Source organism: Gopherus flavomarginatus, chromosome 17 (assembly GCF_025201925.1).
Source record: "Gopherus flavomarginatus isolate rGopFla2 chromosome 17, rGopFla2.mat.asm, whole genome shotgun sequence".
Classification (NCBI taxonomy): domain Eukaryota; kingdom Metazoa; phylum Chordata; order Testudines; family Testudinidae; genus Gopherus; species Gopherus flavomarginatus.
In genome coordinates this window covers 13,219,668-13,286,865 of record NC_066633.1, presented here as the reverse complement: position 1 = coordinate 13,286,865, position 67,198 = coordinate 13,219,668, and the positions used below count along the sequence as shown (strand labels likewise).

At 48.8% G+C, this 67,198-nt stretch overlaps 4 protein-coding genes and 1 non-coding gene across 10 annotated transcripts; 2 read left to right on the top strand and 3 right to left on the bottom strand.

Moving 5' to 3' along the window:
- Positions 1–13,355: 13,355 nt before the first annotated feature.
- Positions 13,356–31,869, bottom strand: SLC27A4 (solute carrier family 27 member 4). 4 transcript variants are annotated; one of them, XM_050926861.1, is made up of 13 exons: positions 31,780–31,869; positions 24,468–24,634; positions 23,267–23,661; positions 21,077–21,235; positions 20,438–20,507; positions 20,205–20,296; positions 19,408–19,517; positions 18,523–18,732; positions 17,900–18,026; positions 17,098–17,235; positions 16,270–16,434; positions 15,271–15,417; positions 13,356–14,280 (listed from the first exon to the last, which is right to left on the bottom strand). In XM_050926861.1, the coding sequence occupies exons 1-13, from the start codon at positions 31,816–31,818 to the stop codon at positions 14,123–14,125; spliced, it is 1,977 nt and encodes a 658-aa protein (XP_050782818.1). In that variant the 5' UTR covers positions 31,819–31,869; the 3' UTR covers positions 13,356–14,122. The 4 variants fall into 4 exon arrangements, with proteins under 4 accessions (XP_050782818.1, XP_050782819.1, XP_050782821.1 ...); XM_050926862.1 differs by lacking the exon at positions 31,780–31,869 and adding an exon at positions 31,690–31,744; XM_050926864.1 differs by lacking the exon at positions 31,780–31,869 and having other exon boundaries at positions 24,557–24,635.
- A 568-nt stretch (positions 31,870–32,437) lies between these two features.
- TRNAR-UCU (transfer RNA arginine (anticodon UCU)) lies at positions 32,438–32,530 on the top strand. Its single transcript has 2 exons — positions 32,438–32,474; positions 32,495–32,530. It is a non-coding gene; the product is annotated as a tRNA-Arg (tRNA).
- A 4,713-nt stretch (positions 32,531–37,243) lies between these two features.
- Positions 37,244–48,832, bottom strand: COQ4 (coenzyme Q4). 2 transcript variants are annotated; one of them, XM_050926876.1, is made up of 7 exons: positions 48,675–48,832; positions 47,501–47,667; positions 46,676–46,772; positions 44,830–44,932; positions 44,254–44,383; positions 39,810–39,903; positions 37,244–38,802 (listed from the first exon to the last, which is right to left on the bottom strand). In XM_050926876.1, exons 1-7 carry the CDS (start codon positions 48,788–48,790, stop codon positions 38,640–38,642), a joined length of 870 nt encoding a protein of 289 aa, XP_050782833.1. In that variant the 5' UTR covers positions 48,791–48,832; the 3' UTR covers positions 37,244–38,639. The 2 variants fall into 2 exon arrangements, with proteins under 2 accessions (XP_050782833.1, XP_050782832.1); XM_050926875.1 differs by lacking the exon at positions 48,675–48,832 and adding an exon at positions 48,425–48,647 and having other exon boundaries at positions 47,501–47,671.
- Positions 48,833–49,161: 329 nt separating this feature from the next.
- On the top strand, positions 49,162–59,424 carry TRUB2 (TruB pseudouridine synthase family member 2). Its single transcript, XM_050926873.1, has 8 exons — positions 49,162–49,685; positions 51,358–51,489; positions 52,085–52,159; positions 52,850–52,911; positions 54,362–54,443; positions 55,169–55,241; positions 56,343–56,479; positions 58,059–59,424. Exons 1-8 carry the CDS (start codon positions 49,571–49,573, stop codon positions 58,394–58,396), a joined length of 1,014 nt encoding a protein of 337 aa, XP_050782830.1. The 5' UTR covers positions 49,162–49,570; the 3' UTR covers positions 58,397–59,424.
- On the bottom strand, positions 58,116–66,631 carry SWI5 (SWI5 homologous recombination repair protein). 2 transcript variants are annotated; one of them, XM_050926879.1, is made up of 5 exons: positions 66,450–66,631; positions 65,862–65,910; positions 64,258–64,379; positions 63,508–63,602; positions 58,116–58,213 (listed from the first exon to the last, which is right to left on the bottom strand). In XM_050926879.1, the coding sequence occupies exons 1-5, from the start codon at positions 66,605–66,607 to the stop codon at positions 58,176–58,178; spliced, it is 462 nt and encodes a 153-aa protein (XP_050782836.1). In that variant the 5' UTR covers positions 66,608–66,631; the 3' UTR covers positions 58,116–58,175. The 2 variants fall into 2 exon arrangements, with proteins under 2 accessions (XP_050782836.1, XP_050782835.1); XM_050926878.1 differs by lacking the exon at positions 58,116–58,213 and adding an exon at positions 62,209–62,924.
- Between the last annotated feature and the right edge of the window lie 567 nt (positions 66,632–67,198).

The following is a 67,198-nucleotide window of genomic DNA, read 5'->3' as shown; positions in this document are numbered from 1 at the left end:
ACTGGGCTCTTCTCCCTTATGGGGGCCTCTAGGTGCTACTCTAATGCAAATAATAATAATAACCTGGCTCTGACCTGTTCTGACAGTCTCTCTGGAGGTTTTTTTTCCCTCCTGTTTACAATATTTTATTGCAAAAATAGCATTGTCCCCATTCACTTGCTCAATGTCCCACCTGCCTTCCAAACTGAAGAAGCCTCTGGTTGAGCACTTTTTATGTCCTCCCATTGCTTTAAAAGTTGTAGTAAACCAAAACTTTCACCTGATGTCAAGCAGGCAAATACAAGGAATGTGATCACCATTATTCAGTCTGTGAATATACATCATCTATATGGTCTGAGTGGTCCACCCAAGAAGCGGCCTCCTATATTCTTGAGTTAGACCATGAAAGGCCACTCCTGGAGTCTTGTGCTGCGGGAGTCAAGTTATGACTAAAGATTTGTCATGTTGAGGGCTGAACTGAAAATCTAGAGTTAAGCTACATGTAGTTGGCTCAAATACACCCTGGTTGTTATAACTATGTAGATGCAGGAACCAGACTAAAGCTTTGTCATGTGAGGGGGGATTCCAAAAGGAAAAGAGGTGTAGATTGGCGCCAGGACTTGGCTTGAGATGGCGCTGGGATTGTGAAGAGTTGGGCATGGCTCCTGACAGGTGGGCTAATCAGGAAGGAGCCAGCAGTGGGGAACCTATTTTAATTACACTTTCATTAACATTCACATACCTAGTGTAGATGCAGCCACGCAAGGAGAAACACCAGAGCAATGTTTTGGCTGGCACAAGCACTGCTCCTTGGACGGAAGTGACAGAGAACATGTTGCCATGGAGAACAAGTAAACAAAGACCATCCAGGATCAGAGAATAAGGACAGTTCACAACCAAACCCCAAGATATTTAAGTAGGAAAAGGCATTTGATTTGCAGGTGAACGTTTAAAACGTCCAAGATGCCATGATCCAAAATGCCTCTGCTAAAATCCTCCCTCCTGCTGCTGCAACCGGGTCATCCCACCCCTGTCCCCAGCTCTTTTTACTGGCTTCTTGTCTCCTTCTACAGTAAGTGGGCCTTGTTCGCCTTTCAGGGCTTATGCTCTTGGCTCTATCCTCTGCTCTCATTTCATTTTAGAAGTCAGCCAACAAATGCCACTACTGTCAGCCTTGAGCACACATAATCCTTCTGCAGCAAAGCTCCTAGCTAAACCAATGTTCAGTACAAAACCTGGATAGTTTGCGGAGTGCTTAGGAATTTTTCTGAATGGAGATGGGCCAGGACAGAACCTGAGATCCAAACAACCTCTTGTAATATCTCTTCAACAACTCTCTCCTTCTTAGTAACATAATGGAAAGGAACCGTGTCAGATATTTTCCAGTGGTGAACTCAGATTTACCATCACCTACCATCCATCTATCTAGTTATATGCTAATTTTTAACAGGAAAATAGGAAAGGCCAGAGTGGATCAGACTAGTCCAGTCTCCTGTCACCAACAGTGGCCAGATGCTCCGAAAGAAGGTATGATTTTGCATATAATAAAGGTCTTCGCGAATCAGCCTTCTATTCTATACCGGTTTTTAATAGCTCACTCATCACCATAATATTTGGGCGCCTTCTAGTGATGTGTTAAGGAACTTGACTAACATCTGTTGTGTTTGTTTTCTCTCACCCACACACAGCTCTGTGTTTATGTTACAGAAGGTAAGGTCAAAGAAATGTGCCTTGAAGTTGGAGCAGAAATACATCAATAAAAACATATCTGCAGCATTGTTTAGACTTGTTCAAGTATCCAGCTGCACAGTCCTACAAACTACCTGGTACAACAGTCACCTAATTCTTCAGACACTATAGATTCATTTTCATGGTCATTGTGTATTTTGGGACATGGCAAATCCTCATCTTAGATCAGACTGCTGAAATCAGAGCTGTCTGTGTCTCAAAATTCTCTTAGGAGAAAATTACCTCTTAATAAAATTTATATTGATCTGATTATTTATAGAGTGCTGTAAGCATACATGATCCTCAGGAACGTGTGAATAAGACGAGGTCCCTGGCTTGAGAAATGTACATACAAACTCAGAAGAACACAGTCCACTGGGTTATGGTTCACGCTGAGGAATGTGTATTTGCCGTACCATGAATTGTTTAATCAAAGCTCAGGTTTCCTCAAAAATCTACCGGCAAAATCTTCTGTTCTGTTACAAAAGGGGCGTCTTCCATTGATTTAACTGGGATTGCACAGGGGTAACCAACAGCAGCATCTGGCCCACAAGCGTCCCATTAGCATTCATAGCCATGTAAGTGGTATTGTAGAAGTGGATACTGCAAGCTGATGTGCTTCTGCTTGTAACAGGAAACAGTCCAGACTTGCCTTGCTACAATCTCACTGATGCTCACCTCAGTTCCCCACCCACAGATTCAACAGCACCAAACAAAAGATAAGGTCACAAATTTGTTCTCCGTTGGAAAAATTTAACCACATAATAAAACGGGTTTTGATTCTTTGTTCTGACCTCTTTTCTTGTTTGTTTCATCTCCTCTGGAGCATGGAAGGGAAAGTCCTCCTCCCCTTGAAGACAGGGTATTCAAGAAGAAACGGCTTGGGTTTGTTGTGGCATTTTACAGGGAAATTAAGTTTATAAATAAGGGATTTACAATGAGGCCCAGTGCTATGAGGAAGCATTTTAACAGGGAGCCTTGTAGTGAGGATTCAATTATTTTCCCACAAAGCATCAGGGGAATCCATAAACAGCTGTTTGCATCCCTCCACACAGCAAGTCAAACTTCAAGGCGAACAATAGATGGGAAAACTGGAGCCATCTCTGCAGCAGTGACAATGGGTTTCCTTACTCTGGCCTTTGTTTGATTTCCCAGTCTCAGTTTTGAACTCCCTCTGCATCAGAGAAAGGAGAGGGGGCTTGGGGCGGAGGGAACAGTGAGAGGGGAGGGAGGGTCAGTGGGAGTTAAAGCCTTTTGCAGCCTTTCCCTCCCATTCATGTGGTAATTGGGTGTCAAGCAGAGATCAGTAAGATGGAGCCCGGCCTCTGTGCCCGGGTTAAACTGCAGCAAAAAGAAAGCGGGAGCTGAACCGATGGAGCACTGAATGTCATTACAGCTCACAGGAAGCTGCCTGCCTCCCCCAGGAGGCACTTCTGTTCCGGCTGGGGTGTTGTGCTGTGGGGAGTGCAAGGCTTTTTAATTCACGGGATCGCTGAAAGCAGCTAAACAAAGCCGGAGGGCATTAAACAATACAGCACCCCCGTCTCTACCTTCAATAGGGGGCTCTAAACAGGCATTTAACCTTCAGAATAGCTGAAAGTGATACTCAAAGCTGAAAACACAGCTAACCCTTTGCTGCTTAGCTCTTATTGCTGAGCCGGAGGCCACTTGGATGGCTAGGGGCTTCTGCGCAGGGGAAGGCCGCGCCTCGAGCCTTGACTTCCTGGTCCCTTTTGGTTATTCCTAACAAGCATTTCTCTAGCAGGATGACAAGCGTGCACGGCCCTTTACTATAACCTGCATGTGCCATGCAAAGGACAGGATCTCTAGCCTGCACACACTAAGGGCTTGGTCTTCTCAGGGCTTCAGCACATCCCAGAACCAAGGCCAGGGAAAGAGTGAATCATGCTGCAAGGAGAAGGCCATGGCAGTAGCACAGGTTCCACTTCACAGGCCTTCAGAACCAGGGATGAGCTAGAAGGGGGGTCCTGGGAGAAACATGCTGAAATCTCATCTGCAGGCCACAGCAAGGGTTGGGGTAATCTCTCTGCTTCTGACAGAGTCACCCCCTCCCCCCATGAATGCTGCCAAACCAGGCCTGACTGAGTTGCATTGTCCCTGTACTCTTCACGGGTTTGATTCCAAACCATTAGTCAATAGGATCAGGATCAAGCCCCAAATTATTCTGGAAAGGCAAATCATCTGCCTCTGGAATGGGCCAGATTGTGCCAAGTGTACGGTATTTAAAAATATATACCTCCCCCTAGGCTTCCTGAGCAGGGCTATTCATGTGTGGAATGGGCCAGTGGGGCTCTTTGGTAATGAGCAATCATTTTGATTTAAATCAGAATGCACCCCTCCCTCACTGCACCTCTCTGCAGCACCCCCAGAGACCTGGGCTTTATCACAAGGTAAGGAGCGTTTGACATTTTTGTGGGACTCCTCTCCACCTTATTAAAACAGCATAGCACTGATCAGAAACACATGGCAGAGAATCTCTCTGGGCTAAGTTTTACTTTTAATTATACTGGAACTACACCGTGGAATCATGTATTTACATTTCTAAGGAATTCATCAAAATACAGTCCATCATTGTAGCCCTGCACGCTTCCTTCTGTACTTTCAAAAACCTAGAGGCAATGATAGTCTGCACAGTGCATTATACAAGTACATGCATTTCATTGTGTGTAAAGACAGCATGGAAGGAGACGTCATGAATAGGACCAATTATAACGTTTTAAAAAAGTTTTACAGCCTTTCAAAGTAGTAAAAATGTTTCATAATTTTCCTTTAATATTTAAAAGACCTGATCCTGCAATTGCTGAGCATCTCGCAGGACTGGGTCCTTCATCTATACTGTAATATTCTCCTGCACTCTTTGCAAACCAAACATGGCTGCACCAGACGAGTGCATGACAGCCAGATAGCAAAATTGACAAGAAATAGGAGTTAAAAGTATTATTACTACTACTTTAATAGTATTTTCACTGTCCAAGTTGAGAGGGTGCAAAAAGCGATCAGCATAAATGATGAAATGTAAATTAGCTTGGTAAAACTCTTCCACTTTTCACAAACTAAGGGGTTAATATGCAGTGTTATTGTAGCCATGTTAAGAATATAAGAACAGCTATACTGGGTCAGACCAAAGGTCCATCTAGCCCAGGCTCCTGTCTTACAGTGGCCAATGCCAGGTGCCCCAGAGGGAATGAACGGGACAGATAATCATCAAGTGATCTATTTCCTGTCGCCCATTCCCAGCCTCTGGCAAACAGACCTTCACTTGGTCCCAGAATATTAGAAAGACATAGTGGGTGAGGTCATATCTTTTATTAGACCAACTTCTGTGGATGAGAGAAGCTTGAAAGCTTGTCTCTCACCCACAGAAGTTGGTCCAAAAAAATATGACCTCACCCACCTTGTCTCTCTAATGGGTTAATAGTAATCAAGAAAGGGATTCATTTTTAAAGTAAGATTTTTAACCTTATGCAATCACCTTTACTAATGTTTAATTCAAAAACAGAATAATATTTCACACTCATAGAGCACTTTTCATCTACTCAGGGCTGTACAGACATTAACTAATTGATCAGAAAAGAGAAGCAAGTCTCACGCAGTGTCCTCCAGAATAGAGATGAGATGAAATTAGTTTATTTCCTTTTTTAAAAAAAGCACATGCATCAGGTTTCATTACGACAAGCCACTGGCTGCCCTGACCCCTGGCTGCTTCTTGCCAACCACTGCTTTCATTGGAACTGTTGCATCTATGCACTTAAGCCCTGATTCAGAAAAGCACGTAGGCACCTACTCAAGGACCAATGACTTCAATGTGCTTAAGTGCTTTGCAGAATCAGGACCTTAAAAAAGATATCATGGGCCTGACCCAAAACACATTGAAGTCAATGGATTTTGCATCAAGCCCCATTACACCATCTGTTGCAACACATCAACCTTTATTAAGTGCAAAACTAGCCCAAGTTGCATGTGATCTGACTCATGCCACCGGATTTACCATAGGGGGAAAAAGTGCTACAATTGTCTATAGTAATGACTCCAAACAGTTCAGAAACACAAGTGTAAACTATAGCGGTGTGACATTACAGGAGCATACTACAGTGACAGCTGTCGACACAGACAGGTGAGGCCAGATTTTCAAATGCTCAGCACCCCCAGTGGGAGCCCAGGATTGAAAAGATCTCAGCTGGCACCTAAATAACATCAACCCAACACTCTAACCTCTTTTGAAAATCTCATCACTTATTTAAGCCCCTAGATGTGAGCTGAGCTGCTTTGAGACTCAGACCCTGGTTGGGGGGGAAGTGGGGGAGAGCGCCTTAGAAAATTCCGGCCATACAGGTGGTATACATAGCTAGATTTTCTTGGCATGCAGTTGGCCACAGTGCTTCCCATTTCTTAAACACTCAGTCTCCCCACTACAAGAGCTCACTGCTTGACTCACTGCTTGAGGTCCCAAAGCTCCCATCCAAACAACAACACACTCCTTGCTGCTATAATCATTTTCAACGTCATAGCTTCCATCAGACATACGTAGTCACAGGTGAAGCCCAGCCAAGCTCTCTGCAGGAGCCGAGCGCCTCATGCTCCGGATGGATCTCATGTCTCCAGCCACGCACCGGCACCAACAGCACAAGCTTGTTTTCATTTTGATTAGGTTAATTAAAAAAACAAAACCTGATCACTAGCAGTATCTCTGAGGCAACAGTCCCCAAGGCATCTGGGCTCTGTTACATGCAAGAAAAGCACATCACTTCCCCCAAGGAAAAGGTCAAATGTTCCCATCCCCTCCTGCACAGATTAAAAATGTGCATCCCTAGGTGCTATATTCCATAGTGCCCACAGCTGGGATAATTTTGCCCCTCAGCTCTTAGTTTTTGCCATTGACTTCAAACAAGCCATGATTTCACCTGTTGTTTTTAACGCTAGCCTCAGGAGACCCTCTTTGGAATGAATCCAGTTCGATCTGAGGTTCCAAATTAAACCAGAACAATGGCTGAGTGGTGCTGAAATCTTGCAGGCCAATAGCACCAGATTTCAGCACCCTGTGGTGGGAATGTTACGAGACAGAGATCACAGGGGATTTCTGCCATTTAAAATCTGGCAAGAACATAGGAACTTGCAAGATGTCCACCCTCCTGGGTGGCATCTGAGGTTGTCCTTCGGTTGCCCAGGTTGTACCTGTTCTGTAGTTCAACAGAAGGCATCGGGCTTCAGGGCTGTTAACCTGGTACCTTTCAGCAGCTCTAAATTAACTTAAAACGGTGTGTCCCCATCAATCTCCCTTCACATCTGGCTCTAGAGGAGCCGGAGTCTCTCATTGATTTTTAATTGTATCATACAGCGCCCAGCTACATCTGTGACGGGTGCTCTGGAGAAGCTGCACCACCATCTCAGGCCCTGAGGTAACAGAGGTGAGGACAGAGCCCCACCGCTCACATCGCACCTCCCTCAGGCTGACGCATTAGGAGGGCTGTGCGTGAAGCAGGAGCATGGGCAGCTTACGTACATTCACTCAGCGTGCCACACGCATGCCTCACTCCCGTGCTTTTAGGAATGCCACTTGCTGACCGAAAAGCCCCTCTCACCATCTAACTGCAGGGCAGGCTTTTACAGACAGCCCAGAGGTTGGCATTCCAATACCACTGCGGCCACAGGCCTCTGGTCACCTGCATCAGGACGCCAGCTGCTGTGGCAACGTTCTTACAAGAGGTGTGGGCCTCCTTGTGCTGGGGGCTCCATCTGCCTTGGGAAAGGGGAGTCGGTGGGAGGAGCTGCTGTCAACAACCTGATCTGTGAGGACCATGCATGGTAAAGGAGGAAGGGGGGCATGGGACAGGGCCGCTGGCTTGGAGATCTCATTTCTCCTGACGCTATCAGGGTCTGACCCCTGGGCGACTTATTGCAGCCGCTTTACACACCGGCGCGATCTCCCTCGCCTCTGTTTATGCACCTTCCTTTGGTGCACGTCAGCTTGAAGGCTCTGGGCCATGCCCCACACCCCCCTGTTCTGCTCCCACAGGCTGTGTGTGAAATCCCAGCAGAGCACACACAAACCAGTACCCCAGGCCCTTGTAGGTGCTGGGGCAGCGTTAGCCGTGCCCAGCACCCCCTCCACTGGCGGCTGCAGGAGCTGCACTTTGTTCATGCTTCTCAGTGGCAACAGCCCAAGGTTGAAAGGACCCCCCAGGTGGCCTAGTCTCTGCACACATCCTGCTGTGGGCCAACAGCCTCCCTGGTACACACACAAACAGCTACAAGGGAAGCGGAAGCTTAAGGGGAAACAACAGGCCCCCCGTTTGCTCCCTCCCCTTTGGTGTGTAAAATCCAGTTAATTCTTCCAGCCTCACCTCCTGCTGCCACCACAGAATGGAGGAGCCAGGATGTGCCCTGGGGAGTTCATTGACAAACATGGGATGGGGCAGAGTTGCCCCCTGGCCAGTTTTTCACCGGGTACTGCCTTTCATTTGCCAAAAGAAATTGTGCCATGTGCTGGGGGGGGGTTCACTTGGAAGCAACATGCCCTGTGTAAGCGGTGCACGACATTTGTGTAACTACCACGTACATACACAGCACATGGCTGTTCAATCAGCCTGTCAAAACCATGCAGTGCCAGTGACCAGCCATGGGGACAAACCCACAGCGTGCAAGCAGGGAGGGCTAAGGAGCAAGGTGGGAGAGGAAGGGCCTCCTGGTAGGAGGTTTCCATCTCTCAAGGGCTGTTTCCCCTCTTTTTTAAGGGGGGGGGTCCACTGGCTAGTTTTTTTTGTTTGTTTTTTTTGCATTGTGAAAGTGGCAACTCTAGAACAAGGCCTTTCTCCACTGAGCCCCTCTTGGTGATCTCTGGGCTAAAGCAGCCACCACAGCACCCACCCCAGAAAGGAAGAGTTGGTGGAGTCGGGAAGTGGCAGATCCAGCTCCTTCATTCCTTCCCCTCCCTAATATCCCATCCATTCACCTCATGCAGGCTTCCCAAATCCAGCCCCACATGCTGTTCCACAGGGCTCTGATCACGTGTGGGGCAGGATTTGCCCCTGTAAATGGGATTTGGAACAGGAAGGTATCAACAGTAACCAGCAACCCTACAGTAACAAAGCAAGTGCTGGAAGGAAAACATCTCGACAGACCAGATTCCAGTTTCATGTGTCCTGGGGGGGGGAGGGGGAGGGTTTGATTCCTGACAGAAACCAGATTTTCTCTAGGGCCATTATCATAGGTGGGGCTCAAAGAACTGCCCAGTGCTAAGTAACTGCCTAACACTTCCCATGGCAAATTAATTATGATTATTATTTTGGAAGATTTCAGACAAACAGTCCAGACATTTCCAAGGGGAAAGATGTGGTTTTGCCCATGTTAAAAGATGCTGGTGGCTTTTTCTTTGAGAAGCAGTAGTGCCACCACCCTTTGCAGAGACTAGAAATTCGGGGCGGGGGGGAGGTATTAGGGAGCTGCCATTTGCTGTCCTTACCCAAATATGGCCAAGTCCTAAGCCTTTGAAAATAAGTAATTTGCACATGCTTAGCTGAGATGTCTTCAATTTTAGCAGCTAAATTCCCCAAAGATTCACACTTACATGCTCCAGCATTGTACTGATAAGCTAATTTTCCAGATGGAGAAACTGAGGCAGAGCAAGTGGCAGTGACTTGGCCAAGGCCTCTCTCTGAATTATCAGCAGAGCTACAAAGAGAAGCGAGGACCCTTGACTACCAGGACTCTAGTCTAACCATCAGACCCTTCCTTCTGTCGTCTGCAACAACTCTAACATAATAAGAGGATAGTTAGGAGTTTCTTCTTCCTTTTGCAGGTGGATAGAGCAAATCTCAACAATTGTGAATATAGACTTGAGCTTCAATTTCAGGTTTCCAGGACTGCAGTCACAGCATGAAACATGGCATCCTAAAATCCACGTGCAAAGAGATAGTGGCCATAATGATCCCATGATTTTATTTCACATCAGGATTTACAAGCCGGGCTTAGGCTTGACATGTGGAAACAGACAAGGTCATGTGACAACAGTGAGAGGACATGAAAGCAGTCCCGTCCCACTCCTCTTCCTCCAGGCTGATGGTAGAGATAGCCCTGTGGGCTGCCACCTCCCAGCACCGTCCCACACTGCCCTGCCCCAGCCCCTTCCTGAGTGTCATCATTTCAACATCTGGTCAGTGCAGGGAAAAACGTTTGGCTGCTGGACGGACTCATTGGGACATGCAAGAGGGAGAGACCAGACGTGCTTACAGAGAAACATTCCAGTGCCGTGAGGCAGGGGAAGGGGTGGACTGCAGAGTGGAGGAGAAAGGGAGCCCAGTGCCGAGGACAGAAACACACTTGGCAGTGAAAGTGGGGAACTGCTCCTCTGAAAGCAACGGTGACGGGCTTAGCAAGGCTTCTGCTCTGAAGGGTGGCCTATGAGTTCCCTTCCTGGCAGGGCGTGTTCAACCCCATGGCTTGGCCCCGTATAACAACGGGGCACATGTGGAACTGGTTTATTAGGCAACATGCTGCTCTGAAGGTTGGTCTCCTCGCTGCAGCCCTGCCCTGAGCAATACTGAAGTCAGAGTCCCATTGACGTGCGTGGGTATCGCATGTGGAGGGAGCACAGGCAGGTGGCTGCCAAGCCCCTTGCCACCAGCTGTTTCATTCATCTTCAGTCAGCTCCTCCCCAGCCAGACAGGGCCTGCTGCCAGGGGACATGGCCCATTTTTAAAACTCTGTGAAGTAATAGCTTCTATCCCTCCACTTACACGGCCCTCCTCAGCGTAACACCCAAGGGGAGCCCAGCCCCTCAGGATATTCTGAGCCAGCGGGGCTTCCTTGGCTTACACTGCAGTGCTAGGGCTCAGGGAGAAAAGTCCTTTGCTCTTCTCCACCAGGGCAGAGGGATAAACATGGGGATAGCCCAGGCAATAAGGAGGGGGTGCAGATTGTGTGCCTGTCTCCCACCTCCTCCTTTTCCCCCACTGATCTCAGGCACCATTTCGTCTCATGTTGACGGGCTGAATTACAGAACAATTTTAAAGGAACAAGCTCTCTCACTAGGAGAGGACACAGGGAGGGGGCTTTGGAGTGGAGTCAAACAGAATGAAGCCACCAGCCTGGGATCGCTCACCCACCCACGCTCTGCCGCTGATCCAGTTTGTAGATCAGAGTCATTTGCTCTGTAGAGCCCTCACGCCGCACTAGCTGGGACTGCAGCTACACCAGCCTGGAGAGCACCATGCAGGGACAGAAATGGGGAGTGAGCCACTGTTTTCCTTAAAATAATGCACTGCAAATGCTGAGGACTGACTCAGAGGCCCTGGCTGCACTAGGAAGAAAGGCTTTTCCCCCCATATGTTAGGTAGCCTTAGATGCCCCCAGGTGTTTTCCTGGACTTACTAACAGGAAAGTTACAAACGACTGTGTCCATACAGTTAATTTAGGCTCTAGCCCAAGCCCTCTTACCATGCATGCACAAAGACCTCGAACCCGTTTTTTGCAGGTGTTTTAAGCCCGGGCTAGCTGATTGGGTGGGGGTGGAGGGGAAGGTAGAGAGGGAGGTGAGAACCAAGGCTCTGCTTTAACTTAAGCTCGAACTAGGGTGACCAGACAGCAAATGTGAAAAAATAGGGGTGGGAGTGGCGTAATAGGAACCTATATAAGAAAGAGACCCAAAAATTAGGACTGTCCCTATAAAATCGGGACATCTGGTCACCCTAGCTGGAACCCACCAACTTTGCAGTAAGGAGACACACAAAAATCACTCCAGCGCTGATAGCCTTCCACTGCCTTCCCACAGTGCCCCCTGCAGGACAGACAGACATTTTCCCACAACTGACTGAGGAAAAAAAAAATCCTAGAACATCTCAGCACAAAGAACCATGGACGAGTCCCCAGACACACACAGGGGAACACAAACATACACACTAATGCAGACAGGGCTTCGTTGTGGTGATGTCACACCTAAGCTCTGCTAACCTGAGTGCCAGACCCAGGTGCTAATCATCCAGGTTAGCTGTACAGTGAAGACAGACCCTAGGATTTTACCACAGAATGTTGCCAAACACCTGTCTTCTTCTGCAGCGTGGTCACTCCCACTAGGTCTTCTTGTGGTGCCTGCACTGTCTGCAGACCCATCTCTCTTCACGCTACAGTGGGGTATTGCCACTGCCCCCCCACCTGCTGGCTGGAGGCCATAACTATACACCCTAATAATACAACTACCACAGATGGAGAAGCTCCTTTAGCTCACATCATAGAGACCTGTGGTTTTGGAGCAGTGGATCCCAAATTCTAGCTTGGCCAGGGGATGCACTGGATGACTGGGGAGCCAGCCACAGGAGTATGTGAGCGAGACTCAGGTTCCTTCATTCAAGCCTGGGTGTCACGAGTGCAAGAAGCTGGACATGAGTCAACAGTGTGCCCTTGTTGTCAGGAAGGCTAACGGCATTTTGGCCTGTATAAGTAGGGGCAGTGCCAGCAGATCGGAGGATGTGATCATTTCCCTCTATTTGACATTAGTGAGGTACTGTGACCAGTTTTGGGCCCCACATTACAAGGAGGATGTGGAAAAATTGGAAAAAGAGTCCAGCAGAAGGCAACAAAAATGATCAAGGGGCTGGAACATATGACTTATGAGGAGAGGCTGAGGGAACTGGGATTGTTTAGTCTGCAGAAGTGAAGAACGAGGGGGGATTTGATAGCTGCTTTCAACTACCTGAAAAGGGGTTCCAATGTGGATGGAGCTCGGCTGTTCTCAGTGGTAGCAGATAACAGAACAAGGAGCAATGGTCTCTGCAGGGGGGAGGTTTAGGTTGGATATTAGGAAAAACTTTCACTAGGAGGGGGAAGCACTGGAATGGATTACCTTGGGAGGTGGTGGAATCTCCTTCCTTAGAGGTTTTTAAGATCAGGCTTGACCAAGTCGTGGCTGGAATGATTTAGTTGGGGATTGGTCCTGCTTTGAGCAGGGGCTTGGACTAGATGACCTCCTGAAGTCCCTTCCACCCCAATATTCTATGATTCTAAGCATACCAAAGAAAGCAGATGCCTACCCTACTGTACTGATAGACAGATGGACATACAGAGACACTGTTCTCAGGACTCATTCTGCTACAGTGTAAACACAACATGTGCTTTTCCCTGAATAGATCTTTCCTGCTCTCTTATCCAGTCCCCCTATGGGATCTCTCAGACTGAGATGCGGCTAAGGGTGATGCACTTTGAACGAGAACAGATGGATTTTCCAAGATGCCAAGCACTGGCCCCCCCCGACAAGGTTTGCAGGTGCTCAACACCTCAGCAAGAAAATAAAAGCCATGTGATTAATGGCCTGGTCTTTACAATGGTGAGACACATGAAACACAGCCAGGTTGGCAGGTGCCACAACACCAGATCAGCAGCATTGTACCCCTCACCAGGGGCATAAACTCCAGCTGAGAGCAGCCCCAAGGAGGCTCAGTTCCACAAGGTCACAGCTCCAGTACCCTCCTGCTCCTGGACAGGTAGACCTGGGAACTGACAGCCTGTGGCCTTGTGCCCTAACCTCTGGAAGAGAAGAACCAGGCCCAGATGAAGGGGGATGTCCTCGTGTGAGGAAAAAAAAGAGAGAAGGATATTTTAGCAGCAGGATGCCCCCATCACCAGCACACAAACCTGAGGCAGATTAAAAAAAATTACAATAAATTAAGGCCAAAAAAAGAAGTATGATCATAAAAATAGAAAAATCATCCCCTGAAAAAAATGAGGCATGGCAGACACACTTGCCCTTCCCTCCTCTGAACCCAATATCCTCCCCCTTCTTTCCCTGGTATGCTCTCCGCCACCCCCTCAAAGTTGCAATGCTTCAACAGTGAACAGCAAAGAGGGCAATGTTTTTGGCCACAGCCAGCTGGTTGGTTGGTTCAGTGTGGACAGCAAAGCTCACTTCAGCTTAGCTGCTTTGAGGGAGGGCCAGGACCACATTGTCCTTGGGGGCCTGAGAGAGGCACTACTGCCATCAGCCCTTTTTGGACCCTGCAGTGTGAGCAGGACAGCAAAGGAGAGAAATAAACAACGGCAGGGAAATGGAGGCCCGTGGAAGGTGGGCGCCCCCCATCTCTGCCATCTTGGCCTGGCAAAGGTCCCATGCCCCTGATCTTTGCCATCTTGGCCTGGCAAAAGTCCCACATCCCTGGCCATAGATGAATATAAGACCTCATGCTCACAGCCCAGGGCGCCACCCTGGTATGAAGTAGAAAATAAAGCCGTAATGATTCTATACTTTGGTACATAACCTCCCGCCCCAGTCCACCAAACACAACCATCTGTGTCTGTAAAACTTATTAAATAAAGCTCGCGCCTGCCCTTCATGTCATCCTTTAACCCTTTCCTTCCTCGTTCTGACACAGCAGAGGGATCTGAGAGGCGACTTGCAGAGCCTCGCCCATTACAGCTTCTGTTGTCCTGACTGGATCCTCCTGAAGGCTTCCATGTCCAATGGGAGGTAGCAGCCTTGCCTGGAGTCCAGGAAGTACAGCCTGTCCTTCACCACGGTGGGGTCAAATCCATCCCTGCGCAGCTCCACCTTCTGGAACTTGTAGGTGCCTGGGGTGGAAGCAGCAAGGGGTTAGGGGCAGCGGTGGGGATGGAAGGTGGCCCGTAGACATCATGGTAGCTTCCCTATTCCTCCATTCCACCTTTTCAACAGGTGCTTCCCCTTTGGAAATCAAGCCTGCCATCCTCCACTGCCACTAGGAACACCCACAAGGAGGGAATCAGCCCATTCACCCCTTGTTGGATCCCACCCACAGCATGACTGAGACGGTACTAGCAGACATAACTCTTGCTAACCCGATTCTAGGGCTATGCCTCACCTTCAGGCGAGCCAGTTTGCATCAGGGATTGAATTTAGGGCCTCTCCATCTCAAAGTGTGAGTCTCTATTTACTGAGAACCCTCTGCTATGAGGCCCAGCCGCCCCTAGAGGAGGACAGAGCCCCACACTGAGTGAGCGTGCGTTTCACCAGCACTATTCTTCTGCAGCACCTTTCTCTCACCATGTGCTGCAAACCATGGCCCCCTTGGAAAGCTCACTGTGCATCCTCAGCCATCACCCCCCCATCCTCCCTGCTCGTGCTAGAGTGCCACTACCGACAGCCGAGTTTAAAGACACAGTCAGCCAGCCAGCGGGGCCAGGACATCCAAGAGCCAGGACCTGGCTCCCCACAGCTTTGCAAGGTGTGTGGTCACCAATGTACGCAGGCGTCAAACACCCAGGCGCCATCCCAGTGTACGGAGTGAAAAAGAAAAACAGACTTGCTAAAAAGCAAGACTTTCTAGTCCCTTTACACATCGAGAATTAAGCCGCCCTGGCCCACCTGCATCAGTCAGGACACCTCCATTTTAGAGGGGGAAGCCGCGGTATGGACGGGGAAGTGACCCACCTCTGGTCACACAGTGAATCAGTGACAGTCAGGAATAGACCCCTGACTTCAAGTCTCCCCTATTCCAGACAGGTCCTTTCTGGAAGTTAGGAGACCACTCCCGGCTTTTTGTCAATTCAAAAGGAAAGTGTCCCCAGCTGGGGCGGGCTCACTTGTCTTATGGACTTCTGGCAGCACTCGCAAGAAGACGGGCCGCGCGTACAAGGGCAGGGCCTTCTTCAGCTCATTGGCAAAGCTCTCCAGGTTGCAGGAATTCTTGGGGTCAGCAATGGCTGCCATCCCTGCCTTCCCCTCGGTGCCTGGAACACAGGACAGAAGGTGATGCACACAGCAGGAGGGGGCCGGTGCAATCATTCACTCACAGACATACACACACACCCCAGCCGGGGAGCAGCTTCAGCAAGCTCGGTGCTCCAGCCGGCCCTGGACACAGCTTGCCAGGCCTGCAGCAATATGCCTAAGACTAGACACAACACAGCTGCAGAAACCCACAACAAGGCAGATAATCCAGAGGGCTCTGGAATGCCAGGCTGTTAGCAATGTGTTTAAGAGGCAGAGGCAACACACACACACAGCCCCAAGGCTCAGCTTAAATAATGCATCAGCGACACAGTCTCCATCCTTCAGCACCACATACGTACAACTCAACCCCCAACACTGACCCCCTTGCCAGCGTCTCCGGCATCAGCCCCTGATTGAACACACATCCAGGAAAGCCCCAATCTCTCAGCACTGCTGCGACGGCTTTGGCTGGACGCCGTTGCCCTACAAGCCAAGATACCAGTGATACCCAGTGGCCACCTCATCCCATTAGAGCTGCCTTTGGCTGAATTAACTCCAGAGGTTAGTGAGAATGGGGTTGGCTCTGCCCTTCACCTTGTGTTGTCATTTACACCCAGGCAAACCAGATTGACTGGAAACTCTCACCTACAGTGTTTCATGCACCCACGGCCTAAAGATGGGAGGTTCTGCATCCCAGTCCTGACCTCTCCTCCTCCCTCTCCCATGCAGCAGGATAAACATAGAGACTCACAGGATGGAGACCAGGGCCCAGGCACCAAGTGCCAAAGGGATGAAGGCCTATCACCCCCAAACTTAGGACAAAGGAAAGCTGGCAAGAGCAGAGGGCAGCTCCCCTCAGCCCTGGTTACCTGGCACCTCCACCCCGTAGACGACAACGTCTGTCATGTGGAGGATGCGGCTCAGAGTCCCTTCCACCTCTGTCGTGGAGACATTCTCACCCTTCCAACGGAAGGTGTCCCCAGTGCGGTCCCGGAAGTACATGTAGCCGTATTCATCCATCATCAGCACGTCTCCTGGGGGAGTCAGAGGAAGTCAGAGGAGCCTACAGGCTCCCAGGGTCGGAGTCACCATAACACTCTGCTCTTCTAGAGTGCCCTCCAGCCAGGCCTCACTATCCCCCAGCCTGAGACAGCTCATGATTGTTAGCGCCATTCAACAGCTGGGGACTGGGGCCACAGAGAGGGGAAGTGACCTGCCCGCCAGGAGTCATGGGCAGAGCTGGGATTAGAACCCAGGAGTCCTGGCTCTTGGGCCGCGTGGAGCAGTGGAAGGAAGCATGATCAAGTAGTTAAAGCAACAACCTGGGCTTAACAATATATCAAGACCGTGCCACTGGATTCATTGGGTCACCCTGGACAAATCACTTCCCCTCAGGGTCTCAAAAGGATAAACTATCCTGCCCCAGTTCTTGGGTCACGGAGCGCAGTTGGGATTCTTAATTCCTGTTTGCAAAGTGGTTAGAGGGGGCAGATGGGAGGCTCTGGAAGGGTAAATGTGATTGAGTGAGATCGCCAGGTATGGATGGGGACAGCGAGCAGAGGATTAACCAAAGGCCTTGCTGGGACTAGCAAGGCGACCCTGGAGACCAAGTGAACCTGGAGACCAAGTGAACCTGTCAGTGTCAACCCCCTTCTCTCAGAGCGCACCCTCTGCAGCTAGGGAATAAAGGCCCTCACCAGTAAGATACGTCGAGTCCCCTTTGGTGAACACGTCATGGGCGATTTTCTTGCTGGTGGCTGACTGGTTCAGGTACCCGTCGAAGTGCAGCAGAGGGTCACTCTGAATGATGCGTCCTACCAGCTGTCCTGGCTCCCCTGTGGGCAGAGAGAGTGAGGGATATGCTCAGTCCCAGCCATTCTGCTCTATCAGAGACAACAATACACAGAGATTGCCGGCTCCACTCGGCGTGCACGTGCACTGTCTCTGTGGGAGGAGGAGGAGATGCTTTAGGGAGGACACGGGGGCTCTACTGTACAAACATCTCCTAGCGCACCAGTGTCCAGTTTACCTCAGCAACCTTCCCCCATACTGTCCTCCCAATGGAGATCAACCCTGACCCAATGGGACCTCTGACTGAGCTCCTCTCTCTGCCTTGTCTCCATGGCCCATGCAGTCCCTGGACTCTCTGCTGAAACTGTCCCCAGGATGGCCATGGAGTGCCAGCTGTGATAGTGATAGCAGCAACATGGGAACTGGGCTGAGAACCATCACACTCAGTTCACACCTGACACCCAACATCCGTGGGTTGGTAACCATGTCCAGTCACTACTGAACTGGAGTCCTGGAGGTGCAGAGAGCCACCAAAAGGGGGCACAGTTTCCAATGACAGCAGAGGATGCTCCTGGATGCTTGTCAGAACGGAGACTCCTGCGCAGCTAATCACAAATCAGGTCTCTAGTTCAGGTCTCATGCAAAGTGGGACAGAGGGACGGACCAATAGACAGAGGCAGCTCCCCACATCGCACCAGCCCCCTTCACCTGGTTTACAAGGGATGCAGAGTCCATCCGGCCCACGGATCAGCTCCATGGTGTCTTCGTCCACCCTCACCAAGGTGACAGGGTAAATCCCAGGCAGGATCCTGCTGTTGAAGCCACAGGAACCAACCTGGAAACGAGAGAACGCAGAGACATAGCCCGATGGCAGCTGGAAGTGTCTCTGCCCTCACCCTCACTTCCCTCCTATCGCCCCAGCTGCCAGCCCAAGGGGTCGCCCAGGACATACGGGAGCTAACCCACCCCAGAGACCAGACACACACTGCTGCCTTCCCAAGGTCACTGAGGGCTCCCTGCCAATGTCAGTGCAGGGGCCTCACACCTGTCCCACAGAGGGATGCTTACCCAGCTCAGTCCTCTCCCGGGATCAGAAGGGGTGTTTCCTGACATCCCCTCCCAAGTCTGCTCCATTCCCAGCCCCTCACCATGGCCTATTCTGCCAGCTCTCTGAGCCCATGAACCACCCAACCAGGAGCATCGAGGCCATGTGTCTGCACGAGACATCACGGTCACACTCGGCAGCTGGGGGGAGGGAGGACCGGGCTGCAGTGAGTGGGCAGACGCCACAGCGGCTGGCAGAAGGACATAGGCAGCAGACAGGGCCGTACGTTGTTGTCGAAGTTGCCCAGGCTGCAGTTGCACTCGGTGGCACCGTAGAACTCGGCGACTTGGGGAATCCCGAAGCGGGAGATGAATTCCTTCCAGATGGACATCCGCAGCCCGTTCCCAAGGGCCATGCGCACACGGTGCTGCCGCTCCAGCTCCTGGGACGGCTGGTTCAGGAGGTAGCGGCAGATCTCCCCGATGTACTGGACAATCTGCGGAGGGGAAGGGAGACATGGCACACTGTGCCCTTCCACAGCACCCTCCACCCAGGGACCGCAGAGTACTTGAGCAGTGTCAACCCTGACGAGCCCCCAGGAGCCAGGCGAGTGTTAACAGCCCCGTTATACAGATAGGAGGGACAGTCGGGGAAGAGACTTGCCCAAGGTCACCCAGTGAGTCAGTACAGAGCCAAGAATGGAACCCAAGAGTCCTGTTGCCACTTCTGTGCCTCCTCCTAGCGGGCTGCCTCCTCGTAAGATGGAATAACCAGTCTGGCATTCCCTGTTTTGCTTGCAAGAGGCAACAGCCTGGCTGCCCTCCGGAGCATGATACAATAAAGAGCAGGAGCAAGGAAAAGTCATGGAACTACTTGGTTTGTAAGCACCTTGCAGCAGGGACCAGCTTTTGTTCTGTTTGTACAGCACCTAGCACAGCAGGGGCCTGGTCTGTGACTGAGGCGAAAGCGATTGTCCCTCATCAGACTCAGCTGCAGTGACAGTCATCTCCATAGGAAACAGCTAGCCAAAGCCTCGGTTTAAAGACATCCAAGGGCCCCGCTGCCAACTCCCAGGATTCTCAGCAAGCTGCTGAATCTTGGGGTTCCTCGGCCAGCTCTTCCTCTTGTGCCCCCCCGCCACCGTGAGGCCCCTGCACTCGCACTGCCTCACCGTGCAGTTGTACTTCACACAGTCATCCCAGAAGTGAGAGGCTGAGAACTTTTTGCGGATCACCACAGTCATCCCCTGGAGGAGGCACTGGCCAATCCCGACAATGTTACCTGGGTGAGAGGGAAGCACAGGGGAAACCATTAACCTCCAGTCTCTTGGGAGAGGGTGGCTGATCCCAAAAATGGGACAGGCTGGCTTGGGAACATGGAGCCTTTCACCTCGAGGCTTCTGGTTTGAATCCAGCCCAGGATCCAGTAGGGACCAGAAGGTATCTCCATCCCGGGGCTGTTTGATGGAGCTGGAGGGAGTCAGGTAGGTTCTTAGTGGGAGGTGCCCATTTCCCAAAGTCACCATCACTAGTGGTGCTAATGGGCCCCCTCAATACCCTCACTTAGGTCTCTAAGCACCTTACAGAGGAAGGTGTGCATCATTGCCTCAGTTTCCCCATATATAAAATGGGGTAAAGTGACTTGCCCAAGGTCACCCAGGGACCCAGTGACAAGCCAGAAACAGATCCCAGGGGTCTGTACTATCAGCTTCCTGATCTAACCATTAGCTGCCTTGTCCTGGGCGCCCAGTACTGCAAAGTGGCTACCATGGACCTTGGGAAGACCCCAGTCCTTCACACTGATCCAGTGGGGACACATGGGAGAGCCCCTCCTCAGCACACAGCAGCTGGCAGTATGTTACACCAGTCACTGCAGCAGCCCCCGGACTATGAGTCTGTCGACGTCACAGGTGAGGAAATGGGCAACAGAGGCTTGGGCAGGGAGACGCGTGAGCAGGGGCTCGGATACCTGCCGCATGGTAGAGAGGGAGGCAGTCGTACATCACATCATCTGGCCTCATGCGGAATCCGTAATACACCAGGGATGCCATGCGGTAGTACCTGGGGCAGGAGAAGTGGGTGCATCAGTAGCCATGCCAGAGCAACAGCCCAGCAGAGCCCTCCACTGCTAGCAGGGTCCAGATCCCACCCCCATTCCCCTTGCACCCAGCAGTGGCCTGCCCCTGCACAGCCCCCCTTTACCTGCAATTGACCACGATGGCTGCCTTGGGCATCCCCGTCGTGCCAGAGGTGTAGATGTAGAAGAGTTTATCTGGAGGGCAGGTAGGGAAGGCAGAGAGAGGATTCAGCATCACAGCAGCATCTCACAACCCCTCTTTCCCGAGGAGCCAGAAGGGCCAGCATGCTGGATGAAGCCAGGTAACTGAACACGCACTCGCTCCCAGCCCATTGGCTGTGGCCACCCCACCTCGGGCTGCCATCAAGTCCACTCGCCCAAGCTGGCCTCACTATTTGCACAGCACCAAGAGCATGCCAGGATCTTCGCTAAGATAAGCAGGTTCAGGCTGAGACATACTCCAGTGGGAGACATCCAAAGAGGGCAGAGCACGGTAGCTCAGCTCAGCCTGGCTTGCACAACAGCAGGCTAGCATTGAGCAACAGCTTCCCAGAGCGTAGTGCAGAAGAGTCACACATCAGCAGACTGGGGAGTTGCACACGCTCCATCTCTCTGCCACTTACATGGATGTGGCTGGATTTGTTTCACCCCAGCTGTTTGCGCCCTGAGATTATTCATTGCTGGATGACACATGGGAATAGCACAAAGACCCAGAGGCACAATAACCCACCCTCCCTCTCTACACCTCGTAATGTGGGACATACCTAGGAAACCTTTCTTCGAGGGGCTTGGCAGGTGCCGAGGAGCCATCTCCAGCAAGGGGTCCAGGTGTTCTGTGCCTGGGGGTGCAGATTCTGGATTCCACTCTCCGGAGCAGAAGAGACGAACAGATTTCCCCAGGGAGGGCTGTACCTCCTGCATAGCTGGGAGGGAAGGAGAGCATGACACAGGAGCTCTGAGAAAGGACATCTACGAGACATTGAGATCCAGGAGCACTGAGAGAGGGGTGGGAAGGTTTACAAAGCTAACTCCCCCATACACTTGTACAAGCCGACATTATATCCATAGCCTGCTCCAGCCCAGGGCTCTCTTCTCCTCAGCCTGAGGGCAACTGGCTCAGGAACTTGCTTCACCCAGGCTGCTTCAGGCTACAGTCTAGAGCAGCGACACTTGGACTCTTCAGAGCACTTTCAGGCAGTCTGTGAAACTTTCAGGCAGTCCCAGCACAATAGGAAGGCACCTGTCAGTCTCCAAACCTGGACAGTCCTTACTGGCCACAGCCCAGGACCATTTTAGTCCTATTAAAAAAAGAACATCAGAAACTCTCATTCCCTTCTCTGCCCCCAGCCAGGTGCCTCTCAGGTGTGAATTCAACACCGATGAGGTTTGCGGGCGTTGGTGGACAAAGGCCAGGAGTGCTGGACCTAGTGACACTGGGGGTGTGGCAACACTCCCTGGCTTGGAGCAATAATAGAGGCATGCCGGCCTCCCTCAGACAGTTCTGGCAATGGCTTTCAGCACCCCCACCTTAAAATTGTTCCAGCGCCCTGACAAAGGCACAAGAAGATGAGGCCGAACTGCAGCGTGACCTGGAGAGATCTGGGCACGGGGGCTGCAGGCGACCAGGGGAGAATCACTCCTAACAAACGTAAAGTCCTGCCCCTGGGAGAAGAGACAGACTGCACCGACATGCGATGGGGGAGGTCACTCAGCAGCCACAGCTAACCCCATAATGACAGCTTGCTTTCATCTGGTGCCCTGATTTGACTCACTCGTGTGACCAAATGCCAGAGCTGTGATGGTGAAGCCATCAAGTGACAGGGAAGTGTTCACAAGAGGAACTCAATGGAAGTAGTGGACCTCTGTTTATCCACAGTATAGGCAGGGCCTCAGCCCTATGCCGGAGGGACCAACCGTTAGGCAAAGAGAAGTCAGTCTCTATTGTCTATTTGGTACTGGGTCCCTCTGCTAAGGGAGAACCAATAAGGATCAGTGGGGTGATGATTTAGGTGACACTTGCCCATTGGGGACAGGGCTGAGACCCAGCAAACTCATTTCACAAGGTGGCCAAATAGCTCTCAGGGCCTGCTTTACACTGGCATAACTGCATTACAGAGGTGAATGAGGCCCTCAGTCACTATGAACCAGGGCTGGATTTGAACCAGCAGCCTGAAGTGACAGTGACAGTGACTCATCTCCTGAACCAACTACTATATTTTCTGAGATTTGTTTTAAATATCCCCAGGGCTGGAGCTTCCTTCTGGAGGCTGCTCCACAACCTAACAGTGGTCCCTCAGCCACTGATATTCAGCCTAAGTTTTCCCAACTGCCTTAGTTATTATATTCTAGCCCCTTGGTTCCTTCTAGACAATGACTCTCCTTCCTGGGCATTTACACGGCTCAGATCTTGGCAGGTGTTTCCCTGATCCCATGGAGTCATCACAAAGGTGCTGGCGTCCGGTGCAAAGCCCCAGCTGGCTGTGGGGCTGCCAGAAAGGTGCTTGTTTTCATGGTGGCAAACCGCCCCCAGTTGATACCCTGGCATTACAGACCCTGGCTCAGCAGATTTCACAGCAGTGTCACATTACAATTCTTGACTCCCTACCTACCCCACTGGGTGGCGTCCGGTGACACCTACACTCCACTAAGCCAAAATGCACCCCCAACTCTCATGCATGCTCCTCAAGGGCCAGCTCTGGCTCACCCCCCAGCAACAGAGCCGGGGGTCTCATGCCAGCAGCCGTCCTGGAATCACCCCCACTCACCCCCCTACAGCAGCTCAGAGACCCACCCCAGGAGAGACAGCCACGGCTACTCTTACCACCGGGCCAGACTAGCCAGCAAAGATGGGGGGGGGGGGGGAAGAGAAGGAGCCTCCCAGCACTGTGCTCTTTCCAACGACTTTGCCACCTCCAAGCACACATCTGGGGACACGACTGACTGACTCCTCTTACCTTCCATCATCTCAGCCCCGAACACCACGGCCTTGGAGTTGGAGATGTTGATGCAGTGCAGCAGGGCCTCCATGCGCAGGTGGGAGTTCACGAGCGCTGCCTCCACCCCAATCTTGGCCATCCCCAGCCAGAGACCCACATACTGGTTGCGGGATTCCATGAACAAGGCCACAACGTCGCCGGAGCGGAAGCCCTGCTCATACAGGTAGTTGGCCACCTGGCTGGAGTACTCATCCAGTTGGCGGAAGGTCCAGCTTTCGCCCGTTCCCTGGGAGATCAGCGCCGTCTTCTCTGGGTGCTTGCGGACCGTTTTCTGGAAGATCTTGGGGATGGTGTTTTTCCCTCTCAAGTGCCGCCACACCTGCCACTTCACCCTCATCAGGACTAGCCCCGTGCTGCCAACCAAACAGGACAGAAGATTCTCTGCACTGATCCACATGGAGGCCATGCAACCAGACCCAGCTTAGACTGTGGGTCTCCCTCCCATTGCTCAGGGGGAACAGGGGATCGGCGTGTGGAGCTTTCCAGAGAGACCCTTTATAACCAGAAACAGATTACATCCAAGAAGCAGGGAAGGGGATAGAACCCAGCCTCTTCCTCTCAAAGAGAATTACAAATGCTCCTCCCCAACCTCCAGATGAGCTAAAGGAACAGCCCTGCCACCTCGGGGCAGCAGATATTGTGCAACAGGCCACAGGGCACCTGTTCCCTCCGAGCCATGCCCCCACGACTCCGCGCTAGAAGCCAGCTCGTCCTTGATCCTGGTACATTCTTTGCATCTCCTTGGCCCCAGCTCAGAGAGCCAGGTCCAGAGTGCAGACACCTTACTGCCAAGTCAACATTTTTAGGGACCGAGGGAAGTCCAAGGTCAGAGACAGTCGCCGGGACCTCAGCTGCAATCATATCTCGGAGAGACTCAGCCAGAGATTTCAGAGAGATCTCAGGTCCCAAGAGCAACTCTCTCCCACGCCTGGCAGGGGCCGTATTCCTCACTGAGCTGCCTGAGTAACCTCAGCATGGGGCTGAGGTGTAGGCAAGAGGCTAGCAGTCAGAGCTCTCCCCTCTCATCCCTGCATTGCCCCAGCCACAGCAGGATTCTTCCCTCATCTTGGCAGCCCCAGCTCCCCCTACCCGGTCCCGCGCTGGGGGTTACCTTAATGCAAACAGGACAGAGAGGGCAGTTTCCAGCGAGGACACTTACGTGACGTCCCTCCTTATTGTCTTGAAGACGATGCGCAGGAATTTCCACCCCCCGGAGCCCAAGTAGAATATGAAGAGGGCAGGGATCACCTGGACCCAGGAGAGCCTCAGGACCAGCCTGAAGAGCACAAAGAGCGCGGTGAGGAAAGCCAGCCGCAACATCTTGGCCTGTGGGGGAGAGACAGTGGAGATCAGTCACTGGTTTTAACTCTGATGCTTCCCAAGGGAGCCCCAAGGCAGACGCCAACCTGAAGTAGGAGTGACAAAGAAAGTGCAATTTCCCTGCATTGGGAGGTGTCAAGGTGGGAATGGGGAGGGCAACATGGGCTAAATCCTGCTCCCCTTACGCAGGCCATGCAAAGCAGTAAGGCAAGCGGGATTGAACCCCTGCGTGGCACCCCGTTGTGCTTCCCTGTAAACTGACTGGGAGCAGCAGATGCTACCAATAGGCACCGTCTGAAACCACTGCTGGTGCGTCTCGTGGCCTCTGGCTGGGCCTGCACTTCGCCGTGTACCCCGGAGCACAGCTCACCAGGGTGGTGTAGATTGTGCTCCGTCTGCTGGTTTGATAAGAGCCAATGGTGTCTAACCCTGCTCACAGCAGGTTGATCACAAGCAGGTGTCTCCCGGGACGGAGACCATAACCTCAGCAAACTACCACAAGCATGAACTAGAATCATCATGAAATACCCGGGGGAAGCATGGGATACAGGGTGGAACTGGGAGGACGGCAGGATAAGAACCAGGGAATGAGCCAGGAAGATTTCTGTTCCACAGCACCATATGTTAAACCCAGTGGGCCAAACCCCCACTGGTGTAAATCAATGTAACACCATTCACATCAGAGACACCCTGCAGTCAAGCCAGTGGAGCTATGCTGATTTACACCTGCCAGAGATGTGGCCCTTCACATTTGGGGAACTGAAGATGGGGACTAATCTGACAGATACTGAGATAGCAGAGAGGTGTGTGCCAGTAGCTGGAGCACAAGACTGGGAAACAGAGGCCTAATCCCAGTTCCGGCACAGACTCTCTCTGTGGCCTTGGACAAGTTACGCCACTTAATTGCCTCAGTTTCCCCAAGGTGTAAAATGGGGTAATACACATAGGACCATTGTGCAATTGTCAGACAGTGGCAGGAAAGCAATGCACCAGTGACAAGTAAGTTTCAAATCTACAGACCCAGGAAAACTCAGCATCAGCCTCCAATTTATACTGAGGCTCCTCCTTTCGCTTTACTCCAATTCTGCCATGACCGAAATGGATTCGACTCTCCGGCCGTGCCCTGGCAAATTGTTGATTCAATGAGGCTAGCTCCTCCTGCACCCCACGCTCCGGCTCTAAATGCTAGACCACATGGCCTACTAAGCATTTCAGCTTTGCATGCTCCTTTGACAGGACTTAAAAAAAACCCAACACACACAACAGGAACTAGGACAGAAAACAGGATCTAAGTTTTTTGAGCTCCGTAAGGGTTTGCAGGTTTTCATATGATCACGACACTTCCTAGCTGAGCCGCAGCCAGAGCTGATCTAGAAAGCGGAGCCCAGGTAACGTGGTCACAGATGGGCTCCTGGAACAGATCGGACCTGTCTCCCAGATGTGCACCACCAGGGGGCAGCACAGCTGTGACCAGGGTTAGGGGGGTTGCATAGGCATAGCCTTCACGCCTTCCTCCCAATGGGCACAGGGCAATTCCAGTGATCAACCTCAAGCACACACTGCTAGACACTCTCCCCTACAGACTCGGTCAGCTGTGACTCTGCTCCTGCATTTCCACCTTCCCATCCCCATAGCGGCAGCCAGACAAGATGGGGTGGCCACCCCTGTGGGCTGACACTTTTGCTGGCAGTGGCGCAGAAAGGCAGCAACCTATAGAGGGATCCTTCCACGTAGCAGCTGCGCATCAAGAGGGGAAGACAATCACAGGCTAATCTCCCATGCCGGCAGCTCAAGGCCCCACAGATAAGGCTGGTCCTTCCTGACACAGGATGAAAGGGAAGGAAATTAACACAATTTCCTATTCATTCCTGCGGATTTAACGTTTCTGGACTGGCAAACTCCTTGGTCCCACAGCGATTAGGGCAGCAGGGGATCCCCTCACAATTACAAGCTCTGGCCAGGAACCTTTCAGTTCTCTGGTCCCCGGGTGAAGTCTTGGGAAGATGGGGTGCTCTGTGCCGTCATCCCCTGGGATTCCCCAGACAAACATGGGAGCGTGGCTGGTTTTGAGCTGACTGAAGGACCCATCTCTTTGGCATCACACACTTCTCTCTCTCTCCTCCAAGGTTAGCTACAGCAGTGCTGAGGGCCACAGAGAATATCTTGCTTATTGCAGACAGGCTGCTAATGCAGGAATCTAACCCAGGGGATGTGTGCCCTGATGCACATCTGAGGAGCCAATAAAATGATGACGCAGTGGGGCGCCCTGGTTGCTGAGTGGATTCTCTAGGAGCTCCTATAACACCCGTACATTATCATGGACTCAGATTTCCTGGGAATGTTGTGTGCAATCCCTTCCCCAGTTCAAAGATCTCAGACTCTCCCAAACTTCCAGCCCTGCCTGCTCCATATTAACATCCATCAAGCTCTCTCCTTACCTCCCTCCTCCTGAAAGCTCCCAAGCACACACCCATTCCCTGAAACACTAGGCCTGGAATGACCTCTCCTCTTATGCCTTCCACCTGGGCAGAGACCTGCTCCTGGTTTGGTACATTGTGTTGTGATATAGTGGTTCTGTCGGGGGAAGGGCTGGGGAAGCAGAGCGGGGCTCTGTTCCTGGTTCTTCCACTGAACCTCCCTGTGCTTGGGTTCCCTGGTCTGTAATCACAGATGGCTACAATAATAAGGTAGGTGGGTATTTGTATTACAGAAGTTCTGAGAGGCCCCAGTCAGGGCCCGGGCCCTATTGCGCTTGGTGCTGTACAAACATTTGTGCTTATTTGGGGGGAAAGCATTATTCACTGCAGCTCATCTAAGCCCCACTCCTGCAAGCTGCTCCATCTGTGGGGAAAGCCCTGTACTCACAAGGGGCTCTACTGACTACAAAGGAACTCCATGCAGGGGTCTGACCATGTAGATTTCACTGCAGGATTGGGGAACTTTCCCTGAGCCATAGTTAACCTCTTTCCATGGGTATCAGACTCACAAACCTCCTACAAACACCAGCATTTAATGCAGATCACAGTGCTGCTATGGGCACCCTGCTCAAAGCACCAAGTCTGTCTGTCCCTCTCCAGCCATTTCCACATGTTTTCTGAGGCATTTGGTGTTGCACCGCCAAGCACTCCCAATTTCACAGGGGAGATGGAGCTGGACACACACTTAACCAAGTCACTCCACATACCTGCAGAAGGGAGAGTCAGATCATCAGATACAGAAGTGCTGGGATTGCAGGCTGCACTCAGCTAGGAGCTGAGTCCCACTCCCTGGAACCTCCTCAGGGCATCCCAGAAATCTCACAAAGCATCAAGGTGCAGGAGTTGCTCCCAAGAAGACAGGCAGTGATGTTGGGCCTGTGCCCATTTCTGCTCCTTCCTGGCATAAAGCAGGGACCTAGGAGGCTTTGCTCAAACCAGGTCTTTATCTCCCACTTGATTTTTACATTAGGAATTCAGAGCTTGTCTGGCTGCACCGGCACAAGGAAAATTAGGGCCCGTAACTCACTCGCTGCAGGGGACAGTTCTGTGATGGTGATTTACTGCTCCTAGTTTTCCTAGTGCAGATGAGACCTGTGGAGACTGGAGAACCAGTGAGATATCAGCCCAGGAGCCAAGCATCCAGGAGAGGTGGATAGTTAGCCAGCCAGATTCCAACTCTTTCCTGATAGCTTGCTTTTGTGAATACTTATTTAGCTGTAGCGCTCCATGAGAGACCTATTCCCCCCCCCCCCATTAGGGGTGAGAGGTCCCAGGTAATATCCTCAGAGCTCCCCCAGCAAAAGCAGGACAAGCCAGGCTTGGTGGTCCTGATATTTCTACAGGGAAAAACAATGGGATTGTGGACCACTGAGGGCCACCCAAAGATGGAGATGGTTACCACTATGCAAGGTGCCTGCAACCGCCTCCTTTTGGGGGGATGACCAGGCAGCCACCAATGCCCCAAAAGTAAGCAGTGCTGGCTAGGGAGGGGACACACCTAGGACTGGGGGAGTATGTGGATTCACCATATGACCTCCCTGGAGAACCTGCCCTCCACAGTAAGGAAGTCATGCAAACAGCTCCTCCCTTCCCCAGCGATGTACGTGTGTGTCAATGAAGCCTCACTATTCTGGAGTGATTCCAGCTTCCATGGGCTGTCTTGCCTAGCACAGGAACAATGCTCCAACATCAAAGGAGATCTGAGCAGGATCTTGTATCCTGCTGGACTTCATTTCAGCACCCAGCCAGAAAAGGCACAATCCAATTGTCTGTGAGAGTGTGGCCAGATTCCTAGGAGAGCCCACAACCCAGCCTACCTCTTAGTTCTCATCCACGGTTGTGCCAATCTTTCCTTCCAAACTCTTCTGTCACACAGTGGTCCCCTGAAAGTCTTTTCCAGCCTCAGTAACAGACCACCACCTCCACTTCAGGTGTTCTGAACCACCAGCAGGCTTGATTATAGCCCATCAGCAAGCCACCTCCTTGAGTGTTATTTACATGCTATTTATGATGAGTAGCCAGCTTCCCTCTGCCTGCCTCTGAGGAAGAGTACAGTGTTAGTACCATCCCACCCACCTGTCTTCAGGCTCCCTACTCTCTTCCTTGACACATCCTTCCTGTCTGTTCCTATAGTCCCAGCTGCTGGGGTTACTTCCACCCAATTAGCCCCTCAGACAGTTAATTGGCCTGCCAACTGCCTGTCTTTCAGTCAGGTCCCAAGTAATGTATACTGGTGAGGATGTGAGTGACAGGGTACAGAGTCAATACCTGACTCCACACTTCCTGTTACACCTTCCTTCTCTGCCCTTCTCCCATCAGCATCAGCCATGCCAGCACTCTTCCCATCACTCCAACTTGCATCAGTGCTAGCTAGCTCTGGTTCCTCTTTTTCCTCCTCCCCCAGCACCTAAACCCTCACCAAATCCTGCTGCCTCTTTCTTTACAATAGCTCCAAAAATCCACCCCTTCCTCTCTACCCAGAGGACAGCCTATCCTCTGGGAACTTCAGTTACAAGCACTTCCTATGCCACGCCACACCAGCTAAAGTACAACTGCTAAGACTACTGTTCTAGCCATGTCTTCCCCATTCTTTAACCTCTCCACTGACTTCCATTCTTTTACTGCATTTTACTACTTCTCTTCTTTTCCGTAGCTCTCCGTGGTTCCACCCAATGCCCATCTCTCTCATGCCATCTCTTCCAGCGTTCCCTTCTGCTTTCTCTCCTACACCTACAGCAGGTATCATGCGTCCTATTAAACCCTCCTGACAGGGGCAGCAGGTTCACAAATAAATAATATACAGATGCAGAGACCCTTTTACTAGGAGTGTGGTGAAGCACTGGAATGGGTTACCTAGGGAGGTGGTGGAATCTCCTTCTTTAGAGGTTTTTAAGGTCAGGCTTGACAAAGCCCTGGCTGGGATGATTTAGTTTGGGATTGGTCCTGCTTTGAGCAGAAGGTTGGACTAGATACCTCCTGAGGTCTCTTCCAACCCTGATATTCTAGGATTCTTTCACCTGAGGATCTCAAAGTTCTTTCCAGGTCCAATAAACCCCATGGTCCCACTATTTCCTCTGAAACAGACATTATCCCCCAAAGCAGGCTGAGCAAGGCCAGGAACACAAAAACCCTCAGCCTGCAAGCTTCAGAGAACTGGAGAAAGTTTGGGCAAGACTCAGCGCTGATGTCAGCAGGGGCAACTCCAGAGACGGCAACGAATGCTGGTGTGGCCAGTGTATTTGGACATCTCTCTGCCGAACCTAACTTAAAGGGGCCAGTTTGCAGATATGTTACACCAGCTCTCAACTGAGCCTCCTGTTCTTATCTACATTGTTTCCGTTCCTTTGGGATAATGGTATCAATCAAATCTCTTACATTACCCAACCAAGTGCAAGGGTCACTAGCAGAGATGATTGAGCTTAACCGGGCCTGCCAGGCAGATGCACTATGTTAAAGAAAGATGCAGAGGGTCAGTGATTCACTTTTCTCTGATATGAAGAACTTAAGGGGGAGGGAGTGGAAATCCGTGGCAGTGTACAAGGAAGACCTTCATGGTCTACCAGACAGGGACAGGATGTGACCCATGAGCATCAGAGAGATACAACTAACAACGCTCAAGAAACTTTTTTTTTTTTTTGGCAACTAACCAAAGGTGCTTCCAGGCAAAGAGCTTGCCTTCCAATTGGAACACAGAGAGCCCAGCACACTTTTGGAAATGCTGTTGACAACAGCAATATACTCCAGGCCCCATTTCATGCTACCAAGAAAGCATCTCTTGAATTTAGGTGACACAGAGGTTAAACTAAGAATACAATGCATTACCCAGGCTTTTGTCCCCCTTTTGGTCACTGCACTGTTTGGAGACTCCAACCAGGGTTTGCCATCAAACCCTGCACCTCCTGCCGGTTTCTTTCAGAAAGAGGCTGTACTACATTCCTATCCAGCTGGGATACACACAGTTTGCCAGGCGGTCACAGTCGGAACCCTCACACCACCACCTGACTCGATTTAAATGGTCCATTGCAGCAGGTGGATCTTCTATCCAAGGGCAAGTTTGCAGAGTGAAAGGGAAAGAAAGCTGCAGTCTCTCTTTTCAACCATTGACACTGGGGGCTAAAAGCAAAAAGGGGGACCACAGTCCTGTAGCCAAAGAGAGGTGACAGCGATTTCCCATTCCCTTCCAGCATCCCCACCCAGCACCACCCATAAGCCAATCTGCTCAGTCACGGCAGGGAGCCTAAACCCCCATTTCTGGGGGCGATGCCTCCCCCAGCAAACAATGGCTCCCCCCACGCGCTTCCCCCTTTCCCAGCAGCCTCTCCCCACAGAAAGACACACACAGCGAAGGGCAGCAGTGGGTTTCTACCCGCCCACCTGGAGCCGGGCAGGGGATCTCTGCGGGGAGACCCACCCAACCAGGGGAGGAACAGGTCACCCAACAAGCCTCCTTCCATCTCTGCCCACAGCGGCAGCGAGGGCTCCTGCCCCGCCCCATGCCCCAGGCTGGGGATGAGCCGCCCAGGGGGACAGACTGGGGCGCTGCATGGGGGCGCCTGACCCACAGCTCCCCCCCCCCCCACTTACCCCTTGGCCCGACAGGCCTCTTGGCTCCCCACGCGGACCCCGCGCCGCGGCGGCTCCCGACTCGCCCGCCAGCGACTGTCAGCCCCGCACCTGCCCGCGCCCGGCGGTCAGAGGCTGCGCCTCCCGCATGGCTGCCGAAGGGGCCGAGCCGGGCGCCCGGCTGCTTCCTGCCGCCGCCGCGTCCACCTGCGCCGCCCTCCCCCTACGCCCGGAGGAACCTGCCGCTGCAGCAATGCGGGAGGGGAGCAGCTGGGGGGGGGGGGGCTGGGAGCCGCGCGGCATGCTGGGACTTGTAGTTCTCTTGTCCACATCCTACACGTGGTCTCCCGCTGGGAGCAGAGGGCGCTTCACTCGCCTTTTTCTACTTTCCGGGCATTGTTCTCCCCGCTCCCCCCCTGCAGCCGGTTCCCACCCCCCAGCACCCCCCCCACGGGTAGATCTGAGTTAATTGGACCCCCCCCATCTCTGTCTGGTGTCTCAGCGCTACCGCCCGGCCTCGGATTGAATCTGGTGCCGGCTGTGGCGCGCGCGGGGCTGCAAAAGTGTCTGGAAGGAGTCGAGGGGGGAAGTTTTGCAAACTCTGCGCCATGGGGCGCCTGGAGCTGGGGAGAGGATGCGGGCCGGCCACGGAGAGCTGGGCTGCAAATTAAACCCAGCCGCTGGGCGTGGCAAAGAGGAGCTGCTTGAGTCAAGCTGTTCCTTGCAAAGGTCAAGGAGGGGATGTGGAGGATCCTCACTCTCCTCGACAGGCTCTGTGGCGCAATGGATAGCGCATTGGACTTCTAGCTAGATGACAGATAGAGTCATTCAAAGGTTGTGGGTTCGAGTCCCACCAGAGTCGTATTTTGCGCCATCAGTGGCAAGCCTGGCTGTTGGAGAGTAACAGTGCGGGGAAGTTGGTTGGTGAATCGGTTCGTTTTTGACGGATGTCAGTTTCAAACTCGTGCGCTTTGCTGTGCCATTTTAAAAAACTGGTCCTTGGAAGTCTGGTGCTACCATAAAACCGATGTATTTTTTAAGGATGTTACTAGAAATCCACGGGATCATTTATGAAGCGTTACTTCTAACTGTGTTTTAATTTTGGCCAATGTTATTTTAAAACTCCCAGGCTTTGTGGTGAAGTATTTTTAGCTACTTAGTTATGAAGTTATTTTAAAATTGGTTCTTTTTTTAGGATGCTATTTCAAACACACAAAACATGATTAAATAGGGGAACATAGAAATTACTCTATTTTTCCTTCAAAGGCTGTTTGGTTTTGTTTGTTTGATGATATTTCAAGGGCAGGATTTGTTAGAGGAGGAAAGGGTTAGGAGTAAAAAATAAACTGACCCCATCCTTTGTTTAAATCAGTTTATTTTCAGGATGTTTTTTAAGGCCCAGGTCCTGCAAACACTTAAGCATGTGGGAAGCTTCAGTCAAAAGAGTAGCAGCCCCACACCTACATTACCTGCTAAGGCTCCAATCCTACATATGACCGGCATGGAGCCTGCTGACACTGAACTGCAGAATTGAGTGCAGGATCAGGGACTAAAATGTTATTTTAGTGGCGGATGTGGGGGGTGCATATTCATACTTTCATCTGTCCCTGGCATTTCTCCATACTCAGAGGAGACTAAGGGTTTGATTTAAAAAACATTGAAGAAAATAGAAGTCTCTCCACTGAGTTTACTGGACTTTGGATCCAGTCCCTGGATCCTTTTGAGTCTAATTTTAAGATATTCCATGGCTGAAAATTAATTTGAATCAATTTTTTAACCCTACAAGAATTTCTGAAGCCAGAAACAATTTCTGCTCATCCACAACACTGCTAGATAAAATAAAACCCAGTACTTTGGACTGAGATGTAGCAACTTTGAGCCAAGAGACGATATTTCTAACATATTGATGGCCGAGTTATGAATCCCTGAAAACACCAACTTACGGTTCAATGATGAGCAATAATAATGTAACAAACCTAGGACGGCTGTACCAAAAGTTCACCCAGTTCATCAGGGAGCAGCACGAATACAGAAAAGCAGCAGATTCATTAATGTCAGTATTGAGCTAACTCCCTGTCTAGGAATCTGCCCGTATTGTGTCAGTTGTGAACGTTTTGAATGATAGGAGGAATATTTCAGGACATCTCAATTTTCCCTGACTTTATCGGTGCACATTGGTCTTAAAGGGTCTGTGTCCATTTTCCTTCCAGCTAAGTAGTGATTTTTCTATCCTTCATTATAACGAGCAAGTCACTGCACTGATCTCTGCCTCAGTTTCCCCATCTGTAAAATTAAAATGATACTGACCTCTTTTGTAAAGTGTTTTGCGATCTACTGATGAAAAGTGCTATATAAAAGTTAGGTATTATTATTATTATTATAGAGGCCCTAACACACTTCCAGTTAAAGTTTTATTGAAAAATGCATGTAAAGTGTGAATTATGGGTCCGATCCAACTTCTGTTCAACTCAAATGAAAGACTCTCATCAATCACAACAGAAGCTGGATCAGGCCTTTATTTTCAGGGATGTATATGAAAAAACTGTGAATGGCTTGCCAACTACAGAACCAGTTTCTCCTCTCTTGGTTTTCACACCTCAACTGCTAGAACAGGGCCTCATCCTCCCTGATTGAACTGACCTCATTATCTCTAGCTTGCTTGCTAGCATATATATACCTGCCCCTGGAAATTTCCACTACATGCATCTGAGGAAGTGGGTATTCACCCACGAAAGCTCATGCTCCAAAACGTCTGTTAGTCGATAAGGTGCCACAGGATTCTTTGCTGCTTTTACAGATCCAGACTAACATGGCTACCCCTCTGATACATGAAAAAATTCAGTATTTCCTTCCCAAACTCATCCCACTTACTGATGGGCCCCAGGTTAAGTTATTGTGAAAGTTGTGGTGCAGCTGTACATGTGAAATTTAATATTATGATTTAACTTTTATATTGCAGTAGCTCCTAAAGACCAAACAGTTCAGGGTCTTATGGTGCTCGGAGCTGTACAAACGTGGTAAGTATCAGCCCCTGTCCCAAAGAGCTTACTACTATCAGACTCCTTCCTGAAAGTCAGCACAAGTTTTATAGCATTTCTTTGTGTTTTACTAGATTAATGCTGTAAACATTCAGGCACCTCAAAAGGTAACTCATTGATAGAGACAGACCTTGGGCCAAATTCTCCTTTAACTTACACCAGTTTTACACTGTAACTTATCTGGGGCTTCTCCTGATTTACACCAATAGGAGAGGAGAATCCTGATTCTACATGTACTTTGATTACAAGTGAGTTTATTGAACTGTTATTTATGAAAGATGCAGTGGTTATGTCATAACATTTAAGAAAGAACCTTAAGCTCAGGACTGACTATATTCTCATTTTTTTTTAATCAATGAATGGAGTTCAGAAACATACCCCTAACTCCATGTTAACCCACTTTTGTTTGTTTAGATGAGATAACAGATATACACACACTCCATGTAGGGCAGTGAGATCCATGCAGAGCTATGTGATAAATGAACTTACCACGTCTCTTGACAGGTGCCAAGCGGATAACAGGGCTCTCACCTTAGAGCTTATGGTCTAGGGCGGTTTGTATTGGTGACCCCTCTCATAGCAAACCAATGAGTGTGACCCCCACTTATAAATTAAAAACAAATACTATTATAAATGCTGGAGGCAAAGTGGGGTTTGAGGGTGGAGGCTGACAGCTCATGACCCCCCCCCCCAGTTTTGAGAACTCCTGGTCTAGGACCACAAGATTATACTAGCTGAGACCCAGATCGGGGTCTGGCCATTAGAACTGAAGTATTGGAGGTGAGGACTTCACAGAAGTAGGAACGGGGCTTAGCCTTTCCACTGATTTGGGAGGTGACATTTGACACAGTTTTAGAAGTGGGTGAAATGGCAAAGGGAGGGGTCAGGGTGAGGTTTTGAAAGAAGGTGAAGAGAGGAGGAAGAGGAGAGGCAGGGCTGGAGTTATGGAGACCTCTGTAGATGAAGAGATGACCCTGCCCCCACAGGCCCTGTGGGAAGGTAAGCAGGCAGGCGGGATGTCCCATCTATCAGCACCTGGCCAGACTAACTCCCCCTGCCCCAATGACTGTTTAAAGTGCATCCCTCACCCCACCCGGCTCCCCAAGCAGGATGGGAGAGTCACACTCCCTGCTCAGCCTGTCCGTGCACAGCCATTCTCGGCTCTGGGCCATCTTCTCATCCCCCAGTTCTAACTTCCTCTGTGGAACAGACTCACCAGCCCCTCTGCTGGTTCCTGGCATGAGGATAGAAGTGAGGAGGGTGAGAGGCTGGGCACAGTTGAAATTTCCTGACCAGGTGGCAGCAGGGCTAGGCCAAGCTCTCTGCAGGTAAGTATTGTCTTCCCATGCCCCTTCCGACCCCTCTAGCCTCTGTGAGAAACAGCTGACCACGCATCAGCTCCCGGGGACAGCCGTTTCCAAAAGGAGAAGGGAGACGCAGTCAGTGCCATGATTCAAGTAGCAGGAAGGCTTGGGCAGCGCTGTGGGAAAGGGGGACACATTTTGCAAGGACAGAGATGAGAGAAGGCGGTTGCAATACACAAGAGGGAGCATGAGGAGAACAGACTGTGGCCTCAGAAGGGAGAAGTGCCAGGTGCAGGTGTTTACTAGCCTCCCCAGGCTGCTGGAGGGAGTTCTACGTCTGCCTGGCTCTCACCACTGTAGCTGAGCACTGCAGCAAGGACCATGAGACTTTGAGCAAGACCTCACAACCGCCTGCAGTGGCTTCCAGACACCATTCACAGAACAGGAAGCCTTAGAACACAGTGCACTGGTCCTCTGTGCAGAAGGTGCACATACCTCAGTGCTCTGAGAACATGGGGGGAGGCTGACATTGTGCTGGGTCCATCGCTGGAGGGACACGTCCAGTGTTTTTGGAAGCTCTTTGCATCCCATTGTGGAAAGCCAAAACATTCCCTGCAGGGTGTGTGCTCTGTGAGGAGGGAGTGTGGTCTAATGGGTAGGGCATGGGGCTAGAAATCTAGATTCCCAGGTTCAAGCTCCAACTTTGCCTCTAATTCACTATGAGACCTTAGCAAAATCACTTGTCCTCTTTGTCACCCAGTTAACCCCACCTGTAAAACAGGGGTGATAATATCCACCTCTTAGGGGGTTGTGAAGATTAAACCGATGTTTGCAAAGGCACCCTGCAGTCCGTAGGCACTGTTCCCCACCCTGCCTGTGGTTATGTACTACAAACACAGGGAGGAGTGATTAATCCCGAAGACTGGCTGAAAAGAGCTGATCCAGGACCAAACCCCAGGTTATCAGCAGTCTGCAGCGTGTATGTTGGCGACAAGGTCTGGCTTCTGCTTGCACCAATGCAGCGCTATCAGAGAGCAGGTAATTCTGCCACCACAACCACTGTGGAAGATGCACAAACACCACCTGCTCTGTGTCTGCATTCCACTGGGGAGGCATGCTGCACACACACACACGCTGGTGATCTGTTTCTGGCTGCAGCAAACGTACAAAGAACAGACCCCTCTGAAGGACGAGGTTACACGTCAGATTGTCTGATCTGGGGGGAGACAAAGCTGCAAGTGTCACCAGGGATTTTATTTATGAAAAAGGAACATCAGCCTCAAAACACCACATTAAAATACATCCTGCTTTGGTGCGTCCCAGCCCAGCACCGAGAACTATTCAATCTGGGCTTTGTTATTTGCCTTATAAGTGTGGAACCCAACTTAGTTACACTGCACAGAAATTGCTTCTATAAACACTGACCCAGCACAAACAGTGTGGGCGATCTCAGCATTCCACTCCCTGTGGGATTCGGCACCTCATTCTCTTCTCCCTCCCTCTGTTCTGCAGATAATAGTCTCGCGTGCTCGAGCCCACAGAGAGCTATTGAAAACAAAGCCAAGTTCATGTGGAATTAGTGGGGACTGAACTCTTCTCTTCTCGGAGCAGGCAGAGCCTGGACAGGGTCAGTAAGTGCTTCCCCCTGGCAAGCCGGTCACTGTGCCTCTATTGTAAACTGGAAGGGACCCAGTTGGGGACGAGAGGGGAGCTCAGGCCCCGTGGCCCATTCAATCCTTGGCCTGGCTGCTGAGGCAGGCAGCGAGGGGGATGCCGTGGTGGATTTTGTTTATTTTAAATGGCATGCAGCAATTGACACATTGTGACACACATGCCCTCCCAAATCAGTGGGGTGTGGTTTCACCGTGACTGACCGAGAGCCTAACTGCTTCCCAGCTGCCAAAGCGGGTCTGAGATGGATCGACTGAGCTGTACTAGAAACACAAAATACATTCCTAGTGCCAGTCAGTACAGCTGGGGGCAGAGCACTAGTGCTGATCAGCTGTCATTGTGTCAACTGGCTTTAACTGGGGTAGAATGGTCCCCTAGGGAATTAAGTGTCTCAGCTCCCCAGCGGGTGGGTATTCACCTAGGGAACGTTATAGCAACCAGAAGCCAAAAGTTACTAGATCGTTTCAGTGCTACTTTAACCCAGCTCTGCTTCCCATCTTCCCCACTCCAGTATTACAGGGATAACTGAATGCAGACCATGGGGCCCTGTGAAGACATGCAGCACATGGAGACTCCATGTCCCAGCCTCTGCTAGGATCTAGCTGGTACACTGCATGGTGGGACTTCTCTCCATGGGTCATATCTCTATGCTGAGGACTAAGACAGCCACTGGGTTCAAATTCACCTTAGGATGCGAAAGTGCAACTTCACTGACGTCAGCAGAGCTCCAGCTGCTTACAACAGCAATGAATCCAGCCCTGGGTGCAGCCCTTGCATTCTTGGCAAGCTGGCAACCCAGCATCTCATTTGGGCAGACTGATGTCCTCAACTGCTGTAGGAGAATTCCCAGGAGACTCGAACCTGCAAAGGGTTTATTCATTGCTCCTCATGCATGGTGCCCAGCGAGGCTCCATCCTGCCAGTGTGAAGCCTAGTATGCCCACCCACTCCCCAGACTTTTACACACAAATAGCAGGGGGATGTAAGATTCCAATCTCCTCCCTCAGAGACTCCACCGTCTGCTCCCAGCGGTTCTCGTAGTAGAAATTCAGGACACAGCTGGCATTGCGGCCGCTCTGAACAGCCCAGGGAACAAGCTCTGTGGTCAGGATCTGCAGCTTCCTGCAATAAAGATGTGGAAATGGTTTTACTTTCTTCCCTGGGAACACAATCCAATAGCCAAACACAATACCACCGTACACAGCAGCACACAATACAATACTGCTACACACTCCACAGCCCTTCGTCTGAGGGCCTTAAAGCACTTTAGCAGCACGAACTGATTTAGTCTCACAAACCCCCCCATGAGCAGGTCAATCTCATTCTCCCTGTTTAATTCATGAAGCAGTTACGGTCCAGCGAGGGGAAGTGCCTTACCCACGGTCACACAGTGGGCCAGGACAAGACCCACATCTCCCGACTCTGTCTCACACCTGAACCACAAAACTATGCTGCTTCCCAGAAGCCAGTATGTGGGGTGCCTAGAAACAGCGCTGAGAAGAATCTGAGGCCTCTGGGCTCAGTGGTACCATTGCTCTGATCCATTTGCTGAGTATGTAATGACACATAACACAGAGACCGGCCAATCTCGTTATCCTATTTTACAGCAGGGGAGATGCACAGCCAGAGAAGTGAGGTGCTGAAGGGCACGCTGCGAAGTCAGACATGGACACAGGAATAGATCCCAAGAGGCCTCACTCTTAGTCCTTTGCTTTAACTACTAGATAAGACGGTGCTTTCTGATGCATGAAGACATTTCACTGGGTAGCGTTGGTAGGAACAGTGGTTCCAGATTGGAAGCCCTATAGGGATTCATGGCATAAATCAGACCTAAACAAGCAGGTTAATTCCCTTTAGGGATGTTGACCGGTGCCATGAGAGCTTTAATATTCTTGGGTGAGATAACGTCATTCCAAACCGGGCCATCTTTGCCTAAAAACATCTACGGAACATGAGTCTCCCTTTCCACTGGGAAGACCCCCTCACCTGCAGACAGGTCCCCTCTCTCGTGCCCATCTGCTGCCATTTTATTTGGGATCTTGAAGACACATAATGGGAAAGAAAACCTCTCAATCAGACTTTCAAACCAGGCACAGGCTCTAAAGAAGCCTACAGGCTGATCAACCTACCGGGCGCTGAGACGAACTGGGCCAAACACCGCTCCCAGAATGCACATGGGCAGGCCAGTCTGAACAGCTTCGAACCACTTCACCACAACCTCCCCTGGAAGAAAGCCAGAGAACACCCAGGAGAATGAGAGCTCCCTATCTAGATGCATGTCAAACCAGAGAAACTGAGTCATTTTATTTTTCACTCTCCTCTTCCTAGTGAATTATTTCCTCAGGTGCCTGCGTGGGCTATCATTCAGAGTGTACTAAGATTGTACATGTTTCCTCTGGGCTCTAGAAATAATCAGCTCCTAGCTTCCCAGATAGGGTGACTAGATGTCCTGATATTATTGGTTTTGTCTTATATAGACAATTATAAGCACAGACCCCAAGTGACCCGATTTTTCACACTTGCTATCTGGTCACCCTATTTATAGCTAAGGAGGAGGCTCCTCCTGCTGGCATTTGGCGAGGCTTGGAGAGCCACCATCAACAGCTCAGAACGCCGCCCTGGATATGATGCAGGAATGAGTGGGCTTGGCTCTGTGGCGCCTGTGGGGATGCTCTGTAATAATTTATGAATATCGTGTGTTGACCTGGTTATGGGGTTGTTTATCGTACAAATAGATTGGTTTAGTTTAATGGGATGGAACGCTGGGAAAAACGAACAGGAAGGAAAAAGAATGACACCAAAGTAAGCAACTTTTCAGCACTAGAGGGTTGTTAAGAGACAGTGGGCGAGGCTGTCTAGGAGCTACTGTCCGGGGGGGAGGAGGGGGTAAGACAGAGGTGTGTGCAGACTGTTGGTTTACAATCCTCTCTCTTTAAATGCTTTGTTCCTATTGTTAAAGAAACAAACCTCTGATTTACAAGGCCCTCTGATCACTCTATTCACCACTGGTCACAGACTCCCACAAGGAAGTCCCACAGGTGCCTGATCCCTGTCAGACCTGCTTCACCAGAATGGGTGATCCACAAGGTGCTGTAGCCCAGAGCCTGACTGGGAAAATTGCAGATTTCCACCCTAGGACAGGTAAAGACATGAGGCTGACATCTGAGGGGTGCCCTTAGAGCAGTGGTTCTCAACCTCTTTATAATTGTGGGCCACATATGCCCGTAGACCACTCCACAGAGCAGGGCCAGGAGCAAAGCCTGGCGATTCAAGACCCCCATTCTTGTGGGGCCAGGTGGGCAGCCCTGACCCTGGGTCCCTCCGTGTGGGCTGGGCAATCTTTAGCACACAGCTGTGTGCTAATGGGCCGCATGCAGCCTGCAGGTTGAGAACCACTGCCTTAGAGAGACCAGATACAGGAGAGAGGTGCCACTGGCCCTGTAACTGTAACATGCACAGTGGACCAGATTCTCAACTGGTGTCAACGGATTTGTAACCCCATTGGTTTCACTGGAGCAAGCCTGACTTATATCAGCTGAGAATCTGGCCCTACTTCTCTCTGTTTTCACTCTCTGACAGTTTGTGTCTAGTCAGTTTCGCTGTTTTTCCTGTACAATCCAGTAGAAGCTGAACCAAAGTCCATTAGAATCAACAGAAAGGCTGCTACTGACTTCAGTGGATACTGGATCAAGTCCTTAGGTTAAACTGACTTGTTTGTGAGGATCTTGCACCCAGCGTATGGGAAAAGGGAAGGGAAAACTTGACTGTAAAATGAAGGGTGTCCCTAGCCTCTGTTTGTCAGAGGGTGGAGATGGATGGCAGGAGAGAGATCACTTGATCATTACCTGTTAGGTTCACTCCCCCTGGGACACCTGACATTGGCCACTGTCGGCAGACAGGATACTGGGCTGGATGGACCTTTGGTCTGACCCAGTATGGCCGTTCTTATGACAAAAACTGGTCAGGGAACTTGGGGGCTTGAAGTTACTATTCCAAGTGGCCCTCTTGTTTCCACTGTAAACCCAGCATAGTAAGTATCTGGCCTGCTCAATGTTTTTCTGCTGCCCACTTGGCATATTTAGAGTCTACAGAATCTAATATCCCCCCCAATGCACTTTTTTTTTTAAGCATGTTTCTACATGAAGAAAGCCTTCAAAATATGACCAGAGTGCAACCACTGCTCTGCTATAATACCCCAGTCCATGGGCCATAATTAAACTATGCAATCTGGCCCTCTCCGCAGAATGCGCATGACACTGCTGATGCAAATATTCTTGCTCTTTTCAGACAATGCTGCAAGTGGGAGTTTTCCTCTTGACTTCAATGGGAGCAGAATCAGGACCTTAAGCTCTCTAGCCAACTTAACTTATTCTGAAGGCCCCTTTCTGAGGCACTGCAGAAGGATGAGAGCACTCCAGGTCATGCGCTGGTGTGAGACATAAGCACCCTTTGAAGGTAATCAAATAAATAAGCATCCATACTGTAGACCTAACATTCGGGTTCTATACAACATTTAAAAAGTTTAACCTAAAAATTAAGGCTCTGATTTTCAAAGGTGTCTAAGGGACTTAGCTGCCCAAATCACATTATCACAGGTATTACTGGATTGTTGTCAGGCTTTTCAGGAACAGCGAGTTACTTGCACAGGTTTGTTACTGTAGGGTTGCTCGGGAGCCCTGAGCTGCTGGCATTCAAGCATATTAGAATATTAATAATACCGAGCTCTTTTATAGCACTTCTTATCGGTAGATCTCAAAGCATTTTACAAAGGTGGTTACAATCCCCATTTAACAGATGGGAAAACTGAGACACAGAGCGGTGAAGTGACTTGCCCAAGGTCATTCAGTAAGCTGGTGGCGGAGCCAGGAACAGACCCCAGGTCTCCTGAATCCCAGTCCAGTGCTCTATTTAACAGCAAGATTATGGAGTTTACCAAGCTGCAAATGTGATGCAACAAGATGGGGGTGGAAGGGTGGAGTAGGTCAAATGTCAGGCCTCTCAGCCTGCACCAGAGCTTCTTAAAATAAACCTCCGAACACTGGGAAGCCCAGGCTCCTGCAGCGTCCTAAAGCCTTGGTCAGCTAACAGCAGGTCAGCAATTTCAGCCTGCCACTTGCTATTAACAGGTTTCAGAGTAGCAGCCGTGTTAGTCTGTATCCACAAAAAGAACAGGAGTATTTATTCACCCACGAAAGCTCATGCTCCACTACGTCTGTTAGTCTATAAGGTGCCACAGGACTCTTTGCTGCTTTTACAGGAGTACTTGCGGTGCCTTAAGAGACTAAAATCTATTTGAGCATAAGCTTTCGTGGGCTACATTCCACTTCATTGGATGCATAAAATAGAACATAGAGTAAGAAAATATCTATACGTACAGAGAACATGGAAAGGTGGAAGTCGCCATATCAACTTTAAGAGGCTAATTAAGATGAGCTATTATCAGCAGGAATCTTAATTAATTAGCCTCTTAGAGTTGGTATGGCAACTTCCACCTTTTCATGTTCTCTGTATGTACAGATATCTTCTTACTCTATGTTCCATTCTATGAACATAAGAACGGCCGTACCAGGTCAGCCCAAAGGTCCATCTTGCCCAGTATCTTGTCTACCGACAGTGGCCAATGCCAGGTTTCCCCAGAGGGAGTGGACCTACAGGCAATGATCAAGTGATCTCTCTCCTGCCATCTATCTCCACCCTCTGACAAACAGAGGCTAGGGACACCATTCCTTACCCATCCTGGCTAACAGCCATTAATGGACTTAACCTCCAGGAATTTATCCAGTTCTCTTTTAAACGCTGTTACAGTCTTAGCCTTCACAACCACCTCAGGCAAGGAGTTCCACAAGTTGACTGTGCGCTGCGTGAAGAACTTCCCTTTATTTGTTTTAAACTTGCTGCTGCACCCGATGAAGTGGGCTGTAGCCCAAAAAAGCTGATGCTCAAATAAATTTGTTTGTCTCTAAGATGCCACAAGGACTCCTGTTCTACTTGCTATTCAGTTTATTCAAAACAGACAGAGCTGATTTGCAGATAAGAGCTCAATTAAAAGAACGTTTGTCCTCCCACCCCCTTCTCGTAAATCCAGCCCACACTTGCTCAAAGCTGGTTTTGGCTTACGAAACAATCCACTCATACAGTCGTTCTCCTTGCACTGCAGGTTTCATCATCGGCCCTTTAGGGCAGTGCCCATCCAACCTCTTCCTATTCAGCAATGCCAGTGACTCAGTGAGCATCTCTCATGTAGGTGAAGGGTATGAGTGGATTGTTCCTGGAGGCTGAGATTCTCTTTTTATCCACACAGCAGATGGAATGCTGACAGCAGCAAAGCAAACGTGCCCCACGCCCTGCCTCATCAGTGGCCTTCAGCCCAGACCTGGAGGAGTTTAGCCTCCATGGCTTGTTCAGTCCTTGGCCTCTCTGATAAGGCAGCCAACAAGGTGGCCAAGCTGCAGGGATGGCTTTTGTGACGTGGACATCTGGTCACTGGCAGCCTGGCTGAGACCTCCCCAATTCATTTCACACAGCAGCATGCTAGACGGTAACGACTCTCAGTCGCACTCAGTCTGGACTCACCAAGCATGTTGGTGGGCATGCCGAGGAGAGTGTGCATCAGGTCATGGACCTCTCGGTACCGCTGGATCACATAGGCCAGCTCCTCATCATCGACAAACTTGACCGGCATTCTGGTGTCCGGAGAAACCCTCTGCAAAATCAGAGCAGCCCAGGTTCAGCCCCTGCTACCTGATAGGAATTCGTTTCATTATGATTCTTTAATAATAATAGTCCCTAGCTCTTACATAGCACTGTTCATCAGGAGATCTTAAGGCATTCTGCAAAGGAGGTCAGAATCATTATCTCCACTGTATAGAAAGGGAAACTGAGGCGCAGTGACATGACTTGCCCTAGATCACCCAGCAGGCCACTGGCAGAGCCAGGAACAGAACCCAGGTGTCCTGAATCCAAGTCTGGTGCTCTATCCACTAGGCCAATTTAATTTCACTGGAGGCTTTCTCCCTTGCTGATCTCCCAGATGGCTCAGACCCTCCTCTGGAGCCCATCATGCTCTTCTCACCAGATAAATCAGCTACTGCCATCCACAGCCCCCAAATGCCCTGCTATCTCCCAAGGACTGCTAGGTCCCATACTCACATTGCTGTCCAAAAAACGGACATATTCTCGGCCAAACGTTCCATCCGGCAGCCCCCGGAGTCCAGTCACATCCAGGGTGGAGAGCCGGATCCGAGGCCGCTCTCTGCAAATGAAAAACAGAGTGGCTGAGCCAACCCACAACATAGCAATTCCCCGGGGAAGCTGAGAAAACCAGGGCCAGCTGCCCAGACAGCTGTATTGCTGGAATTCACGTCCTCGGCAGGAGGGTTTTGCTGATGCCTTTCCCCACTGGCTCTTACAGTCCTGCACAAACATTTACTTGCCTATTATTTCACACCGGTGGGAATCAGGGCACAGAGAACGTAAAGGAGCCATAGCAGCAGTAAAGCTGTTATCTCACGTTTCTACAGCACCACTCATCTCTGAGGATGCCAAATTCTCTATGCACAGCACCTCTGAAATGCAGCCGCCTCTGAGGCAACACAGACAGGTACGTAGCACCATGCACAACAGTGGTGGCAGGGAAGGGTAAACTTTGGCTAGCGGTTTCACAGCAAAAGTGCCCTGGCCTCACAGAGCAAGCAGCACGTCAGTGCAGAGAAAAGTCTGTCCCAAATGCGGACTGAATGCCCCCTCCTGCTGAGCTGTTGGTGCTTCAACAGCTTCAGGACTTATCACAGAGCACAGCTGGGAACACAACCCATAGACAGAAGGCACCTTTTCCCAGGATGTCTCTGATTTTCAGTAAAGAAATTTAACGGAGGGGCCAATTCAAAGCACTGAAAGGCCAGGAACATACTAGTTTTGGTTCCGGGCTAAAACTCCCCACATACACAGGCTACACCTAGGCATTCTTAAATCCTCCAGATAAGGATTAAGGGGGATTTGAGTTGCACCTTGGACCAATTAACAAAAATTCCCAGAACTGACATAAATAAACACCCCCATCTTACTCTGTCTGTGCATCTGACGGTTGTTTCACTGCTTGGTTGACACTAAGCTGCACTTCCTGTCTCACTCCCTACTATTACGATTCAGTATTTTAATGCAGTAGCACCCAGAGGCCCCAATCAGGGTCAGGCCTGCAACATATAAGATGCGCTACAAACACAGAGCAAAAGGCAGCCTCTGCCCTGAAGAATTTACAGTGTCATTAAGACAACAGAAGAGAAATAGGTATAACGAGCCAACAGAAGATACAGAAAAGGGAGGACAAAGGAAACAGTAATAAGAATGTGCACTTGTATCAACCTCGTACCAGCTGGCAGTTTCCTGTAGGCATCACAGCAGAAGTGGGTCTTAAGGAGGGATCAGAAGGGACAGGATTAGTGTCTTTCCAAACCAGTGTGGGGAGAGAGTTTCAAGTGTAGGGAGTGGCATAGAAGAAAGTAAACAGGTTGTTGTGGGAGAAGCAGACAAATTAGTGATGGAGGCTGCAGTCGTTGGCAGGCTGATGCAATAAGATCCAGCAGCAGGCACGCGGGGTGGGAGTTGCTATCGCCCTCATGAACTGCTGTGGGGGGAGCTCACACACTCGCAGTTTCCCACATCTGGAACGAGCGCATTCACCACTAACAGCAGCAGCAAAGCTGAAACCGAAGAGGAAGTAGGGAGGCCTGCACAGCAAGTATGTGTACTGCTGTTCTTGGACTTGCCAAAAGGGACCATTCTGAACATCAGCACGGGAGCAGCAAATCTCTTGGGAATTACATAATTATTCTGTCCCTGTAAGCACAATGATTCCAGAAGCCTCCCCTTGTAGACATGAGCCTGCGCTACCTGCCCAGAAGCGTGCAGTATAGATACAATTCCTCCAGCCAGCCAGCTGCCTCATAAACTTGTCTCCTTCCCTACCACAGGCCATGCAAGAGGGACAATAACGCACTGCAGGATCTGATAACCTTCAGGGTCATGCTTCATTTTGTCCCTTAGGCTCCGCAGGGCTGAAGAACCAGTTGTCTCACCAAGGACTGCCACCATATCTGAAAAAAGAGAGGGAAAGAGAGAGAATGGATGGGAAACTGACAATAGAAAAGCAACAGGCAAACAGTGACAGGGCTAATACATTTTAGGTACCTATGTGGCCCTCAGAACTGCAATATCTGCGCACCTCAAAGCCATTAATGCATTTACCCTCACAGAGCTCCTCCATGGTAGATAAGTCCTATTATCCCCATTTCACACATGGAGAAATGAAGCCTAGAGAGACTAAGTGACTTGCTGGAGGTCACTCAGGAAGTCTGTGGTGAAGCACCCTAACCACTAGACCATCCTCCAGCCTCTGGGGTTTAAATTGTCATGCAACTAGTCACAGTGCTGCTCAGAGAGGGCTCTGAAGGTCAGGAGTGAGGTGCGGTGGCAGAGCTAGGTATGGGGCCTGGGACTGGAACAGCATGCAGTATTGCAGACTGGGAGTGAAGTTAGCAGAACCAGGAGGTTTGGAATAATAAGGGATGAGGAATGAGATGCTTTAACAGAGATATGCAGGGGGTCTTTCTCACTAACTGCACCAACAGCTGTCTCTGTGTGCCAGTCTCAGTTTCTTAAACACAAATTTTTTCCCACAATGTAGAGATGGGGAATTAAAGAATGAAAATCCCCAGGGAAACTCCCAACAGAAACACAAATCTGGCTCCTGGGGAGAGAGGGAAATAGAGGCTATGTGAATGCGAAGACCACAGCTGGATAAAAGCTGCAAGATTCAGCTTACCATGCCGGTAAGGGTTGTAGAGAGCCATAAATGCTGAGCCAGCAGACAGCAGTGCTTTCTGCAGAGGGCTGGTGGGGATGTGCCCTGGGTACAGCTGGTAATACCTCTCTTCATCCACATGCTCCTCTGCAGTCACTGTCAGGTCAGTGTGGGGTAGCTGATCTCCCCTACCTGCAAAACATAGCCATACCAGGGCAGTGAGTTAACCAGAAAATACAGCTCTGTTCAAAGACTAGAGAGTGCATCTCTGCCAATTTGGCTTCCTTTGTCCTCTTCCTGACACAATCTGTATGCAAGGCCCCTTGGTGATCAGAGATAACTACAGGTCACCGGTGTCTATATCACCATGGCCCATGATCTGCAACAATACTCCATTATAAGCACATAGGTTTGGGAGTTCTAGCCAGGTGGAAGCTGTGACTAGGATCGCACTGGCTTGAACAATAAAACTACTGCATGATCACTGTTACTGTTTGGATAACCTGGAATACACTTAATAAACCTCTACCCTGATAGAATGCGACCCGATATAACATAAATTCAGATATAACGCGGAAAAGCTGCGCTTCAGGGGGCTGCGCACTCCAGCAGACCAAAGCAAGTTCGATATAACACAGTTTCACCTATAACACGGTTATTTTGGCACCCGAGGACAGCATTATATTGGGGTAGAGGTGTATAAGGACAAAAAACAAGACACAGCAATAAAACAGAAAACCAGAATACCAGGGGTGCTTGAGGTGCAGTGGCAGAGTTAGGGGCAGGTGGGACAAAGTAGCACAGCAAAGGATGTTGCCAGGATTCCTGTGCATCTGTAAAACTGGGAGAACTAGGAAGTAGACATTGCGAATCAGGTCACAGGTCCATTGGCAGAGCTGTTGGGGAGTAGCACTGGAACAGAGGACGCTGTAATTCAGGACTCACATAGGTGGGGTGCAGGAAGGCCTTTAATGGTAAGGGGTGCTGCAAAACCAGGTTTGAGGTGCACTGGCAGAGCTGGGAGAGGGCCCAGGGCAGGGATAGCAGGGGGCGCATCACGTCTCATTTCCCATGAGAAATGAAACGAAGCCTGACACGCTTCTCAGTCCCGCCGACACGGACTCTCGCCTGCAGCCCCACGCCTGCCGTCTCGGACCCACCAGCCCCGCACACGGCCCCGGCTCGGCGCCGCCACTTGCCTACGGGAAACGGCGAACCCAGGGCCAGGCGCCGCAGGCCGCGCAGCGAGCCCGGAGCCCGCCGCAGCCAGCCCCCCATGCGCGCCCCGCCCAGCCAGCGGATCGGCAGCATCCGGTGAGCGGCGATCAGACTGGAGCTCAGAGCCACCCCCGCGCTCCCCGGCCACCAGGAAACCACGTGCGCCCCGACTCCGGTGCATCATGGGCCGGGAGCGGGGGTGATCACGCCCCGCTGTCTGCAGCTGGGTCCCTCTCCTGGCCCGGGCGGAGCAGCCAGTCACGCCGGCTGCCCCAGGGCGGGGCAGGGCCAGCGAGCGGCTGCTGTGGGGTTGAGATAAGGGCGGGGAGCGCCGGGGGCTGCAGGCTCAGCGGCTGGCCATGCTGCCGGGGCAGGGGCAGGCCGCTGATGAAATCGGGGCGCGAGTGGCGTCCCTCTCCAGGTCTCCTGCGGGGCCAGGGCTGAGGCCCAGCCTCGCAAGTGCAGCGGGGGGAACAGCGGGACTTGGTGGTGAGGTTTCTTCCCCCTGCCACCGGAGGTGGGGACTTGGCGATCCCCGCCTGTGCAATCTCGCAGGAGGAGGGGGTTGGGGGAATACGGGGCTCCCCAAAGAGCAGGGCCCGTCATCACGTGTGTAGCTGGTGCCCAAAGCAGGGTCGTGCCCTGAGAACTCTTTATCTCCCCTGCTGATGCTTGGCACGTGTTGGCCACTATGCCCAGCTCGGGATCTGAGCAGCCGAGAACTGCCCGGAACGGGTGCGTCTCGCAGCGCTTGCTCCCGCGGGGGAGCGCTTTCATCAGCTCACCCAGTTGCCGGAAGCGCATGGCGGCGCCCATTGGGGGAGCGGTGTAGTTGATGAACCCGTACGCTGGCGATTTCCTTCCGCCATAGCCATGGCTGCCAGGAGGGCGGCTCGGACCGGGCTAAACGGGCTCTTCGCTGTGTATAAACCCCCCGGGGTGGCTTCGATCAGGGTGCGGGACACCGTGGAGACCCTGCTCCTGAAAGGTGAGGCCAGGTCCTTTTGTCTAGGTCCTGGAGTCCCTCCCCCCCGGAGGGATCTCCCCCCATGGCGGGGGGGGGGGTGAGTTAGGAGACGCCCCTCGGGAGATTTAGGGCCGTGGTTCTCACCCAGGGTACCCAGAGGTCTTCCAGGGGCGTCAGCTCGTAGAGATCTGCCTAGTTTTACCACAAGCTACATAAAAAGCACTAGCGAAGTCAGCGCAAACTACATTTCATACGGACAGTGACGAGTTTGTATTGCTCAGTATACTATACACTGAAATACAAGTACAATATTTATATTCCAGTTGATTTATTTTATAATTATATGGTAATAATGAAAAAGCAAGCAATTTTTCAGTAATAGTGTGGCTGTGACACTTTTGTATTTTTATGTCTGATTTTGAAACTTGGGGTTATGTAAGACAAATCAGACTTCTGAAAGGGTACAGTAGTCTGGAAAGGTTAAGAGCCACTAATTTAGGGGATTCTGAGAAGGCCTAGTGCCCTCACTGTTTTCTTTCATCTCCAAACTTCCTTCCGACCAATGTGCTGAAACTGCAATTCAGAGACATTGGCACTTGGAGAAGCATGTTGGGTCAACAAAGGAGCCAAATGGGAGAGTGTAAAGTTCCTAACGTTATCTGGTGCAGCATCCCTAGCAGCATTACTAGTTGCAGGATGGATATGCAGGTGGAGAGGGACTACCTCTGTCAATTGTCAGTGCCCTCCTCGCTACACCTTTAGGCAACTTGTCCTGGTGTTAATGGTCCAGGCTATGGTTAGCTTTGTGCTAGTGCATATAATCCTGGCCTTTCTAAAAGCCTGAGAGAACCCTTCAGACCCACTTATTTTGGTTTGCTGCCAGGAACACTTGTTATGACCAATGTTAGAAGCCCTAGCCCAAGCCTTGTGTGAGTTCATTTGACAACTGAGTCCTCATCATAGAGAGGATAAAGCGAAGGGCACACCTCACAGTTTGGCAAAATGACTAAGACTAGTCACTGTATGACACACATGCAGGCTGAGACAAGCGTTGTTGGAGGAAAAAAATCAGGCTTGAGAGAACCATTGTAAAGGCTCCTTCTCAGACCTAGCAGCTGTTAGGCTGGCAATCAATTAAGACTTTTTTTTTTAAAATGAGGAATCCCTCTTTCTTGCTGAAGATGATATACCCATGTCTACTCATCAAGGAGGTATCGGCATTGCAGTCACCAGGAGGACTTAGATTCCTGTCAAACACAAAGGAGATGGTCTCTTGTCCCACTCGCCTTCCTTCAGGGACTGTGAAGATGCTGATTCCTAAAATGGAACTCATACATGGCTTTGAAGGACTCTAACCATGAGCCAAAGACACCTGAGCCTTGTCTGCACACACAAGTGGTGCCACTTTAATTATATGGTAACACTCATTTCCCATGTGCGAAGGGCAATAAGTTGTACTGGTATAAAGCACCTTTATACTGGTAGAATTGCATCCACACAAGATGTAATGGTAACTATTTCTGTTTAAAAAAAAAAGAAAAAAATCACATTCCTAACCAAAGTAGTTATACTGTTACTGAATCTGGATGTGTGTAGATCAGGCTTTGAAGAGAAACTGTGTATGTTTATCACTCCCTTCACCGTATTTTCTTTTCAGACTGTGTCCCATTGTTTTCTGTACCATTTCCTGTAGAACTGAACTCTCTGGAACAGCCAGCTGTGCAGCAGCAAGTACGCTTCCTGCCAACCACTGTAGAAGAAAATGCTGGGAAAGAGCTGACCCTCACTGTTACCCAGTTGCCTGTCCTGGCTGCCCACCCCCTAGGTAAGAGGCTGGAGAAGAATCTTGATTTCTGTGGGAAAGCTGGTGTATACCATTACTGTCATTTCTAGATTTGACTTGCCCAGTGAGAAAACAAAGCCAGAATAAAGGAGGAATAAGAAGTGTTAATTCCCTTAGATTGTAGCCGCTAACAATTATCTGGTAGCTGGTAATCACTGCATTCAAAGGGGATAAACACAGTGCAATCTGCTTGAAGTGGAGAGAAGAGTGAGAATCCATTGGAAAGATTGAGGACTTTCATTCCATTTTAGGAAGTGATTTATTAGAAGTGGTTTCACTATGTGCATGGTAAATCATAAAGATTTTTTACACCTTGGAATCTGCAAGATTAAATTCCACGGGGACCACGTATATTGCCTGTTACCATCATACTGTTGTTAAGAACATAAGAACGGCCATATTGAGTGAGACCAAAGGTCCATCAAGCCCAGTATCCTGTCCTCTGACAGTGGTCAATGGCAGGTCCCCAAAGGAAAAGAACAGAATGATTAGAAAAGCTTGGTATATTTCTTTCTTTACAGTGAAATTAAATTTTATGTTTGCCACAACCTATACACTGTATTTCTTTCCCTTGTAGTTAGAGGACCAGAGTTCACTCACTTGAAAATCGGAGCAGGTCACCGTCTGGATACAAAGTCATCTGGAGTGTTTGGTATGTTTTGTTTTGAAAGAAAGAAGAATATAGCTTCATCATGAAATTACCAGGTATAGGATAGAGGGGGTTTTAATAGACAATAGGCTCACAAAATACTGTGATAGCTACTAGCAGCATCTGAGGATTTTGTAGGGCACAGGCAAAGGTAGAAATGGTAAGTTACAGTAGAAACACACAAATCAGATATAATTGACCTGAGAGAGTCCTGAATCATAAGCCTGGGAGACAAGAATAATTTATTCTCAGAGAGGCAATGTGGTCCAGTGGAAGGAACTGAATTGGGAGACTTATATTCTTTTCTTGGCTCTGCTGTGTGTGAACCCAACTGCTCAAGTGTCTCTGTTTCCCTGTCTGTAAAATTGGGATAATGATACTGCCTTTCTGTTGTAGGGTGCTTTGGGATCTACAGATGAAAATCACAAGCTAACACTAGCACGTAGCTCTTATTAGTTGTGGCTTTGATGGCAGTCAAACATTTGGGTGTGTGGTGGCAACTTTCAGCAACAAAGAAAGAGGCAGAAATAGTTAGACTATAAACGGTATAGTTAGACGATAAACTATGACTATAGTTAGACTATAAACTATGAACGGTGCCGGGAAGAGTGTGGTGCTATATAAAAAATGCTTATGCCCAAATAATGTTTTATGTGACGGATTAATGGCCTGCTATTGTTTTTTGTATTTCAGTGCTTGGAGTGGGCCATGGGAACAAGCTGCTCACTGATATGTACAACGCCCATCTTACTAGGGTATGCACTGGCACTGAACCCTGTTTGGGGACTTCCGTGTGTAACACCCATTCTCACTAGAAAGCAAGTCCCAGTTAGAAATTGCATCAAGAAAGAAGAGGCAAATGTGACCTACTCTTACTAAATCATATGGGAAGTAATAACACATACAACTGTGAATAGGCACAAATCACTGAGATTAAACAATATTAAGTATTCCTTTGGGAGTGGAGGGAAACAATATAAATTACCTGGGAATTGGTAATTGGATATGGAACTTTTTACCTGCAGGTCATCAGTCTGAATCTTGCCTGGTCAGGACCAAGCAAAAGTCATTGCTATCTGGAGGCTTCTGTAAGACAAACTGGGTCTCAGACTATTTCTAGTGGGGAAGGACATATCCACACTACACAAATCACATTTGCCCTGTTTGTTGGCAGTTCTGGCAGAGAAGCCAAAGGTAGAATTGGGCTCTGGAAAATGACTCTTCCCCCCACTTCCTGCTAGAGGCAATTCCTCCAGCTGAGAACTGAGACACATTGACTCTTGGGAGTTCCTCCCTAAATTTTCCACGAAGAGGCACCAACTGGCTGCCCCTGTAGCCTAACCTTATTCAGTGGAGGTCCAGATGACATGAAAAGGCACTGCACTTTTAACCATCTACAGTACTGCTCCCACCGTTGGAAGCTGAACTGCTGATAGCAGTGATGGCATGGTGGACAATAACCTTAGGGAGACAGATCCAGTAGTATGTATAGACGTATGTGTACATACTGTGGTGAGAGATGCATGTATGTACACGCTGAAGCATGTTCTTTATATACTGGTGTGTGGGGGGTGCACTCTGCTTCATTCCCATTTATCCAGCCGTTGCACCATGTTATAGGCCTAGATTGAGAGATGTCTAGGGCAGGGACTGTTGTACTCATTTGTACGATGTTTAGCACAGTGGGGCTCCGATCCCTGATTGGAGCCTCTAGGCACCACAGCCGTATAAGTAATATTAATGATGATCTTTATCGACATTGCAATAAAATCATTATTCTAGTGGCTTGAGCCTGCAGATCATGAACAAGTAGGAGTTATAAAAATGTGTTCATGTGAGACCATGTGAGCTTTAAGAAAGCTGTAACCATTCCAAATCAGAAACTGGTTCAAGAGCCTATGAGGGGCCTGGGGAGGTTGTTCTGCTGTCACAAGGCATAATGCCTGCTTCCATATTATTGAGGCAGCTGCCAGCAGGAATGGCTGTCCTGCTACATTTGAGTGTCAAACAAATCACCAATGCTTCCCAAAGCCATTATCAGCTCATATAAGATAAGAGGCACCACTCACTGTGCAGAGACTGCAGCTTTCCTTTAGAGAAACCTTTCCTCTCCTGAGATGCCCTGTAGTCGCTGCATAGCAGGGTATTGCTTCTCTGCTGTTTGCAAACTGTTTCCTCCATAAATTGCACTTTTCCCTTTTGAAGGCTTATACTGTTCGTGGACTGTTTGGCAAAGCCACAGATGACTTCTCAGACACAGGCAGGCTAATAGAGAAGACCACATTTGGTAAGTGTAATGGTCGACGTGGAAACAAAAATTTCTAATTAGAAAGTAAAGTGTTACACCTGTCCAGATTCAGCAACATTTAGCTCACCTTTAAGAGCTCTCTAATCTTGGTTTATGAGGATTCTCCCATGCAGTCTCACCACAGTAAACATCAACAGAGAGTCCTGTGGCACCTTAGAGACTAACGGATGTATTGGAGCATAAGCTTTCGTGGGTGAATACCCACTTCGTCAGACACGTTACCCTGCCTGTAGTATGCTAAATACAGCCACAATATATAACTCACTGATATAAAGTCCTGATTATACCTATTCTCAAAGTTAGGTGTACCCCATCTCCTTGTACCTCAGGAGACATATTATCCTCACCCACAAGAGAGTGATCAGAGACTTTCATAAAGGTTCTGATGTTAAACAAAATCTGAAATATCTCATGAGATGAATTGTGGCCTCCATCATGAAACCAATGCAAGCTTTATTCCTTTTGCCCCAGGGACTGCTTCGCTTTATGTACTGGCATGGTATATATGTAGACTGGGTCAGTTTTCTGTGCTGCTGTATTCTGTTATGCTAAAGTCATCTTTCATGGGCTTCCCACAAGCCCATTTAGATATGACAACTTGGCCAGGAGATGGCAACATCTTGATTTCAGATTAAGACTCTTTGCAGGTGCTGGGTGTATCAAGGAAGATTTATGTTCCTCTTTTGCCTTCCTAACATTTATAGATCATGTCACAAGGGACAAGCTGGAGCGAATTCTTGCTGTCATTCAGGGAACCAATCATAAAGCTCTGCTGATGTATGTATCCAATCAGAAATCCTGAATGACCTGACCTGACTTCCATGCTGCTATTTGCTGATCATTGGAACCAATGAGATTAGTCTGTTGCTTGCTGTAATGAATTATAAAGGTTTGAGCCTCAGAGAGGAAAATCAGCCACTTTGTCTGTGGGAGTCAAGCTCTAATTAGTCTACCTTTGGCTTCTGAACTCCCATCTTACTTTAGGGCCTATATGTGACACCTTGGTAAAATGAAAGTTCTTCTGCTGAGTATGATAGGGTGCCTTCCCTCCCAGTTGTAGTACCTTACTGACAGTACCTATGTTTATAACATTTATAGGACAATGACTGCATCAGACACAGTTACAGGATTAAAAACTGTGTCAGAGAAGGTTAACTTAGAAACTACAGAGACTGAACAAATCTTTAGTTTGAAGTGTGAGTGTTGCATCAGTTTTATAACAAAACAGAAGGTCTTTGAACATGTGCTCCCAGTGCGACATGGTGACCAATGGGACTAATGTGATCCCTGGATGCATAAACAGGTGACTCTCTGTATTTGGCAGTGGTGTGACTGCTACTGGAATACTGTGTCCAGTTCTGGTGTCCACATTTCAAGAAGGATGTTGAAAAATTGGAGAGGGTCAGAGAAGAGCCATGAGAATGATTAAAGGATTAGAAAAGTTGCATTATAGTGATAGACTCAAGGAGCTCAATCTATTTAGCTTAATAAAGAGAATGTTATGGGGTAATTTGATTACAGTGTATAAGTACCTATGTGGGGAACAAATATTTTAATAAGAGGCTCTTCAGTCTAGCAGATAAAAGTGTAACACTGGCTGGAAGTTGAAGCTAGACAAATTGAGACTGTAAATAAGGTGTACCTTTTTAACAGTGTAATTAACTAGTGAACAATTTACCAAGTGTCATGGTGGGTTCTCCATCAGACTATGGTTAAATCAAGATTAGATGTTTTTCTAAAAGATATGCTCTAGGAGTTATTTATGACCTATTTTATGCAGGAAGTCAGACTAGATTGTCATGACAGTCCCTTCTGCCTCAGAATCTAGGAATTCATTGGGATGGAAGTGCAAATTCACTGCTCTGTTCCTTTCTCCAGGTACTCTAACATTGACCTGAAAACTCAAGAGGCCTACGAGCTGGCTGTTGAAGGTTTAATTCGCCCAATGGAAAAAACCCCTCCATTAATCACAGCAATTCGATGCCTGCAATTTGCACCTCCAGAATTCCAGCTAGGTATGGTCTAACTAGAGCTAGAGTTTGGGAGTATGTTGGAAGTATGTATGAAGATAGTGGCAAAAAGTTGCTATCATCTAGCTGTTCTTCCGTGGTCTGTGTGAAATGAGTTTGTGAGCTCAATCTAGTTCCTAGTGGACAGGTGTCTGTTACAAAACCACCCCAGCTGGTACAACTTGGTAACTGTGACAATGATTAAATTTGCCATAGAGATCGAAGGACCATCTGAGTGCTGGATGGACCCTCTAGATTAGGACTGAGCAGCATGGGGAAGTTTGTGCAATTTCTGCCTGGTAGGAACATAACTGCTTCATTGGATCAGACTGATAGTCCACCAAGTTCAATATTCTGTCTCTGATAGTGCTTCACAGGACAGTTAAACTCCCTAGCAGACAGCTATGGAATAATTTGCCCATGGGACACAATTCTTCCTGTGCAATGTCATCCAAACTTTTGAAAGCTGAGCTCTCCTTCAGGAAAACAAACCAGTCTCACCCCCTTTATTCTGGTCATGTGTTGTTCAAGGCCTACTCTTAATCCCATTTTAGGGGATACGGAAGATGTATACATTGCCTAGTCATTTGATGCAGCCACCCTCCCCACTTAAGGAAGCAATAAGTTAGTGGTCAGTTTATGCCCTGAAGCTTGAGATTTAATATCCCCATTAAACTTTTTTTTTTTTTGTCCTAGATAATGTAACTGAACATAAAATCCTTTCTCAAATCCTACTGAACTTCTGGCCTCAGTGATCTCTTGTGGGCAAGAGTTCCACAGGTGATCTGTGAATAAAGGATTCTAGTTTCCATGGCTGTTAATTTGTCACCTCTGTAATTTAAATTCAGGATTGAAAGACAACTCCTCCTGCATTCTAATCCTGGCACAAATATGGACTTGCGTGGTATGGTGAAAGTCATATACCCTTGCTGCCTCATTTCCCCACAGCTAATGTGAGGATGATCATTTTCTTACCTAACTCACAGGAATATTGCAAGGATTATTTCCGTACACCTTGATTCTGCAATTGACTATGTGCAGGCAGATCCTTGTGTCCACACAGAGGCCCACTAAAGTTAATAGAGCTCAGCACAAGCCCAGGGGTCCATGCACGTAGCCATTTACAGGATTGGGGCCTTAGTTTAAAGACAAAGCATCTATTAAACATTGTTACAAGTATTTAATCTGTACAGATATTAAGAATTTGGGATCCTAAACAGTCTGCTTATAAAAGCTTTGTGGTTCACCTTTAATAGTCTTTCTGGTCCTCATGAATTATTCTGACAAACTCAGATACAGCTAAACTGACCTTTGCCTAGCCCAAATATCTAACTCTTATTATATGACCTTGTATTTGACACTTGTTTGTGTAAAACTGACTTTTTTGAAGGCCTGGGACATTGTGCAAGACCTCTGTATAATCATGATTATACAGGCAGGTACTTAGTTCAAGAGGAGAGATGCTGTTTTTTTAACTCTTCTTTGTGTATTTTAATACCAGTAACTGGTGTTTGAATTTACAGGCATGGTGTCTTGTTGCATATATGTGCTGACCCTTCTAATGCAGTCTTTTTGCCTCCTCCAGAAATCCAGTGTTTGCATGAGACCCAGCAGTACCTACGAAAGATAGTTCATGAGATTGGCTTGGAGCTGAAATCAACTGCTGTGTGCACCCAGGTGCGGCGGATACGGGATGGCTTTTTCACACTTGACAATGCTCTCCTGCGAACGCATTGGAACCTGCAGAATATCCGGAATTCAATTCAAGACTCAAAGATCAAAGTGAAAGTGGGGCTTCAGAGAAGCTTGAGCTGCCAAGCTAGGAGCGGTAAAAGACATACCAATATGGATCAGGTTGCAGAGAGCAAACTGCACAGTACAGAGGGAATGTCTGCAAGCGATCTGACTCATAAAATGAGATAACCACACGCTGACTGGCAGGTGGAGAGTAATTGGAAGGGGAAATGGTGGTTACAGTTCACAAATAGCCCTTCCTTGGGGTGGTCCTTGATTTTGTAAGGGTTGCTTATGTTTTCATTCAGGCAAGGCATTTCTCCATTGACAGGCAGAATAATTTTTGAAAGTATTGCACAACACTGCTGCAAAACTGTTGATATCTGAGATGAGTGTACATTTCCTTGCAAAGCCAAAACTGCTGCTGACTTCAGTGGGAACATCAGGTTGGTGAGGGATGTAAGAGCAGGCCCTTCAATTAGTTTAGAGATGGGAATACAACCAATGTGTTGCAAGCTTTACTTTTATTCTCTTTATGTGCCTTGTGACAGAGTGTGACCTCAGTGGTTCTTTTCCCAATTTCATTCATATATTTATATATATTTATGACACTTCCTATAGATCAGCCCCATTTTCAAATACATGAAAGGGGTAAAGATTAATTGTTCAAACCAAGAAAGGGTTCTGCCTAGGGGAAACTACAATGTAAGCAACTAAGACGAAAGTAGCGAGGTAATACTATTTCTCACGCAGGGTAACTAATATCTGGAGTAGGTTAGTCAGAGAGCTAGTTGAAGCGGGAGAAAGGAGAGAGAGGCTTATTATAGGAAGACTGGAGTAGGATGTAAAAACAAGAAGTTGGAATGGGGTGAATTAAAATCCAAGGTAATATATTTTATGGGGAAAGATGCTATTATTTGATACGTAAATTTAAGTCAACGGGGCCAAAGGCCCCTGCATTTTGTTTGCATGCATCCATAGTCCTCCATCATTTTATTTTTTCCTGCCCTTCAGTAAAATTGTATGTTACCTTTAAAGAGAAACAGCAAGGGAGTACAGCTTTAGAATTCACTGAGATTCCATTAGTGCTCATTTAAAGCTACAAATCACTATTTTACATAAACAATGACAGGTACATTAGCAATTAGCTAATGTATTTCTAAAATGTGTAAGGCTTAAAGTGTGATGCCAAGATGTACTAAAGGATTGCAATCTAAGATTCTAATGGAGTGCCAATCATTAATATCTAGATTATGCTTTGCAGTGGAACTCTCATCACATGTGGGGGCTCAAAATTAGGTAAAACCTCTCATTTTAGAATCTAAAAATACTTTAAATATAAAAGTGAGGGTGCATTGGTTATTACTATAGTGAGGATTACCTTCTCCCCCATGCTTAGTTAGAAATATCTTGCAGACTCATGTATTTTATTGGCTGATCTTACTAGGCCTTACAGTCAACTGGTGGGCATTTTTGTTTGGAAGTACTGTGATACCTTTAGAACACTACGTCTGACCAATTGCAAAATTTCCAGGCATGTTCTAGGCATCGATTGGCAGAACTCTATTGATTTTTGGGAAAAAAATAGAAAAGCAGAAGGAAAAATGAGAGAGAAACTGAGACACCTGCCATTCATCATGACACCTTGAATGACTTATCTCCCAGACAGAAGAGAGATAACGAGCGAGCGGGAAAAGGAGTCACAGCAGGGAACCACGGCATGGGCAGGGGGAGGGCATGAAAGGGGTTGCAGAGAATCCCTGAAATAGGAGGGGATGAGAGGGCAGCACACAGAGTGCTTGTGGAAGAGAACAGAGATATGGAAGGAGCCTCTAATATGTGTAATGAGCTCAGCCTGTGGAGGCAACAAAGTATGCAAACACCCCCCACCAAATTTCTGCTATCAAAAGAGATTCTACCTCTTCCAGACTTGTACAAAGGAGGCACATGTAGGCACAGTTTCTCCTTTGAAAATGTACCTGGACAGCTGTTAAAAGGTGAGCAGTAACTCTGATATCAGCAATTGCAACCATGGCAGGGGAGGAAGGATTTAAGGACTTGTTTACACAGGGCACTCAGGCCTGCTCTACACTAGAAAATTAACTACAGCAGTCAGCATGTGAAAAATCCACACCCCTGAGTGGCATTGTTACATTGACCTAAGTCCCCACATAGACAGCACTAGACTCATAGAAGAATTCTGTTGGCTTGGCTACTGCTTCTCAGGGAGGTGGATTACCTACACCGAGGGGAGAATCCTGTCAGTGTAGGTAATGTCTACAATGAAGCACTACAGTGGTTCAGTTGTGCTGCTGTAGCATTAAGTGTAGACAAGCCCTCAAAACATTAATCCAAATTAACTAAAAGTGTAGATTTAATTCTGAATGAGATTTTTCCACACAGTTTAATGCAGTTTAACTAATCCACTTTACATTCACACCTTCTAGTTAATTTGAATTAATTTTCCTGGCTTTCTCTGTATATACAATAGTGATTGTCTCATCTCTTGTCCTTGAGGGTTTACAAACCCCTCACAAAAAAACCCTCTCTCACTTGAACTTAATTCATGGATTTTTTTTCAGCTGTCTCCAAGTTCCTCTGCACAATGATGTAAAGCAGTGGTTCCCAAACTTGTTCTGTTGCTTGTGCAGAGAAAGCCCCTGGCGGGCTGGGCCGGTTTTGTTTACCTGCTGCATCTGCAGGTTCCTCCGAGCGCGGCTCCCAGTGGCTGTGGTTCGCTGCTCCAGGCAATAGGAGCTGCTGGAAATGGCAGCCAGTACATCCCTCGGCCCGCACCGCTTCCCGCAGTCCCCATTGGCCTGGAGCAGCAAACCACGGCCAAGTTTGGGAATTACTGATGTAAAGTGAAGGTAAAGCAGTAATGGAGCACTCCTGCCACCTTGTGGCTAAAGATTGTACTCCCACCTACAGTGCGTTGGAGTGTGTTAACTGTTTAAAGACAGACCTTGTCTTATGTGCTCTAGTTTTCTTTTGGTATAGAACACTCATAGAAGCAACTGTATTCAACTATACAAGCCTCTGTACCACCTCTTGTGCAGCAGTGGCACACCCCACACAGACAGTTGTTTACCTAGGGAGAAATTTCTAGAAAGTTTCATAATGTGGAGTTGAGTTAAGGTTGTGGGTGCACAAGAGTGCCCTATTACAATGAATACAAGTATCAATCCCTAAAATGCTGCTGGGGAAAACCAGGAACTGCATGGGAACCATTACCTTAATTCTACAGCCATAACCCTCCTCCCTTTAGGATGTCAGAACCTTATCTATAATTTGGGGAGTGAGGTATGTTTTGTCTTCTGTGACCTATGTTGAATACAGAAAATTTGAGGAAGCCCTTCATTTTATTACTGCTCTCTTTAATTGAGACTGCATCTGGAAACAAGGAGGGAGAAGTAACTGTGTCCAGTCTGATATGCAGCCATCGGCAATGGTGCCTCACTGACCCAATTGAGGGTTTTTGGGAAGTGCCTGAAGAGGCATCCTGATCTGGAGTTATAGTGGCACACAGAAAATAGTAGTCTAAGGAGAGCACAGTTCTGTTTTTCTTAACATCTCTATAGGCCAGGGGTGGCCAAACTCTGGCTCAGCCGCATAGGGCAATTTTACAGTTAAAGTGAGGCTCACAGGGTACCCTCCCCCCATTCTCCACCTACCAGGCTGGGGAGGGGTGAGCTCAGGGCTTCTGCCCTGTGGCAGGGTGGTGGAGCTGGTGGATTCTGCCTTGCACAGGGTGGGGAGGGGTGTCTCAGGGCTCCAGCCCTGCAGGAAGTGCCCACTGGGGCTCAGAGCTTCAGCAGTGTATTCCTTGGGCTGAAGCCCTGAGCCCTGGCAGGCATGCCCGGCTCTCAAACTTCTGAAGATTATTGTATGCGGCTCGCAGGGCCATTAAGTTTAGCCACCCCTGTTATAGGTTATCAGAGTGAATTGCTAGGGAACATTAAGAGTTAATCATTTATTCAGAATGGACAATTCAGCAGCACAAGTTAATGCTTTTCTGTTTATTTACTACTATACATATGCAACAACCAGCTTCCAGAACTCAGTTCGGGGGGACACTAAGATATTGAGCACCCGCAGCGTTTTCCGCATGAGGAATACAAACACCTTGCTCTTAGCAGGTTTCCTTTCCCACTTCTGAGGTTTTTAACAAACAAACACAGCTCTGCATATTCTCCCATCTCCAGTGCTGCCTCCTCCATCCATTTACGGATACCTAACAATTGCTTCCCCATGTAAGACTTCCTTAAAGAAGCCCTTAGACCATCAAGATGTCGAAGAACCCCAATCACATGTGCAACGGTGAAGGGGTTAACTATTAATTCTGAATTATAATTTTTTTTTTAAATAATGAACAGTAAGAGGAGCCTGATGCTCCTAACACTTCAACTGAATCTCCTCTCATTGCCAAAGAACAGAATGCTACTTTTTCTGAAACAGGGAACATGTGATGGATTCAATAGCTTTTCCATTCTGGAAGTTAGATATTCTTAGAAATTACGTGGTCAAGTAACACTTCCTTGAAAGTCTCTGCATTTTTACTGTCCTTGTAAATTCTCAAGGTGTACGGTACCGACATGCAGTACCCCAGTAATGGTGATCTCTGCAGGAGATTGTAGTCTTCAGTTTCAATGCTAGTCAGTAAGTTCCAGATCAAATTTGGGGTACAGCTCCTTCGTGGTGACCCCTCTAATCGTGGCTAGAAAGGAATCAACACCACAGCTTCCATTACAGATAGAGAAGCAGATTAGTGAGCAAGAGTTTTGGCTAGCTGCATGGTTCTATGACATGAGTTTAGGCAGTAGAAAAGACTTCACTCTCCCCAAGCCTAGTTGTCCTAAAGCTTTCCCTTAGCTATGGGATGAGTCCAAATGTCTCTTATCTTACACACCCTCCCCACTCCACTGCTAAGTGCAGGATTTTTTTCCAAGTCTTGTGCAGTGCAGAATACACAACTCCCAGGGTTAGCTATCAGTTACAGGAGGCTCATCTTTGATAATCCACAGAAAAACACTTGCAGTCATCAAGTGACAATTTCACATCCCATTCAGAGGATCAGGAAGAGACACTGAATATCCCTCTGTGGTTCTGCCATTCTGATGAGAAAATCCCAATGGACTCATGACAGATGTATCTGTGCTTGAATATAGGATTTTAACTACAGAATCCTAAAACCGAAGAATTATTAAAATAAGCCTTAGGACTGTAACTTTCCCTCTTCTGTAATGAAACACATGGGAACATTTACTGAGAAAAGTTGCATGTTAGTCCTCCTTTCTTACCCAGCTTGCCCAGCAGCATCTGTCCAGTGTCTTTAATATCATTGTACTCATGGAGCAGAGAGATGTGTTTCTCCAATTCCTCCAGGCTGTAACCTCTGTAACAGCAAACCCAGAAAGGTCACAAGGACACAGAGAAAATACTGCTACTTTACCACATTTGTTTAGCAGAGACAAGATAATTGTGAGAGATAGCAGAACCTGCCAAAACCACACAACTTGCCTACAGGACTCTGAAGGCAAGAGCTCAGTCTTTAAAAAATAATTGGCAAAAAGTATAAATGGGGGAGCCCAGTCTCCATTCTGAGGGCTGTTCCAGATCAGTCCTTCTCCCCACAACAAAATAAAGCTAAAAGTAGTTCTCTGTTAGGTATAAACAAGTAGTAATCTTGTGCCCTTTAGCAGCACCACAGTGCAGAACAGCACCACCTACTGAATCACAATTATTACTCCCTGCAATCTCCAGGTTTTCCTTAAATCCAAGTACTGATTAAATCCAGCCTTGCTTTGCAAAAAATAGAGAGACAAGGTACTTGGTTCAGTTTTGTAGCTGAAGTGCCCTGCAATTCAAACAATGCTGAAATTAACACTATTCCTAGCTAAACAGATTTTGGTCATAGTGCAATAACAGCATCACCAACAGGATGTAGCAGTTTCCAACTCTGATACTTGGGTTTGTTTTGTTTAAAAAAAAACAAACCAAAAAAAAAACCCCATGCCTCATGCGGAACATCAAGCTATCCAAGAACATACTCAGCCAACAACTGTGCAATTTCCTGATCCAGGGCAAGATCCTTCTGTGTCAGTTCTTCAACTTCATGCTGTAGGGTTTCTTTATTGACTCCGTCTGATTGACAGGACCTTGGAGATTGGATCTGTAGAGCAGAGAGTGCTTTTAACATTCCACTAACCCAGCACTGTGTGTGATGCTACTGTCCCAGAGGGAACTGATCAGAAGAGAGATTAAGTATTTGTTAGTTTATTCCTGAAGTATCACTTAGGTGAAAAGGGCAAATAAGACTTCACAGTGAAAATTCAAGTGAGTAAACTAACATCCTGCTATTTAATGCCAATCAGTGCCATGTAGTTTGTGAGTTCTTCAAAGCAGAAGATGTATCTTACTCTGTTAAGCTTTTAAAAATAAACTCTCAGGAAGCCAATATCTAGCCCAGAAGCGTACGTATATGTCAGAGCACTAAGGTAACTAGCAATATTTTTCCCCAGGGAAAATATCTATTGCTTAACCACCAAAAATATTAGGATCAACTGCTGTTTCAGCCAAAAGAGAAAAGATTAAATAAGCCATGAAGACTAAGCTATCCTTATCACTTGAAGCCATCTCTCCAGGATAGATGTGAACCCATTTACTCTGGGATACATCTCCAGAAATTCTAGCACCAAATGTGATGCTGCAGTGCCAATGTGGACTTGGCTACATGGGTATGGGTGAGGTGCGGCTCTGCAACCTGGATACTTGCAGCTGGACCTGGTATGCACAAGTTTGCAAGCATGGGAGCCTGGATAGGGGTATGCTCTACATCAGTGGTTCTTACCATTTCCAGATTACTGTACCCCGTTCAGGAGTCAGATTTATCTTGCGTATCCCCAAGTTTCACCTCGCTTAAAAACTACTTGCTTACAAAATCAGACAAAAATACAAAAGTGTAACAACACACTATTACTGAAAAATTGCTTACTTTCTCATTTTGTCTGTATGAAATTTTAGTTTGTACTGATTTTGCTAGTGCTTTTCATGTAGCCTGTTGTAAAACTAGGCAAATATCGAGATAAGATGATGTACCTCCTGGAAGACCTCTGTGTACCCCCAGTTGAGATCCACGCTCTACAGTATGGACATGCCCCTAAACATAATAATTAGCAGGGGTCTTGCTCTGCTGCTACCTTTGCTGTGCCTGCTCTGTGAATACACAACTTCAGTACTCATGGCTGAACATGACAGAGTGACACTCACACTGAAGTCGTGTGGCAGTAACAAATGATGTGAAATTTAGTTTCTCTCTGTGTACCAGGAAGGATAGAAGCATTGAAGATGAAGGATATCACAGCCCTGTATCTACACATTAACTGGCAGAACATCTAAATTCTACTCCGTTCATCACCATGGTATCTAGCATGAAAGAAAGCTGATCCATGTAACCAACTGCCTTAGCAGCTGTTATTCTCTAGAAGAGAGAGACAGTGAAAGAGCAGGCAAGGGTACCCAACTGAGACATTGCCTTGGATAAGAAGGGTAGCAATCCACAACATCCCCTTGCTGTAGTCCAGGGCAGTACTGACTTCGGAGGTAAAACTATTCTTTTCCCAAATGAGGAGGAGAGATGTATAGAGACACTTACTGGAGATTTGAAACCTGCATTGCAATTTCTCAGGATTCCAGTTGGTGTCCTGGATTAAGACAAAAAGAAATTACCATTTTAAAAGGCACGAGCATAGCCTGACAGAATGAGACAGCCCTAGCCTGCATGCACCTTTCAGTGGGGAGGAGGCAACCCCAGAATATCCACAGCAGGGTAGCAGTGAAGATCCAATATCTGTGATGTCTTCAAGCTGTGATGTGCCCTGGGCTTGGCGACTGGGGGCATCCCATCCTCATCAAGAGGCTCCCCAAGGCTTAGGAAAGTCAGTCCCTTGAGAAACGAGGAGAGTAGCTGCATTTCAGGACAGGAAGCGCTCAACCTCAGATGGCTGGGGAAAGTAAAGTGTGGCTGCCCTCGCTTTGCAGGCTGGTGAGAGCACCTTCAGGGGCTGGAAAAGGAAAGTCCCATCCCTGTAAAGGGCTCCATATGAGATGGTCAGGAGACAAGTCACAGACCTTAAGAGCTGGAGGGTCCCATGCCACCTGAAGAACAGCACCCTAAGAGCTAAGGAGGGGGGATACATCCCTTGAAGACAGGCCTAGGGAGTTATATTGGACTTGCTCCTACCTCCTCAGGAAAGGCCTGGGTGACGGCCCGCTCCTCCCTCGCAGCCCAGGGCTCTGCTCCCACTCTCCGCAGAGTGGGGGTCCCTGCTCGTGGTCATCCAGCGCTGCCTGCGGGACACAGGGCCTGGAATCAACATAGGCCTCGTTACCACCTTGCATGCTGGGAATTGTAGTCTCAATGCAGGGAGTTGCCTTTCCTCCCACACTGCATGTTGGGATTTGTAGTCTCGGAGGACTTACAAGTGATCTATCTGCTGGGATTTGTAGTCTTTGAAGGTTGAAAAACTACATTGCATGCTGGGATTTGTAGTTTCTGAAGGCTTAGCCCAGCCCTTGAAGCCAGGCTATCAAAATATTTTCTTCTATTATTTGTGAAAAAAATTTCACTGCACCACAACTTTATTTATTCTTTTTTATCTCTGATAAATGTATTTGCTTGTTAAATAGTTGTTAGAGCTGAAGACTGGGACTAGTGGGGAAGGTAGGTTCTATTCCCGGCTCTATCACTAATGTGCTGTATGACCTTGGACAAGTCACTTTCCCTGACGGAGCCTTAGTTTCTTAGACCTAACGTTAATTATGTGACTTTAGCAACCTGAGTAATAATTGTTTATTATTTGTTAAGTGTAGAAATTGTGGTCAGGGGCACAGGATATAAAGAATAAGAGTTAAGATTTCAACAGTGCAACATTCAAGAACAATCTGCTACAACACTCAGAATCCTACCTGCTGCTATTACAAATCACTTCT

Excerpts from the sequence above, each read along its gene's own strand:
- SLC27A4 (XM_050926861.1), bottom strand. The coding sequence starts at position 31,818 with ATGCGGGAGGCGCAGCCTCTGACCGCCGGGCGCGGGCAG. Across the intron at positions 20,508-21,076 it reads CTCGAAGAAAGGTTTCCTAG|ATAAACTCTTCTACATCTAC; the intron begins GTATGTCCCACA and ends CCTGCCCTCCAG. Across the intron at positions 20,297-20,437 it reads GCCATCGTGGTCAATTGCAG|GTACTACCGCATGGCATCCC; the intron begins GTAAAGGGGGGC and ends CTCCTGCCCCAG.
- COQ4 (XM_050926875.1), bottom strand. The coding sequence starts at position 48,545 with ATGAGACGTGATGCGCCCCCTGCTATCCCTGCCCTGGGCCCTCTCCCA. Across the intron at positions 39,904-44,253 it reads CATGCCCACCAACATGCTTG|GGGAGGTTGTGGTGAAGTGG; the intron begins GTGAGTCCAGAC and ends GCTTTCTTCCAG. Across the intron at positions 38,803-39,809 it reads CCAGTTCGTCTCAGCGCCCG|GAAGCTGCAGATCCTGACCA; the intron begins GTAGGTTGATCA and ends TCTTTATTGCAG.
- TRUB2 (XM_050926873.1), top strand. The coding sequence starts at position 49,571 with ATGGCTGCCAGGAGGGCGGCTCGGACCGGGCTAAACGGGCTCTTCGCT. Across the intron at positions 49,686-51,357 it reads GGAGACCCTGCTCCTGAAAG|AACTGAACTCTCTGGAACAG; the intron begins GTGAGGCCAGGT and ends CATTTCCTGTAG. Across the intron at positions 52,160-52,849 it reads AAAGTCATCTGGAGTGTTTG|TGCTTGGAGTGGGCCATGGG; the intron begins GTATGTTTTGTT and ends TTTGTATTTCAG.
- SWI5 (XM_050926878.1), bottom strand. The coding sequence starts at position 66,607 with ATGCAAGGTGGTAACGAGGCCTATGTTGATTCCAGGCCCTGTGTCCCG. Across the intron at positions 63,603-64,257 it reads ATTGCACAGTTGTTGGCTGA|AGGTTACAGCCTGGAGGAAT; the intron begins GTATGTTCTTGG and ends TTGCTGTTACAG. Across the intron at positions 62,925-63,507 it reads GATGCTGCTGGGCAAGCTGG|CCACGATTAGAGGGGTCACC; the intron begins GTAAGAAAGGAG and ends ATTCCTTTCTAG.